Consider the following 72,089-nt stretch of genomic DNA (forward strand, 5'->3'; position numbering starts at 1 on the left):
AGATATATATATTGTAAGGGATCTTCCCGGGGTAGGGTGTGTTTGGACACAGTTCACAGCAGACTTGGAATTTATAAAGCAGATCTTGGCGTTTATTCGTGGTACAAACAGTCCAGCAAACAAAATATACAGCAACACCGTGCTTTCTAAGTACAACAAAAATAAAAGTCCTAGCCCGGCTGGGCGCTTACTAACAGGTTCTGCTCACCTATCTGACACTTACAAACACAGCGTCTTTCGCCTGGATATCGCAGGGTGAGTTTTAGCTCCAGCAGTGGCTGTGCTTGCAGCTTCCTTCAACACACAGATTGTTCATTCCCTGGCTGAGAGCAATCACCTGCAGACCCTGCAGAGCCTTTAGCTTCCCAGGCTAATTAGGATCAAAGCTCACCTGATCCCAAACCCAGAACTGGATCGGGGGATGTGGAATGACAGGTCCCTCTACCAAACCTACCTGCCATTCCATATAAACCCAGGCCCGGCAAAATTAAATAACAACTCAGCAGCATATCGCTGCTGAGAAACTGATCCATCCTGGATTTACCATCTCACACTGTGTAGCAACCTAGGTGAGATGTACACCCCCTCGATCACTTCTCCAGTGACATGTCTACATATCCCCCCCCTCTTTTTCAGACCGGAGGGCTGAGCCTTTTGTCCCCACAGACAACTTACCCTTGACAATGCGTCAGCATTTGCCTGTAATTTCCCTGGCCTGTGTTCCACAGTGAAATTAAAGTTTTGTAAGGACAGAAACCATCTAGTCACTCTTGCATTTCTCTCCTTGTTTAACTTCATCCATGTTAGGGGGGCATGGTCTGTCACCAACTTGAATTTCCTGCCTAGCAAGTAATACTTTAACGATTCTAGGGCCCACTTTACTGCCAAACATTCTCGCTCCACAATGGCATAATTTTTCTCGGCCGGGGTTAGTTTTCTACTCAAGTACGTCACCGGATGCTCCTCACCATTCACTACTTGTGAGAGTACTGCACCTAAGCCTGTGTTAGAGGCATCTGTCTGGACCAGAAATTCTCGCCTGAAATCGGGGGTAACTAAGACAGGTGGTTGGCACAAGGCAGACTTAAGGCTTTGGAAAGCCTTCTCGGCCTCTGGGGTCCACGTGACCATTGCTATCTTTCCGCCCTTTGTCAAGTCAGTTAGTGGAGCAGCAACTGAGGCAAAGTTCAGCACAAATCTACGGTAATACCCCGTAATACCCAGGAAAGCTCTAACCTGTTTCCTTGTCAGGGGTCTAGGCCAATTCTGTATTGCCTCAATTTTATTTAGCTGTGGCTTAATCAACCCTCTCCCAATAATGTAGCCTAGATGTTTGGCCTCTTCTAGGGCTAGAGCACACTTCTCGGCATTTATGGTCAACCCCGCATCACTTATGGCATCCAACACGGCCTGTACCTTACAGAGGTGACTTTCCCAATCAGGGCTAAAAATGACCACATCATCGAGGTAGGCAGCTGAGTAATCACGATGTGGTCGCAGAATCAAGTCCATCAACCTCTGGAAAGTCGCAGGTGCTCCATGTAACCCGAATGGCATCACTACATACTGGAATAGCCCATCAGGGGTGGAGAATGCAGTTTTCTCTTTAGCCTCACCAGAAAGTGGAATCTGCCAGTAGCCCTTTGTGAGATCGAGGGTGGTTATGTACCTGGCGTTACCCAACTTCTCAATCAACTCATCTACCCTGGGCATAGGATACGCATCGAACTTGGAGATCTCATTCAACTTTCTGAAATCGTTACAGAACCTCCAAGTTCCATTGGGCTTTGGGATTAGCACAATTGGGCTGGACCATTCACTCTGTGACACCTCAATTACCCCCAGAGCAAGCATACGTTTTACCTCGGCAGATACGGCTTCCCTACGTGCCTCGGGTATCCTATAGGGCTTAAGGTTTACTCTGCTTCTAGGCTCAGTTTCAATGTGATGATGGATGAGGTGTGTACGCCCTGGGAGGTCAGAGAACTTGTTTTTGTTTTTCTGTAAAATTTCCTGAGCCTCCTGTTTCTGTGACACTGATAGAGTATCACCTACCTTGACTGGAGGGATTGGTGGTGACAAATTATTAACAGTATTTGTCGCCACCAAGGATTCCCTGTCTTTCCAGGGCTTGATCAAGTTTATGTGATAAACTTGGAAAGGCTTCCTTCTACCTGGTTGGTGCACCTTGTAGTTCACCTCACTGACCTTTTCAACAATTTCATAGGGACCTTGCCACTTCGCCAAGAATTTACTCTCAACAGTGGGGACTAGTATAAGGACCCTATCGCCTGGGTTGAATGTCCTGATTCTTGCGGACCGGTTGTAAATTCTACTTTGGGCCTCTTGAGCCCTCTGGAGGTGTTCCCTTACCAGGGGCATTACAGTGGCTATACGGTCCTGCATTTGTGCTACATGCTCAATAACACTCTTGTATGGGGTGGACTCATTCTCCCATGTCTCTTTTGCAATGTCTAGTAGACCCCTAGGGTGATGACCATAGACCAACTCGAATGGTGAGAACCCTGTGGACGCTTGGGGCACCTCCCTAATAGCAAACATGAGGTAGGGTAATAAATTATCCCAGTCACGACCATCTTTTGCCACCACTTTCTTCAACATATGTTTCAAAGTTTTATTAAATCTCTCCACCAATCCGTCCGTCTGGGGGTGGTATACAGAGGTACGGATGTGTGAGATTTTAAATAGTCTGCATAATTCCTTCATTACTTTCGACATAAATGGCGTACCTTGGTCAGTTAGGATTTCTTTGGGGATCCCAGTCCTAGAGAACATATAAAACAACTCACGTGCAATTGTTTTAGATGCAGTGTTTCTTAAGGGTACAGCCTCAGGATAGCGGGTCGCATAATCCAGGACTACCAAAATATACTGGTGTCCTCTAGCTGACTTTACAATGGGACCCACTAAATCCATGGCAATACGCTCAAAAGGCACCTCTATAATAGGGAGCGAAACCAAAGGACTGCGAAAATGTGACACTGGGGCACTAACCTGACATGTGGGGCACGACTCACAGTATTTTTTAATGTCATCATATATGGCCGGCCAAAAAAACCTCTGGAGAACCCTCTCTCGCGTTTTGTCAGTCCCCAAGTGTCCCCCAAGAACATGGTTATGTGCCATGTCAAGCACCTGACGCCGGTACGGCTTAGGTACCAGAAGCTGTTCCACAATCTCATCCTTAACCTTATTAACTCTATAGAAAAGATCATTAGTCACCGAAAAATGTGGAAATCTTTTTTCAGCATCTGGTTCCTGAGGTACCCCGTTCATAACAGCAACCTGCTCTCTCGCATTTTTGAGAGTGGGGTCCTGTAATTGTGCAGCCCCAAAATTATCGCTAGACACCTCTAAGTCTAGTATATTTTGCTCAGTGGGAGGAGCCTCCTCCTCCCCAGCCAGGACCTGCAAAGGAAAACAATCATTTTCATCCTGTACACTTTTATCATTCACAGTGGACAAGGCAACCACCTTAGAGGTATCCTCACTCCTTTTGGTGATTTTTCTTTTTTCCCAGAGAGCCCAGAATAAAGGAAAATCGCGCCCCAATATTACATTATGCATGAGGTTTTTAACCACACCCACTTCATATTGTACTGTGCCTTGTTCAGTCCCGACTTTAGCCAGCACTATAGGGTACACTTTTGCATCACCATGTATACACACAACGCTCATATGCTTTTTAGACTCTAAGTCCCCAGTCACCAGGCTAGCATGCACCAAGGTTACAAGGCTTCCTGAGTCCATTAACGCTTTAACAGGAAAGTCATTGATTGTGATGTTGCAGATTTGCGGTTCAGTCTCTAGTCCAGGAACTGCAGCACAAGATGGTTCCGCAAATAGCGACTGACGCCGGCTAGCGTCACATTCCATGGGTTCAGAGGTAAGAGGGCAATGGGCCGACACGTGTCCCGCCTCATGGCATCTCCAACACTGGATAGGGCCTGGTCTCTTTGGCAAGGAGTCCTTTTCAGAGCCCCTTAGCCACCCGGGACCATCACCAGTCTTTTGTCCCTGAGACACCACTTGAGCCCTTTTCCCTCCATCAGCACCCCTCCACACTCCCCCAATAGATGGAAGTCTCTTACCAGCTGACGGCACAGATCTGGCGCTCCGGGGAGGTGAAGATGCTGCAGGAACATCACGGAGGTAGTCCTCAGTCGCCTGGAACCTCTCCACAAGGTTGACAAGTTCGTTTGCATTCTTAGGATCACCTTGTCCCACCCAGCGTTGCAGGTCAGTAGGAAGTGCTCGGAGGTAGCGATCCATCACGACCTTCTCTAGGATTTGTGCAGGAGTAGAAGTGTCTGGCTCCAACCACTTTCTTGCCAAATGGATTAGGTCATACATCTGGGACCTCGCTGATTTGTCCAGACTGTAGCTCCAGTTGCGTACCCTCCGGGCACGGACTGCAGTAGTAACTCCTAGTCGGGCAAGTATCTCCTCTTTTAGCCGAGTATAGTCCTTAACCTCTTGCTCACTGAGGTCATAGTAGGCCTTTTGGGGTTCACCTGTTAAATAGGGCGCAATTACCTCTGCCCACTCAGCGGCTGGTAACTTCTCTCGCTCAGCCACGCGCTCAAATACTGTTAGAAAGGCCTCAACATCGTCCTCAGCAGTCATCTTTTGCAGCGCTTTCTGCACAGTCCTTCTCCCAAAAAAAATCTCTGGAGCGGCTCCCATCACTGTGGGTGGATTAGCAACCACAGGCGCCTCTCGAATTGCTATCAGGTGCTCGATAAGTTGTTGTTGTGCAGCCATGGACTGTTCATGTCGTTGCTGTTGTTGCAAACTCACTTGCATAAACTGCTTCAGCATCTCCTCCATGTTGCTGGACTGTTCTTGGAGTGTAGTTGCAGCTTTCACCCAAGACATAAGCAGCTGTAGCCAAGTCTGTCCACACCGTTGCCCCTAGCAACCGTGTTGCCCGCTACCTCCACCAATTGTAAGGGATCTTCCCGGGGTAGGGTGTGTTTGGACACAGTTCACAGCAGACTTGGAATTTATAAAGCAGATCTTGGCGTTTATTCGTGGTACAAACAGTCCAGCAAACAAAATATACAGCAACACCGTGCTTTCTAAGTACAACAAAAATAAAAGTCCTAGCCCGGCTGGGCGCTTACTAACAGGTTCTGCTCACCTATCTGACACTTACAAACACAGCGTCTTTCGCCTGGATATCGCAGGGTGAGTTTTAGCTCCAGCAGTGGCTGTGCTTGCAGCTTCCTTCAACACACAGATTGTTCATTCCCTGGCTGAGAGCAATCACCTGCAGACCCTGCAGAGCCTTTAGCTTCCCAGGCTAATTAGGATCAAAGCTCACCTGATCCCAAACCCAGAACTGGATCGGGGGATGTGGAATGACAGGTCCCTCTACCAAACCTACCTGCCATTCCATATAAACCCAGGCCCGGCAAAATTAAATAACAACTCAGCAGCATATCGCTGCTGAGAAACTGATCCATCCTGGATTTACCATCTCACACTGTGTAGCAACCTAGGTGAGATGTACACCCCCTCGATCACTTCTCCAGTGACATGTCTACAATATATATGTATATATATATATATATATAGATATATAGATATATATATATATATGTATATATATATATATATATATATATATATATATATATATATATATATATATACCATATGGGTGATGTTTATGAATTCAATCTTATATCAAGCCCCCCCCCCCTTTTTTTTTTTTTGACTGACTCAGTTTTACATATTATACATATTCTACTTCTTTTACTTCATGTGATCTAATTAGTACCCCTTTTTGTCAAGATTTAATGGTATATTTTCTATATTAGCGTTATTATAAGATTTATAAGATTTTTATTCTAACATTAGAATTATCTAGAGTTTTTTTTTTTATCATTTTTAATAATCACTTCAATATAGTTTGAGCTTAACCTGAATTCTACTACCTTGCATTATAGTATGCATTATATTTACAGTTATGTTAAACTAAAGCCTCATACATGCGATCGGACTTCGTACAAACTTTCCCGTGGACTTTTGTTCAAAGGGAGTTGGCCGTAAGTTTGTATTGCATACACACGATCTGACTTTTTAGGCAACAAACACGAACTTAGCGATGTTTCAACGTACTGGCGACACTTCAAAAGACACTCCAGCGCCACCTTTGGTCAACTTCTGTATTGTTGTCTGATCTTATGCATTGGTTCTGAGCATGTGTGTTTGTACTTTGAACAAAAGTCCAATGGTTTTGTGTACACACGATTGGACTTTGCTCCATCGGACTTATGTTGTCAAAAAGTTTGTCCGTTCGCACAGCCAACAAAAGTCTGATGAAAACCGAAAAAGTTTGTCCGATGGAGCGTACACACAGTCGGATGTTGCTCCAAAACAGCTAATTTGCATGTTTGTTGTCAAAAAGTCTGATCGTGTGTACGGGCCTTAAAATTATAATTATGACTCATTTTGTTCAATAATTTTACAAAATAACACACAGGCTGTCATAGTCCCAGAGACAGCTCACTGCACCTCCACTCATTCCTCGAGTGCCCAACTTAGATATGGACACTCCTTGGACCATTTCATATCTACTGGTTGGTGTTTATTCACCACCCACTGGATATTTGCTCCAATAGGGAGCCCTTTCTTTTTTACAACTTATTTCCTTTTTTGAAGTTTCACTTGAATATACAATTTTTCCTCTTTGATAATATAAGGTATATAATCTACATTGATATGCTTCTACTGCTCCTACCTCGCTGAATTTCCCATTCCTCATTAGTATTCTTTTCTCCAGTGAAGTGACTATTGAAAAATATTAAGCAGCTCTTTATTGAGCCTTATCAATAATCTATAATGTCTTCCTTAAATGTATTAACATTAAATGTACAAGGTCTCAACTCTCCTTTGAAAATAACTAAAGCCTTTACCTTCTTTTCCAAACTATTAGCTCATGTAGTTTGTTTGCAAGAGACCCACTTTGTTCAGCAATCCACAACAAAATATTTTGGCAGCAGATATCCCCAAGTTTTTACTGCTTCTACCACAACTAAAAAAAGGGGAGAACTGATTGCTTTCCACCACACAACACCATTTACTATTAAAAAGGAACTTAAAGACCCGAATGTAGATACCTGATCTTATCAGGTACATTACTAGATAATGATGTTACTATAGTTTCTTACTATGCACCTAACAAGAACTCATTGGCATTTCTCTCTCACTTCACGGTGGTTGAAACACATAAACAAGGTACCCTTATTATTGGTGGTGATTCCAACCAAGTAATATATTCATTCCTTGACAAATCCCCAGTCCCAACCAATATCCCTAAACCTTCATATCAACGACTCCTGCATCAATATTCTCTTTTATACACTTGGCGAGAACATAGTCCTACTAAACAACAATACATTCACTATTCCCATCCCCACAAGCAATTCTCCCGTATTGACCACCTTTTTTGTTATGGTTTCAACTTCAGCACTAATTATAGATGTATTATACCATGTGCATGGTCGGATCATAATGCTTTCTCATCTCTAGTTCTCATCTCTAGTTCCACGATCCAATCATTGTACTTGGTATATTAATGATAGTTTACTTACAAATTCCTCATTCCAGCAGAGATTGGAAATGGCCATAAAAGATTATCTCATCACCAACAATTCCACTGACACAGATCCCCTGACACCTTGGGAAGCTCTCAAACCTTATATTAGAGGGGTTTGTATTAGCCACACCTCTTTCTACCTTAAAGAACAAAAACAACTTCATAAAAAAACTTGAAGACACATTTTCCAAAGCTTTGGATTGACTTTCAGACAAAAACCCACACAGCCGAATAAACTTATATATGACAAAGCATGCCTAGAATTGGACCTCTTTCTGATGGAATCAGCAGAAAAAACACTTTGTAAATCCAAACACACCTTTTATATGAAAGCTAATAAACCAAACACATTTCTAGCCCTGGCATTGCGGAAGAACAGCTATACCCCTAAACATATTTGTCTAAAAATTAAAAAAGATATGTACACCAGTAATCCACTACAAATTTAAAAAGAATTTCATAAAAAAACGAACTGATTTATACAAAGACCCTAACACCTTAGACCATTCTCAACTGACCTCACTCCTATCTTCAATTCATCTCCCCTCCCTTTCCTCATCTCATCAAGATACGCTTGATAAACCTATTAGGGAATTTGAAATACAACAAGCTATAAAATCACTCAAATCACATAAATGCCCAGGCATAGATGGCCTTTCAGCAACTTACTACAAAAGATTTGCATCTTTATTATCACCCCTTATGGTAGAAGCCTTTAACTCCCTTCTCAAAGAATGTAATTTTCGTACGGAATCACTTACAGCTTCTATATCCATGATCCCCAAACCCAATACAGATGACACACATTGGTCTAATTATAGACCAATATCTATCCTCAATATCGATATTAAAATATTGGCCAAAATATTATCTTCCAGACTTAATCCAATTATTGACAACCTTATTCATAGAGATCAAACAGGATTTATTCCCTCAAGACAAGCTGGCAATAATATTCATCGAGCTGCACTTCTGGCCCATGCAGCTCGTTCATGCCATATACCTTCCTGTTTCCTCCCAGATATAAGAAAGGCATTTGATTCATTATTATGGCCTTATCTATACTCAATTCTTTATCACTGGAGTTTCGGACCACATTTCTTGAAATGGATAGCTGCCTTATATCAACACCCGAAAGCATATATCTCCTATTCGGGTTTTAAATCTGATCCTATTAATGTTGAGAGAGGAACTAGGCAGGCATACCCCCTATCCCCTCTCCTCTTTGCATTGCATAATTGAACCCCAGGCCCAACTCATTCAATGCAACCCAAACATAAAAGGACTCGAACTTGGTGGTTATCAACATAAATTATGTCTGTTTGCAGCTGATGTCTTAATATTCCTTACTTCACCCATAACCTCAGCGCCAACTCTTCTGAATGTCCTTTCTAAATTTGAACAAGTCTCAGGCCTTTCTTTAAACCCCAAAAAATCTAAAGCTCTAACTATATTGTTGACACCTGTCATCCAAACCCAACTTCTTCACTCACTACCATTCACCTGGTCTACAACATTATTTCCTACTTGATTATTAAATTTACAGCCAACCCTCTGGAGCTCTATGCAACAAATTACCCACCTATGCTTTCACAACTTAATAAAATTCTCAATAATTGGTCAACCATACCATTGGCCTAGTTAGGAAGAATTACAGTGATAAAAATGTTCATCCTCCCAAAACTCTATCTTTTTCAAGTACTCCCTATATCTATACCATCACACTTTTAACGTATCATATAACGTAAAATCTTACATTTTATCTGGGGTAAGACAAAACCTCAAATTCCTAAACATACCCCATATGCTCCTAAAATGCAGGGTGGTCTGGGTGTGCCAGATTTTACAAAATATTATTTACAACTTTCCAAATACCATGCTAAGACGGAAATCCCACTTTGGGTAGCGGTAGAATCGGCCGATTGTAATCCTCTATCCATCGCAAATCTTCTTTGGCTAAAGCCAATACAACGCCGAACAGTAATGAATCCCAATACCAAACACAGCCTATCCATTTGGGATAGGTTAAAAACCAAATTTAACCTACAATCTAGACATAATCCTCTTCTCTCCTTCCTCCATGTTCCCTCATTCTACCTGGCTTGGTCCTTCCCAAACTCATTCTTGGCATGGTCAAGAGCTGGTTTGACCTGCTCTCATCATTTCTATAAATCTTTTCTAATCCCACCATTTCCTACTCTTCATGAAAACTATGATCTCCCACATACAGAAACTTTTAGATATCTTCAAATAAAAAAGTTTTTTTCACAACAATGCACCCTCTGATACAAAATCACCAAGCTTCACTATATTCAAGCAAGCCTGTAAATCACATGGTCTCATTTCCAACATATACACCCGTTTACTATCACGCATTACCTCTACGCCCCCAACGTATACTACCAAATGGGAAAAGGACCTCCAATTACAATCTGCAGACATAAATTGGTTTTTAAATCTGGCAAACACCAAAGTCTGCCTCTCAGAATGTAGAGGCTCTTGAAACCAATTATAAGGTACTCACAAGATGGTACTTAGTTCCAGCCAGAATTTCTAAATTCTCTCCACAATATCCCTGCCTTTGCTTTTGGGGCTGCTCTACTCCGGGTACTCAGGTACATATCTGATGGGAATGTAATATTGTCAGAGCCTTTTGGTCTTTCCACAATGTTCAAAGTTATATTACTGCCTGATACACCCATTGCACTCCTGAATAGTAGACCACATGCCTTGTCAAACCGTCAATTTAAACTCATGCTCTTTGTAGCAACAGCAGCAAAACAGGTCCTAGCCAAAGCTTGAAAAACAGATTCACTTGCTATATCATTAGTCAAACAAGGAGTTACCCAATCCTTAATCCATGCCAAAGCAGAAGCTATCTATCTTGATAATATATCTAAATTTGAAGCCCTGTGGACACCATGGATTTAACATTTCCTACCACCGGGCTTTGACACCTCTTTACTACTCCCTTAACAGCTAAAGATCTATAATTTGTCATGTGATTTATTTCAGTCATTCATTTTTTACCTCCTGAGTCTACTGACCCCCTCTGGTGACATATTCCATTTCACATCCCAATGTCTCTTCATCATAACCTTATCTAAGCTTCCCCTACTCTTTACACTAATTACTTTTGGGATAATCGGAAATATTACTCATATTTCCGGATAATGCCAAGCCAATTAGCAGGAACTTGGCCCTGGAACTGACCTATTTCTCTTGATTGTCCTGTAACACTCCTAATGTACCATCTCATACATATTTTCACTACATGGCTCTTCACTTAAAACCATGGGTACAATATTCTATTGAATTATTTCTGAAATAAGAAGTATCCATTGTTTCAGTCATATATATTACAAGTAGCTTTGTATTATCTACTAATTTTTACCTTGTAGCTTATTTTAATGTTTATTACTAATGAAACGTCTTTTCTATTTTCTATTCTGTCAAATATTGTATTTCCACATATGATATTACATCTGTTTAAACTTATGAAAACATAATAAAAATGTTTAAAACGAAAAGCTACAGCTTGTTTTAAAAAAAAAAAATTGATATGTAGTTATTGAAAGGTCCACTTTAAACCAAAGAATTAGCATGATAACCAGCAACTAGCATTTTAAAATAAAATGTCAAGCTACATTTTTCATTGAGTACAGGTGTCCTACAAAATTGCCACTCACAATAGAGGGTAATAGGACAGGTCTTTGGAGTCCTTATTCTAAGAGCATTAGAATTGATTTAAATACTGCATTGTGTAAGAAAATCATTAAAATTTAACAAACTCCACTAGAACTGAAAACACAAAAATATTATTTAATCAATGAATTAATATTCGCTGCTACATTTTGTCTCTAAAATGCTAAGTAATTGAGTGTACTATACCATCCACTTTTCATAGCACTTCAGTAATCAATTACTTGGAACATTTTTTTCAGTCTGGCTCCTACCGTTTAAGATATAACTAGCGCTGACACTGAAAGTATAATGTGTCATAGCCATCTTCTCACTTCTAAAGAATGTCCCACAGAAATCAGTACTGAAAATCAGCATCTGTCATTATTTGTCTAACTAGCTGTTGAACATAATGGAACATCTTTGTGTAATTGGCAGAGCAAATTAACATACTTTCTTAGTCATCTGTATATACATACTGTTATAACATAATTTACTAATAAGAATAACTCTGTAATTCCCTATAGTATTATGGTTAGGATATTTTATATCAGTGTTAGCTGTGACTTGGTGTTAAAGCCATATTCCAACTCAAAATGGAAAGAGGAAATGCCTTATTCAGTAACTATGATTTAAATGCATATGCAAATAGTATAGTAAAATGATTTGAATGATTTTATTTGAATATACAAATGCATTTCCCCAACAAATCTAATACCAGCATAATTAATGTAGCACTTACCCTTGACGGAGCAGCTGTTTCTTCAGGTCCTCTGTTCCCAGAGCCCACCACTGTACAAGCAGCACTGTTCCTTGACACACCAAGGCTGAAGAGGGGATGTTTATTGTAACAATATACATACAGTATATACTGTATGTGGCAACTTGAGAAATGGAAATAGCAACACCCCCCCCCCCCCCCCAAACACATATATACAATAGTAACAAACAGGATATACAGTTGGAAAACAAATGTAGCACCCTCCTAGGTTGGTTGTTGGATAGGCTAAGTAAATGTAGTTCTTTTTTGGCCGGGGGGGGGGGGGGGCGGCTTCCCTTTGAATTAATCAGCAGAGCAGTTTGTGATTGTTTTGGGCTGTTCTTGGTTTCATAGGCTGCAAAATTCATTGCTTTTCCTTGTATTCTGGAGGATTTCAGAAAATAATGGGTTGGGAGGAGGCAAATCAGCATTAGGTATGGGCCAAACAACCCCCTTTTCGGCTCACACCAGAACTTTTCAAACATTGCGTAAGTTCGGAACCAAATAACAAACCTCATTGAAGTCTATGGGACCCGAATGTGAAAAATCAAAAGTGCAGATTTTGAAGGCTTATATGCAAGTAATTGGGAATACAATGGTTATGGGTATCCAGGTACTGCCCTGGGGGACATATATCAATTAAAAAAAGTTTGTATAAACGTCATTTTTAAATGAGAAGTGGTTTATTGATGCTTAAAGTGAAAGTATAAAAATGAAATGTTCCTTTTAATATAGTGCCTGGGGAGGTCCCCTTAGTCCACCTGTAAAGTGGCACATCTGTATAATGTATAGAAGCTGCTGCAGCAATAATTGCATTTGTAAAGCCCAAAAATTACATTTTCCCTGCAAGCTTTCTTTATTTTGTAAGCAACGGCTTTGGGAGCCAGTCTGTATGACGAGGTCAGAATGTAATGCACTGGAAACAAGATTAAAGATTTTTTTGGATAAATACTGGTGTGGGGCCGACATCATCGCCTGCAATTAGGCATCACCTGAGTAATTTCAGGAGGTGTGTATAAGTACCCGGCAGACACACTGATGCCTTGCCTTGGTATCTTCCTTGTGCCCTGACCTTGAGCCTGTGAAGCTCTACATCTGCACCTGATCCTGTCTGTTACCTGAACCCTGGACCCTGAGCCTTGTACCTGACCTGTCCCTCCTGTGATCCATCCATCCTCTCCTTGTCCTGTTTGTCTTCTTTCCCCAGCTGCTGATCCCCTATTGTCGACACTGGCCCGGCCCTGTTTATTGTTCTGATATTCCCCTTTACTTGCATATATTTGTCTGTTATTATTTGTGGGTTTCTATTGGTAGCTGTTTGGTTGCACATTGTAGTATATTGGAGGTGGTTGTATTTATTCACTTATCTTAATAAATTATATATTTTCACCTTACCTGCGTTTGTTCCTCTGTTGCTGTCCACACAGCTCTGGTCACACCTGATACGTGACAGTATACCAAGGCCATTCCTGACCAGAAGTGGCTGCACAGAGGAGCCATCTTGGTTCTGTTTACTTAAGGTGAAATTAATTTGGATGTTATTAGTTACTATGCTCTGCTGGTGTCTGAGAGTGGTGAATACCTCCGCCAGACACTTAAGGAGTGGACGAGTGACCAGTTGTTTGAAATCATGCATTTAGCTCACTCTCTGGTGGATCAGGGTTGTTTGCTGTTTGGGGATGTGGAGCCATATGTACAGAGCTGGCCCTGCCCAGTATTCCCAAAGGCCATGATGACTATTCTCCACCTTTTTTTTTTTTAAATAAAATTTTATTGAAAAGAGGGTACATAACAAAGAATACAAAATCACAAGGACCAAGAATTTTCTCATGTTAGAATACAAATTGGGTGAGAGCAGTTATATAACATAAAATGTAGTAGGAACATAGTACTCTTTACGGTGGTTGAGAGAGACCTACCATTCCCCCTCGGAGGAAGGAGAAGGGGAGGCCTCAACTGGATGGATCTGGTATTAGTAAGGCACCATGACGTTTCTTTTAAAAGGAGCTCTATGATAACATATAACATAGAAAGAAAAAATAAAATGACCGGGGGGAGGGGGGAAAGGGGGAAAGAGGGGGGAGGGGGGATAATCAGAAGCAGGTATGACTGCTCGTGCATCAGGGGGGGGATCCTACATAGATCCGAACTGTCGGTAGAAGATGGTATGTCCCCATGTGAGGGGAAGAGGGTTTGGAATCCGCTGTCCTGTATGTTAAGGCTTTAGGTTGTAACAACGATCGCCATTGGCGAGTGTCCCTTATGGATGAAGGAATGATCCTCAAGGTGGGCTCGTTCCTGTGGGGTGAGCTTAGAGGCTATAAACATATCCCATCTGTTGTGGAAGCATTGTCTGGGCTTTCGCGTGAAACAGATTTGTATTCAGTTTGTCCCAAAAAAAAAAGATGCATGAGGTCCCTGCTGACTTGAGAGACAGAGGGTTTGGCGGTGGTTGTCCAGTTGGCTAGGATGGCTCTCCTAGCAAGTAATAGGCAAAGCAGGGCCCATTCCTTGCCCAGAGGTGCGGGGGTAGTCAACCATGGGAGTAGTTTGGGGTCCCAGTACCCAAAGATGAGGAGTAGCGGGTCTTTAGGGAGCTTTAGGAGCGTGATCCCGAAGAATATTTGTTCCCAGAACGTGGAAATGGCAATGCAAGACCAATAGCGGTGAGTGAGGGAAGGTTTAGGTTGTTGGCAAAGAGGGCATAATGAAGCAGTAGATTGAAGTGATGGTGATGAGGGAATGAAAGGTATGTGTGCTCGGTGAGCGATTTTCAATTGGGTTTCTCTCCAGGATTCATTTGGAACCAAATTATAAACTGAGTTGAGGCCGTGCAAGATCTTTTCCACAATGTCATCGTTTGAAAAAACTTTTGCCCAGTTGGAAACCGAGGATGATTCCAGAGGAGGCGTTGTTTTCAGAAGTAAGGGTTTGTAGATATCAGAGATACCATAGGAGTCTTTGTGAAGGAGTACTTCAATGAAAAAGGATTGGAATCTTGTGCGTTCCTCCCTATAGGTTTTCTGCAAAAAGCTGAGACATTGGCCATGATGAAAGGCAGATGAATCTGGCAAAGAGAACTTGTCGGCCAACAGGCAGAAGGAGAGCGCACGTCCAGAGTCCGGGTCACATAGGGAGTAGAAGGTGTTGAGGCCTTTTTGTCGCCATGCTTCATAAGGTTGATGGTCCAGTCCCGGGTAAAGTTCGGGTTGCCCTGTATCGGGAGATGTCTTGAGATGAAGGGGGACAGTTTGAGATTTTTCCTTGCCTCCCTCCAGGCAATAGCTGTATCTCTCAGTAAAAGGTTATATTGTAATGACGGCTCAAGTTGTTTCCATTTACAGTGGAGAAGGGCTGCTAGGGAATAGGGGTGAGTCATTGCAGCTTCCAGTTGATAGTTTGAGCAGCGAGATTTTTGGGTTATCCAGTCCAGGCCTACCCTCAATAGACAGGCTAAGTTATACGTTCTTAGGTTGGGAAGGCTAATACCCCCTTCGGTTCTGGGAAGGTGGAGTTTGGGGAAGGCTATGCGTGGTCTCTTGTTTCGCCATATAAATTTGGAAATTGCAGAATTTAGGAGTTTGGTGTCCTTATGTCTAAGGAGTAAGGGTATTGTCTGGAGGGGATACAAGAGGCGTGCGAAACTAACTATTTTTACCAGATGACACCTTCCCAGAAGCGAAAGAGGCAGATCCATCCAGTTATTCAATTCCTGAATAATTTTGGCAAAGAGGGGGGGGGGGTAGTTCAGGTGATAAAGAGAGGAGGGGAGTTCCCCTATTTTAATACCTAGGTATGTAATATGGGTTTTTGCTATCATGAAAATGGAGCGTTGTGCCCATGCTGGAGGTGGAAGGGATCCTAAAGGAAGTATTTCGCTTTTGGAATAATTTATACACAATCCCGAGCATTGTCTGAAGCGGTCAAAAACAGATTTAATCATGGGCATGTCTGCGGATGGATTGGCGGAGAAGATCAGAACATCATCCGCAAAGAGGGAAGTTCTTAGTTCGTACGACCCTATTTTGATACCATGTAACAGAGCCACGTTTGTCAAGTGTCTGGAGAGAGGCTCTAGGGCCATATTAAAAAGGAGTGGGGACAGGGGGCAGCCCTGTCTGGTTCCCTTGTGCAAGCGCAACTCGTCTGAGAGGAGGCTGGCGGCCACCAGCCTAGCTGCTGGGGAGGTGTACATGGAACTGATCAGGTGGAGAAAGGGGCCGGAGAAGCCCATCTCGCCCAACACCGTGGACAGCCACTCAAAATTAATATTGTCAAAAGACTTTTCGGCATCAGGGGTGATAATAGCCAGGTCACTGGTAGGGTTACATCTAGCGTGTTCTAGGGCTATCATCACCTTCCTGATAATAATGGTTGCTGTTCTGCCCTTGATAAAACCTGATTGGGCGGGATGAATCAGGGAGGGGATGATGTTGGCCAGTCTATTAACTATTATTTTGGAAAGGATCTTGACATCAAGATTCAAAAGCGAGATGGGTCTATATGACCCAGGCTCTTGTGGGTCTTTCCCTTTTTTTTCCAGCAGTTTTATAATTGCTTGGTTACCTGATGGTAGATAGGGGCCGCCAGACCATATGTGTTGGTAGACATCAGTGAGGGTCGGGGTTAGTAGTGTGTTTAAAGATTTGTAGAATTCGCCTGTTAGGCCATCCGGGCCCAGGGCTTTGGAGGAGGCTAGTTTATGAATTGTGTCGGATATTTCCGAAGAGGAGGTGGGGGCGTTTAGCGAATCGAGTTGAGAGGGAGATATTTGTGTCAATTTTACTTTGTCGCGTGCCGTAAGCCGGTCAATAGGGTCCGCCGCATAGAGGGCAGAATAGTAGCGTAACATAGCTGCATTGATGCCTTTCTGCGTGGACGTAACTGTACCGTCGGAGTCGCGTAGTGATGAGATAACCGTCGGGCGGTGAGGTTCCTTGCACAATCTGGCAAGAAGCTTGCTGGCTTTATTGCCAAATTTGTGTAAAGTAGCATCAAGGTAGGCCCTTTTAGTGGTTTCCAAGGTTTCGGTCCAGGTGTCAAAAGACTGCTTGGCTATGTGCCAGGCTGTCCGGTTTGCGGGGGAATCTATGGTATAGAGTGCTCGCTGTGCTTGGTGTAGTCTGGAACTGGAGGCTTTGTAGTTAAGAAGGGCATGTCTCTTGAACGAAGATGCATAGGAGATAATGTGTCCCCTGAGGAACGCCTTATCTGCATCCCAAAATAGGTTTGGATTCTCAATATGCATTGTGTTCGTCTGTGTGTAGAGTGTCCACTCTTTTGTCATGTAAGATTGAAAGTCTGTGTTGTGTTGCAGGTAGGACGGGAAGCGCCATATTTTGGGGTTCGGGTGAATGTCGGGGGTCTCCAGGGTCACCGAGACGGGTGCGTGATCCGATATAGCTATGTCATGAATTTCCGCTCCCGGGAGCATAGAGATTAGGTCGTTAGAGCAGAATATTTAGTCGATCCTAGTGAATACATTATGTGGGTGAGAGTAGAAGGAAAATTTGCGGTCGGTTGGGTGATGTAGTCGCCAGATGTCATGAAGGTGGAGGGATTCCATCGTCGACGCAAGGCTCGTGGGGTTGGTAGCGGCTGTGGATGAGACTGGCTGCGGAAACGAGGATTTATCATCCAGCGGATGAAATGTGGAATTAAAATCGCCCCCTACAATTTGTGGAAGATGAGGGAAATGCAGGAGCCAGCTAGTTAACGTGCTAAAGAAATGTTTTGTGGGGCTATTGGGGGCATAGATGTTTGAGATCACAAGTTCTTTGTTCCCTATAAGGGTCCGAATAGTAAGGAGTCTGCCCTGTTGATCTGCGTCTGTAAATAAGATCTTGCAGGGAAGATTCTTGTTGACGAGAATAAGAACTCCCACCTTTCGGCCTACGGCCTCAGAGCCTACCACAGGACCCACCCATAGCTTCTTCATCCGATCAAAGTCAGGTGAAGAAAGATGGGTTTCCTGCAACAACGCTATGTCCGTTTTAAGCCTCTTAAGGTGCCGTAATACCTTCATTCGTTTGTTGGGGGAACGAAGCCCTTTAACATTCCACGAGACTATTTGTAGCATGGTGAAGCGTTAAAGGAGCCATAATTGGAGCGTATTACTACCATGTGATTGTGAGGACCTGATAATATCTGAGAAGCGTGAATGGCCCAGGAGGGGGAGAGTTCACAAGCGGGTCGCTTCATCCAGGAGAGAAAGGGTATCAAGCAGGGCATTGTACCTGGGAGAAAGAGAAAATGAGAGAGGCAGCATGACACTGGAGCTCATCAACGTGAGGTCAGGGTGTGTTGAGCCGGACCTGAGGCCCTGAAGCGCTTGGGAGAGTCTTTCCGCAGGCTCCTCTGGTCCAGGGCACGATTAACTGGAGTGTGGGACTGAGTTGAGGGCCCGATCGTAGCGATTTCAGGAAGTGAGTCGCATCATCAGGATCTTGAAAAGAGAGCTGTTGGCCGTTGGGTGCTTTGATCCGCAGAACCGCCGGTGAATTTCATTTGCCGTTGATATAGCTCCGTGCAAATGTGTTGAAAGGCCTTTCTTTTCTTGGAGACATCAACTGAATAGTCAGCAAAGATTAAGATTTTGGCCCCATCAATCTGGAGGGATCTGGTTTGTCGGTATTGCTGTAAAATGGAGGCTTTGTCCGAGTAGTTCAGATATTTGGCAATTATTGGGCGCGGGGATTTACGGTCTGAATTGAACGCCCCCACACGGTGTGCACGTTCCACAGTAAAGGGTCCCCCAAGACCCAGTGCCTCCGGGATGCGGCGTGCGCAAAGTTCTGTCAGAGCGGATTGGTGAAGCGATTCAGGGATTCCTACAAATCGCAGGTTGCTCCTCCTGGACCTATTTTCGAGGTCATCGAGCTTTTCCAGTACATATTTGTTGGTTCTGTCTTGGGCTTGTTCCAGGGACTGTGTTTGATAGAGTTCTGCCTCTAAATTAGAGATGCGGTTTTCAGCTTCATTTAATCTAGAGGCATGTTCCCCTAGTTGGGCTTTATATTTTTTGCATGCCTGTGCTGACAGCTTTTTCTACAGAGGCAGCAATCATAGGGGAGAGGAGAGCAGCCACAGCCTGTGCCAAAAGTTCTGTATCATGGTCCTGCAGAGGTGAGGGTGACAGGGGTTGCAGCATGGAGAATGGTGACGCAGGCCCAGGCGGGTGTGGAGGGGCCGGAGATTGCTGGGATGAGGTGGCTTTAGAGGCTGTCTGGCCTGGTGTGTGATCTCCTACCTCCATTTCAGGCGCTGTCTCCTCCGGATGGGCCGCGCAGGCCGGAGCTGTATAGGCCGAAGCCGGGGCCTCGATTTGTAGTGAGGCCTGCCGCGCGGTGGCTGCCGCGTACGAGCGCGGCCCGTTTTTTTCCACAAACCGGTCCATCGTGGAGCCAGTGGTGTGGGGAAGGCTGCCGGTTGGTGGTGCGGGCGAAAACGCAGTTTTTAATGCCGATTTAGAGGCCGGTTTGCGGGAGCTGTGGGAGAGGACAGCTACTCCATGCGGCGCCGGAACCGGAAGTCTTTCTCCACCTTTTAATATTAATCAAGTTGTATCCCTGGTATGGTTTTTGGAGGATGATCCCACATACTTTTGTGAACACTATTCAGCCTTCTCACAACAAATGATAACAGAGTGCATTGAGTCTGTTCAGTCCCTGGTCAGACAGGCAGAATGTAAATTACAGTTTTTGCAACCACTACTCTTAGCATGGTCTGATATGCTACAATCAGCCCCAGCCAAGCCATAACTAACAACTTGCCATCAGACACCTGCCAGCCCAAATCTCTTTTTCCCCTTCACCCATGGCAACTTCAGTCGCAGCTCAGTACACCCTGCTTCCCACCAAATATCAATACCCAGTTTCTACTCCCTGCATCTACCCTGCCTTTAACCCACCTGCCTCTTCTCACCTACCTGCAATCCCTCAAGAACTTCCCCCAGCTACTGTTACCTCTTCCCTGCCTTAGTCCAACCCTCCTCTCCAGTCTGCTTCATTTCCTACCTACAGTACTGCAGTTACCTATAGGACTCCAGTAGCTAAACCTAAAAAGAGATGGAAGTTCTTTCCTACCCATTTTATCCTGCCAGTAACCCAACCTGCCTCTGCACCAGCTAATCCACTACAGCTTAACGTCCCAGTGCCTGCTACCCAGCCTGATGTCTCAGTGCCTGCTACCCAGCCTGATGTCTCGATGCCTGCTACCCAGCCTGGCATCCCGATGCCTGCTACCCAGCCTGGTGTCCGGGTGCCTGTTATCCAGCCTGGCATCCTGGTGCCTGCTACCCAGCCTGAGGTCCCGGTGCCTGCTACCCAGCCTGACGTCCCGGTGCCTGCTACCCAGCCTGACGTCCTGGTGCCTGCTACCCAGTCTGATGTTTCAGTACCTACCGGTCTGATGACCCTGTGTCCATGTTCCAGCCTGAAGTTGTACTGCCAGTGTTCCAGTCTGATGTGCCTGCTTTCCAGTCTGATGTCCTGGTACCTGCCTTCTAGCCTGATGTGTTCCTGTCTGCTGCCCAGCCTGATGTGTTCCTGTCTGCTGCCCAGCCTGATGAGCCTCTGTCTGCTGCCAAGACTTATGAGCCTCTGTCTACTTCCCAGCCTGATGAGCCTCTGTCTGCTGCCCAGCCTGTTGAGCCTGTGTCTGTTGCCCAGCCTGATGAGCCTTTGTCTGCTGCCCAGCCTGATGTGTGCCTATCTGCTGCCCAGCCTGATGAGCCTCTGTCTGCTGCCCAGCCTGATGAGCTCTTGTCTGCTGCCCAGCCTAATGAGCTCCTGTCTGCTGCCCAGCCTGATGAGCTCCTGTTTGCTGCCCAGCCTGATGAGCTCCTGTCTGCTGCCCAGCCTGATGTGTTCCTGTCTGCTGCCCAGCCTGATGAGCCTCTGTCTGCTGCCCAGTCTGATGTGTCCCTATCTGCTGCCCAGCCTGATGTGTCCCTATCTGCTGCCCAGCCTGATGAGCCTCTGTCTGCTGCCCAGGGTGACGAGCCTCCGGCTCATCAGGCTGGGCAGGTGGGTTAAAGGCAGGGTAGGTGCAGGGAGTAGAAACTGGGTATTGATATTTGGTGGGAAGCAGGGTGTACTGAGCTGCAACTGAAGTTGCCATGGGTGAAGGGGAAAAAGAGATTTGGGCTGACAAGTATCTGATGGCAGAAGTGGTTAGTTGTGGGTTGGCTGGGGCTGATTGTAGCATATCAGACCATGCTAAGAGTAGTGCTTGCAAAAACTGTCATTTACATTCTGCTATCATTTGTTGTGAGCAGGCTGAATAGTGTTCACAAAAGTATGTGGGATCTTCCTCCAAAAACCATACCAGAGATACAACTTGATTAATATTAAAAGGTGGAGAAAAGTCATCACGGCCTTTGGGAATACTGGGCAGGGCCAGCTCTGTACATATGTGAATTGAAGGCTCCACATCCCCAATCAGCAAACAACCCTGATCCACCAGAGAGTGAGCTAAACGCATGCTTTCAAACAACTGGTCACTTGTCCACTCCTTAAGTGTCTGGCGGAGATATTCACCACTCTCAGAAGCCAGCAGAGCATAGTAACTACCGTATTTATCGGCGTATAACACGCACCTTTCCCCCCTTAAAATTATGGGTGCATGCTATACGCCGATTTCCCACCGTTTTGAGCCTCTGGACGGCTTTCAGCCACCTTCGGCACTTCTCGGCGGCTTTCAGACACCTTCGGCCCTTCTCGGCGGCCGAAAACTGCCGAGAAGGCCCGAAAGTGGCCGAAAGCGGATGAAAGCTAACAAGAAGGGCCGAAGGCGGTTGAAAGCCGAAATGTTTGAGAGCAGGTTCTCAAATTTTATGACAACAAGATTTGTTGTCGGAAATTCCGAGTGTGTGTACACAATTCCGACGCACAAAAGTACACTAATGGTCTAATAGCACTGAACAAAGCCCTGTTCTATTTCTCTCCATTCCTCTATCACACTAGAAATGGCTGCTATGTAAAGAATACTTTTATAGTGTGCTGTGGGATTAAGAGCAATGAGCCATGATTGGATACAGTCATCATGACAGCGTCCAATCATGGTTCAGACAGTGCTCTGTGCCCTGATTCGGCAAAGCTTTAATTTCCTTCAGCCAATCAGGGCTTTCAATACACTGTGCGGCGGCGCAGTACATTGTGGTCGTTCAGCGGGCCGAACAAACAGTCGAAAAACTATAATTTTGTTGTTGGAGAATATCTGAACAGCCAAATTTCAGCCTGAACTCTTGCTTGGGCTGAACCATTTGCCCATCTCTAATCAGCAGCCTAAATATTTGTTGCCCTGGGGGAGGATGTCCAGTAAAGGGCTCTGGGGTGCATAAATAGGCTGGCATCTAGGACAGCCCAGTTCTTGGACAGGAGGAGAAGTTCCCAGCCAGAAGGGCTGCTTCCCATCTAGGCAGCCCAGCTGAAATTCTACCTGTACTCATCAAGGTCCCAGCTATGCTAATGCATGGGTGCCTGTTTGCTGCAAATCCCTGAAATTAATTGTAGCGCACCGTCCGTGACTTTTTTTGGTTTTATTGAGGGATATAACATTTATAGGGATGGGATGTTATGGGATGCCCATTTGACTTCAAACAAGCTTCACCTCTGTGGTCACTGATCCCAGTACAACCCCTTCAGTCACTGCCAACCTGCCACAGTCCTCTAGACCAGTGGTCATCAATCCTGTCCTCAGGGCCCACTAACAGGCCAGGTTTTATGTATTACCTTAGACTAGAATACCTTAGACTAGAATACTGCAATCACTGAGCAGCAAATTATATCACCTGGGATGTATTTCAGTTATCTTGCAAACCTGGCCTGTTGGTGGGCCCTAAGGACAAGGTTGATGACCACTGCTCTAGACTGACACTCTCTCCACAGTCCCCCAGACTGACACTTAAAAGCCCACTCGGCTGACTCTCAGGAGATCTCCCAGACATGCTGACCTGCTCCTGCTGGCCTCTCACTTGCCTTCAGAAAGGGTTTCCTCCATGTGTTGTAGAGGGAATCTTCCAGCACCTGAGTTCCAGCCCTGAGGTCACCACCCCATAGAATAGGGGGTGCCTGCAAGGGCTTCTGACAGCCTTCTCAGCACTCCCTCCTCCACCCAACTGCTCCTGCTGGCATGACTCATGTTTATTTATGAGGTGGCCTGCCCCTTTTGCTGGGGATTGGTCGAGGGCCTCATAAATATGCCAAAAAGCCCCTTCTAGCTTCCACCCACTACATCTAGAATCTACCCAAGGTTCCAGAAAACATGAGCACAGGGATGGTGGGAGCCCCTCATAATAAGCAGCCCCAGGAGGAAGTCAGCACAGCACAGGGATGGTGGGAGCCCCTCATAATGAGCATAGCACAGGGATGGTGGGAGCACCTCAAAATATGCACAGCAGAGGTACAGCCCCAGGAGGAAGTCAGCACAGCACAGGGATGGTGGGAGCCCCTCATAATATGCACAGCAGAGGTACAGCCCCAGGAGGATGTATGCACAGCACAGGGATGGTGGGAGCCCCTCATAATAAGCAGCCCCAGTAGAAATATGACACCGCTCAACCTCTTCAAAGAGGAGGGTACGGGCATATAGTACGGTGTGCTTTTTTTGGACAAGGAAGTGAGCCAAATGAAGAAAGAAGGTCTCTGTGCTCGATTAAAAAAATTGTTTATAGACATATACATGGTCTACTGGTCACATGTGTTGAATTCCTCCGAGATCCATGCCTCATTCATTTTTAGAAATGTGAGGTCGTTAACACTGTCATGAGCTAGGCGAGTACGCTTATCGGTCACGATCCCCCCTGCTGCGCTGAACGTCCTTTCAGACAGGACACTGGATGAGGGGCAAGCCAACAGTTCGATTGCAAATTGGGCAAGCTCTGGCCAGAGGTCAAGCCTGCCCACCCAGTAGTCCAGGGGTTCATCACTCCTCAGAGCATCCACATCGGTCGTTAACCCGATGTAGTCGGACACCTGACGGTCTAGGCGTTCCCTGATGCTGGATCCGGATGACACCTGTCGATGGGTCGGCTGAAAGAATGACCTCATATCCGAAGTCACCATCACATCTTCAAACCAGCCTCTTCTTGCAGGCGCTGTTGGATTGGTACCCGCAACTCCTTCTCTGGGAGTGGGAATTGCTCCTCTGCCAGCGCACGCAAAGGCAGAATGCAGCATTTCTCGAAGCAAGGCCTTTAAGTGCTCCATTCTGCCAGCCCTCTGTGACGGCGGTAACATTTCTGCCATTTTGTGTTTGTACCGGGGGTCTAAGTACGTTGCCACCCAGTACTGGTCCTTGACCCTTATGCTTTTTATACGGGGGTCCCTATTAAAACACTGGAGCATGAAGGCCTCCGTTTGCACTAAAGTGGAAGCGGTGTGGTGGCCTGGCTCGTGCTCATCATCCAGGATAATGTCATCCTCTTCATTCTCCTCTCCCCATCCACGCACAACAGGGATCCCAGAAAGGTTTAAAGCATGCTCTTCTTGCTCCTGCTCATCCGCCCCGGCACCATCCTCCTCTGACTCCTCTTCAGACTCCTGTTGTTGACTTGTCTCAGATAGAGTAGCCCCCCCTGGGAATTCATCCAGCATTGCGACTTCCTCATCTTCCCGCTCCTGCTCCTCCAAAGCTTGATCAATGACACGACGCAATGCACGCTCCATAAAGAAGGCATAAGGTACCATGTCACTGATGGCGCCATGGCTGCGACTGACCAGTTTGGTGATCTCCTCAAATGGGCGCAGAAGTCTGCATGCATCGCGCATGAGCAGCCACTGGCGTGGTGAAAAAAACCCCAGCTCCCCAGAACCTGTTCTGCTGCAGAGTTCATACAGGTAGACGTTAACTGCACGTTTCTGCTGGAGCAGCCTATCAAGCATATAGAAGGTTGAGTTCCATCGCGTCGGGCAATCGCAAACAAGACGTCTGACCGGCAGATTGTGTCTCCGCTGAATGTCAGCAAGGCGAGCCATGGCCGTGTAAGATCTTCTGAAATGGGCCGAGATTTTCCTTGCCTGCCGCAAGATGTCCTGGACCCCAGGGTATTTGACAAGGAATCGCTGCACGACCAAGTTTAAGACGTGTGCCATGCATGGCACGTGCGTGATTTTGCCCTGTTTCAATGCGCTAAGCAGATTGGCACCGTTGTCACACACCACTTTACCAACTGTCAAATTGAGCGGTGTTAGCCACTGATCTGCCTGTGAACGCAAAGCTGAAAGGAGTGCCGGGCCAGTGTGGCTCTTGGCTTCCAGGCACAACAGACGCAGCACGGCATGGCAACGTCTCACCTGGCATGTCGAATAGGTTCTGGGGAGCTTGGGCGGCGCAGCGGAAGAGACGCTAGCAGCGGAAAAGGAGGAGTCAGCCGAGGAGGAGAGGGAGGAGGATGGAGTAGGAGGAGGAGGAGAAGAAGAGTCAGGCCTGCATGCAATCTGTGGTGGTAAAACCAAATCTACACGGGTGCCACGGGTTACATGCTTGATGGCCGTCAGAAGGTTCACCCAGTGGGCAGTAAAAGTGATATACCTTCCCTGCCCGTGTTTGCTAGACCACGTGTCTGTGGTCAGATGTATCTTGGCACCGACACTGTGTGCCAGAGATACATTCACTTGCCGCTGAACATGGCCATATAGCTCTGGGATGCCCTTCTCTGAGAAATACTTCCTTCCTGGGACCTTCCATTGTGGTGTTCCAATGGCCACAAATTTGCGAAAAGGCCTCCGAGTCCACCAGTTTATATGGCAGTAGTTGGCGGGCTATGAGTTCTGACAAGCCAGCCGTCAACCTATGGGCAAGAGGGTTATCCGGCGTCATCATTTTTTTAAGCTCGAACATTAGGCCCACGGAAGCCTGCCTTTTTGCAGAAAAACGTGAGCTTGGTGTGATGGAAGGTGGAGTGGAGGACAATTGTGAGGAGAGAGGAGAAGGAGAAGTAGAAGACGAGGCTGGATGGTGAGAGCCTGGAGTGTGGCTTTGTGTGTTCCGTTGCTCCCACTGGGCTCGGTGATGGCTGCTCATGTGCCTTCTTAAGGCGGTCGTCCCTAGGTGAGTGTTGGGCTTACCGCGACTAATGCGCTGACTGCAAAGATTGCAGATGGCAACGCTATTGTCAGCAGCGGACACATTAAAAAAAGCCCACACTGCGGAGCCATGTGCTGGTGTCCTGGGAGCGCCAGATGTGACCGTACATGGTCGATGACTCGCTCCTGATACATTTGCAGTCTGCTTTGTATCTCCTGTGCAATGTAAGTTATTCCTGCTTCTCCTCCCTATCTGCTGGTCCATATCTCCCTCTGAACTCCCCTCCTCTTCCTCTCTTGTGGGCACCCACGTGACATCACTAGACACGTCATCATCGACATCACCTTCCCCACCGCTATAAGTAGAGATCTCGGAGTAGACAGCAACACCGGGGACCAACCTCCTCCTTGGGCTGATCTGGGTACTGTCATCAGACTGCTGAGTAGCGGTTGTTGCTACCTCCTCTTCCTGATCCAATACCAAGAGTGGCTGCACATCAGAAATGTCTTGATATAGATCGGAAAATAATTCCTGTGACTCAAGCGGAAGGTATGTGGTGGTGGTGGTGTTGTTGGTGGTAGTGTCTTTGGGGGTGCACATAGCAGAGAGTGAAGAAGAGGGTGCAGATCGAGAGGATGAGGAGGGTGCAGAAGAGTAAGGCTGAGTGAGCCACTCAACCAAGTCTGGTGCGTCCTTTAAAGTAGTTGAACGCACCTTCTGCAACTTCCCACTTTGGCTCCAGCCTGTTGCTCCTGCCCTACCCCTACCACCCCTGCGGAAGGGCCTGCCTCTTCCTCTGCCTGTCATTTTTTAAATGACCCTGTGACAAAACTCTCAGTCCCTATACCGATGAAGGACTGCTGCAGTATAGGGCAGCGGTCAGCAGTAGTGCACCTCAACCCTATGTATTGTGGACCTATACCAGTCCTTATAGAATAGCAGACTGTACCTCATTCAACCCTATGTACTGTAGCACCCTAGACAGACCAAGTTACTAGTCCTTATAAGGACCTTTGTGGAACAAGTAGGTTGTGTGTGACTGATTAGCAGACTGTACGTCAGTCCCTATACCGATGAAGGACTGCTGCAGTATAGGGCAGCGGTCAGCAGTAGTGCACCTCAACCCTATGTATTGTGGACCTATAGCAGTCCTTATAGAATAGCAGACTGTACCTCACTCAACCCTATGTACTGTAGTACCCTATACCTTACCAGTCCTTATAAGGACCTTTGTGGAACATGTAGGTTGTGTGTGACTGATTAGCAGACTATGTCAGTCCCTATACCGATGAAGGACTGCTGCAATATAGGGCAGCGGTCAGCAGTAGTGCACCTCAACCCTATGTATTGTGGACCTATACCAGTCCTTAAGGAATAGCAGACTGTACCTCACTCAACCCTATGTACTGTAGTACCCTATACCTTACCAGTCCTTATAAGGACCTTTGTGGAACAACTAGGTTGTGTGTGACTGATTAGCAGATTGTACGTCAGTCCCTATACCGATGAAGGACTGCTGCAGTATAGGGGAGCGGTCAGCAGTACTGCACCTCAACCCTATGTATTGTGGACCTATACCAGTCCTTATAGAATAGCAGACTGTACCTCACTCAACCCTATGTACTGTAGTGCCCTATACCTTACCAGTCCTTATAAGGACCTTTGTGGAACAAGTAGGTTGTGTGTGACTGATTAGCAGACAGTACGTCAGTCCCTATACCGATGAAGGACTGCTGCAGTATAGGGCAGCGGTCAGCAGTAGTGCACCTCAACCCTATGTATTGTGGACCTATACCAGTCCTTATAGAATGGCAGACTGTACCTCACTCAACCCTATGTACTGTAGCAACCTAGACAGACCAAGTTACCAGTCCTTATAAGGACCTTTGTGGAACAAGTAGGTTGTGTGTGACTGATTAGCAGACTGTTCGTCAGTCCCTATACCGATGAAGGACTGCTGCAGTATAGGGCAGCGGTCAGCAGTAGTGCACCTCAACCCTATGTATTGTGGACCTATACCAGTCCTTATAGAATAGCAGACTGTACCTCACTCAACCCTATGTACTATAGCACCCTACACAAGGTTATTACCAGTCCTTATAAGGACCTTTGTGGAACAAGTAGGTTGTGAATGATTAGCAGACTGCAGCAGAAGGGCAGCAGTCAAGTATAATATTCTTTCTATATTTGGAAGAAAGAATATTATATGTGTACAAGCCTATTACCATACCACTGATACCAGTCCTTAAAAGAACCTTTGTGGACCTAATATAGTAACAGCTACTGATTAAACTGACCCTCACTGCCTCACACACTGCTTCCTGCCTGTCCCTATATAAACTGACAAAACAGAGGCTACTGGAACAATAACTGGAATAGCACTTTTGTGGACCTGATAGTAACAGCTAATGACTAAACTGACTGTCCCTACAGCGGACACACCATCCTGTCCCTTTCTCTAAACTGACAAAAGACACTCAGGCTGCTGCAACAATCAGTAGCACAGCAAACCTATATCCTGAACTACACCTAACCTATACCAGTCCTGAAAAGAACTTTTGTGTACCAAATAGCTAGCGATTTGGGTCACTGCAATCTCTCCCTGCTCCACACAGCAACCTCTCCCTATAGTGACAGAAGAAAGAATGTAAAATGGCCGCCGGATCGGGTCTATTTATAAGTTAGGGGGAATGTCCAAGTGTCCATGTGCTGTAATGTCTCAATTGGCTGTCCTGTACCCCATGATGGATGTGTCATCATAGGTCAAAGTTCTTTTATACAGTAAACACGGAAGTCCGCCGGGCGAACGGCGCCAATAGTCCGCCAAACAGGCGGACCGCGAACAGCCGAAATTCGCCGTGAAACGACCACCGGGCGAACCGTTCGGCCATCACTACATATAAACATTACAGGTCCCAGTAGCTAACATAACAGTATAAGATATATACTTCAACTGAAGCACCTCCCCCTAGAGGGAAGCATTCCCAGCAAACTGGAGAAAATTATGCAGAGACCATAACAAGCAGGGGGGACAGCCGTCATTAACAATACCTGCAGAACAGAACAAACACATTCCTAAAGCCGCGTACACACGGGCGGACTGTCTGGCCAACTAAGTCCGTCAGACAATCCGACGGACAGTCCGTCCTACTTTCGAATGAACGGACTTGACCACACACGATGAACAAACAGTCCGTTGAAAGCTTGCGCGATGACGTGTACAGCACGTACGACGGGACTAGAAATAGGACGTCCAATACACAGCAATGCAACCTTCCTCCGTGTAAATCCTTTCTGAGCATGCGCCATACTTAGTCCGTCCAACTAGCCTACTCACGAGTGGACTGTCCGCTGAAACCAAAGTTGGACGGACAATATTACTGAGATTCCGAAATACTTAGTCCACCAGACTGCACGCTGAAAAAGTCAGCTGAAGCCCACACACGAGCGGACTGTCCGCTGAAATGTGTTTCGGCGGACTAAGTTGGACAGACAGTCCGCCTGTGTGTACGCGGCTTAACACTAACTCACTGTACATTCTGTGAGCAGGGGTTTATGAGACTGCTAGCAGAAACAAACAATAGCAACAGTATTTTTCAAGCAGAATCTCTATAGTAGGAGGAGCCCTCCAAGTTAGTAGAGTAGTAGCAGGATACTAGGCCTCACCCAAAGTTCTTCATCAGGAACAAAAGTTCTATCTGGAACAGGCCAGGGTGTTGGGCTGGCCAAGTCAATAAACAGAGAACAACAAAGGTAGCAATCTTCTCCTTGCTGTCCATATAAACTGCCTGTGAACTGAACCACTCACATCATTGCCTTTACAGGTAGTACTGAGGGTTAGGTAATCTCCTCAGGTTGGCTTCAATTCCTTTACCAGCGACAGAGTGGCTCTTGGTGGGCCGTCCAGCTTTAACAACCACCACCCTGTCTTAGTAATTAGCTCTTCCCAGTTGCCATTCCTGCCGAATGTCCTGAAACCGGGCCCAAGCTTAGTCACTATGCGGTCCCCGCAAGGGTCTAGGGACATGCATGTACTCCCACACCAGGTCATCCTCCCTCTCTCCCTGGGAGTCCTCAATGATGTCCATGATATCAACGGGGGCATAGGGGTAGTCCAGACCCCGCTCTAAAACTGTTCCCCTCTGCACCTCCCGCAGGAACCTTGAAAACCTTGGCAGTTTCTATGGCTTTCCTTTTCCAGGGAAAATGCAGGCTTTGGGTGACCTCACTACCCACTATCTGTTTTCAGCTGTTCTGGTCTGGGTGGTAAAGGGCTTGTTAAATAAATTCCACCTTACACAAACTGGGACCTGCACAGAACCTTCAGTCCTTTCAGATGAGTCTTGTGCATCCATCACCTCGGGCAATACTTACATCTTCTCCTGAGAGTGCCCTCAACCCCACTCCTCTTCCAAGCTACTGTGTGATGACCACTCTTCAAATTCCTCATCCAAGAGTCAAAATTGTGCCTGCAGTCTGTGAATCTGGGCACCCCCCAGTTTATGACACTAACACTGCTACATTCCCTCTGGCTCACCTGAGGACCCATTGCCCTCCTGCAGTGGCTCCATCCAGGTGAGATGGCAGAGTGCAGGGCACAGCCGGAATTACAGGGATAGTGTCTGGCACTTGCTGGGCAGTACAGGTACCAGCTCCCTGACTTGGCTGCAGGCCGAAGCAGACTTATAATTCTCTTCCCTGATGTCACTTGTCTTCGCAGGGAAGTCACCAGCCTCAGACTCAACCCTACCTTTAGCAGATTCTCCTTCTCTCCCTCTCACCCTCTCAGAAGCAAAGGACAGATCCCCGCCCCGATGAATGTGTGGTTGCTGGAGCAATAGTGGTGCAGGTTGCTGTAGGCCATATCCCAGACAAAGACCACAAATGTAGCACACTCCGTAAGTAGCCGCAAGTAGATTGACATCCCCACTCTGCACAGCCAGGCACACCCCGTGCATGTGACCCTGCCCCCTTTAATGTAATGGAAACCTGCGTTACATCAGAGGGTGCGGGGCCACCCTTATATCACTGTGGAAGCCCGGGTTTCCCCTTGCGTCAGTGGGGGGCGGGGTCAGGTGATGGGTGGACCCGTCCTCCTCAGCTAAGACCTGTCAGGCTGCCGGGATTCCCGCGGTGTCTCCAGTGGAGACAGGATGCACTGCGCTGGATGTCATCGGAAGAGATCACCCATCGCTGGACCCCGGAGAAGAGATCACCCGTCGCTGGACCCCGTAGAGATGATCAGCCATTGTAGGATACCAAGAGTGGATTACCACTGCTGGAATCTTTTTAAAAAAATGTTTTTTATTTTTAATAAAGGACTTATCTCAACGTTGTCTGTGTCTTTTTTAACAATTTTTTACACTTTCTTTGTGAAATGGTAGGGGTACAATGTACCCATTACCATTTCAAACACGGGGGCGGGATCTGTGGGTCCCCTTGTTAAAGGGGGCTTCCAGATTCTGATAAGCCCCCCGCCCGCAGACACCCACAACCACCGGCCAGGGTTGTGGGGATGAGGCCCTTTTTCCCATCAACATGGGGACATGGTGCTTTGAGGGGTCACAGACCCCCAAAGCATCCTCCCAATGTTGAGGGCATGTGGCCCGGTACAGTTCAGGAGGGGGGGCTCTCTCTCTTCCCCCCCTCTTTTCCTGCGGCCTGCCCGGTTGTGTGCTCGGATAAAGGGTCTGGTATGGATTTTGGGGGGAACACCACCTCCTTTTTTTTTTGACACGGGGTTCCCCTTAATATCCATACCAGAACTGAAGGTCCTGGTAAATGAATTTGGGAGGAACCCCACACATTTTTTTTTTTTTTTTTTTATCAATGACTTTCAATGACTGTTCTCTGTATTACGGGAGCCGACAATTCATTATAGCCGCGAGTGCTTTTAAATGATTTTTTTTCCTGCAGAAATTACACTTTGCGTAGGGACAGTTCTAAGCACAGGAAACATGCGTCCCTTTACAGGCATACTATACACACCCCTAGGTACGAAATTTAAAGGAATATTACACTTTTATTGTTTCACTTAAAGCATTATTAAAATCACTGCTCCCGAAAATACGGCTATTTTTAAAACTTTCTTTTGCATTGATACATGTCCCCTGGGGCAGGACCCAGGTCCCCAAACACTTTTTATGACAATAACTTGCATATAAGCCTTTAAAATTAGCACTTTAGATTTCTCCCATAGACTTTTACAGGGTGTTCCGTGGCTTTTCATATTTGCCGCGAACACCCCAAATTGTTCGCTGCTCAGTGAACGGGCGAACAGGCAATATTCGAGTCGAACGTGAGTTTGGCTCGAACTCGAAGCTTATCCCTATTTCTGATGATGTCTCAGTGTTGTCCATTTTCTGGACCATTAAACCAGAACAACTGCTTTAGATAACCTCTTTAAGCGATGTCTCTGCTTACCCAGTGTCTAATTAATGTTGAGTCTGTATATTGTTTTATGTCTTAGTTTGAATAATGTGTTTTTGTCTCATTACTTAAATAACAAATAGAATGTCATTGTTTTATAACATTGCCAGTAAATGATTTCATTGTCATTCTATCATTACAGGTCTCATGTATTACAACATGTACTTGAATTTAATTAACCTGATGATGCCTTGTCATGCGTTTATAGAAGCAAATGAGTTGAAACTCAGAAACCAGTCATTTTAATTGAACAAAGCTTTTACTTGTTGTCCAACATTTAGGTCTAAAGGGGATGGCACAAACTAATTCAATGCTGAAATAAATATATATATATATATATATATATATATATATATATATGTGTGTGTGTGTGTGTTTATTTATTTATACAGGGCTTTTTTTCTCATAAAAAAGGTGCAGGAACTGAACCGTGACCCCCCAAAAAAAAACTTCCCCCACCTACGGATACACCCTCCAAGCCACATCAAATATTGGGTGTGGTCAAATTTAATTGACAGTGGGAGGGTCTTAAAGGGGCATCAAATACTAGGAGTGCATAGTACAGTATATCTTAAGTACAGAGTTCGGGGGGTGCAACGTTCATAGTGCAGAGTTCAGGGGGCCAATGCATACAGAATGCAAAATTCAGGTGTGTGCTACACACAGAGTACAGAGTTTAGCCTTCTTTCACAGCTGACTACCTCTGCATCCCCCATCCACATCTCACTTTGGTTTCTATGCAGAAGTGAGCCTGATTTTGCACTTTTCAGCTTAAGTAAATAAACCTAATTGTGTACCTAAAAGTGGGGTATGCCTGTATAAGTCTGGGCCTCGTTGATCCCAGGGGCATAAATCACATTTAAACCCTCTATCCAAATAGTCTCCTTGTGGAGAATTTGTCCCAATCACCGCTTCGTGGGTCTTTAGGGACTACAGCTAGAGCGATGAATGAGACCAAAGACACATCAAATTTGTGGTACAGGTCAAGATGTCTGCTGACTGCAGTGACCATTTTGCCATTTTTGGAGTAATAAATATGGTCTTTAATCCTAGAACAGAATTGACGGGCAGCTTTTCCAATATAAAAGGTGCTATACATTTGCAAGACATCAAATAAATGCTTTGTGTTTCATAGTTTCATAGTTTCATAGTTTGCATGGAAAGCTGGAATAAATATCTCGCCATTGCGGAGCATGAATCTAGTGCCTGTGGTAATCCAGGGGCAAAAAGCACATTTTCCACATCTAATAAAGTATTCCCTGTTGTTTCTTTCCTAAAAAGTGTGGAAGCAAGACAATTGTCATGATCTTTAAAAAATGTAATTTTTTATTTTTTTTCACTAACAACTGTGAATTTGAGATTAAATTGATTCTGATTAAAATTAGTAACAAATGTATTGAAAAGAGTAGCAGTACCCGTCTATAGGATGAAAATGTCGTCAATATAGCGGATTCACCGGAAAAGACGGTACGCTCCCACCCCTCAGATACAGGTTGACGTAGGGTGGTGCACAACACGTGCCCATGGCCACACCCTGTACCTGGAGGTAGTGGGACTCCTTAAATCTAAAACAATTACGAGTCAATATGAATCGCAATAATTCCAAAATGAACTCACAGTAGTCCCACCGATGATGATCCTGTTCATGTAAGAAGGTACAGACCATCCCGATGCCCTACTCATGGGGGATGCTAGAGTACAATGCCTCAACATCCAATGTCACGAGCAGGGCATTGGGAGGGACAGCCATACCTTTGATGGTCTTAAGAAGGTCAAATATATCTCTGGTTTAAGACAGAATCTACTAGACGGCTAGCATTTTCGGTAAGAGAGCCAATGCCCGAGACTATGGGTCTGCCTGAGGTAAAAGCCGATGTTTGTGTACTTTGGGTAAAGCGTACATTATAGCTTCCCTAGGATTCCGTATATTAACATAGTTATAAAGATCTTGGTCAATAAGGCCTCTCTGATGGGCAAAGCCAATGATGGTTAAGAATTCAATTTTAAATTGGGCAATATGGGTAACATTGATACATTCATACATTCATACATCAATTGTTACATAGAATATTTAGAACCATTTGTTCATACATTTTTTTGGTCATTAGGACAATATTACCTCCCTTATCTGTCACCTTGATTTCAAAGTCGGGATGGTTCTGTAATCCCAAAATAGCTTGTAATTGTGGAGGAGTAAGATTATTCGGTTTAGAAGTAACATCCATACGTTTGATGTCATTAACTGTGCCCTCAGAAAGGCCCAAATATTGGGATTGGTCATGAGGTCATGGAACCACTGAGATTTGGATTTAAATTTAACTGAAGGTATAGGAGCAGATACATGGCAATCTAAGGTGGTCTGACTCATATTGTCCTCAATGGGGTAATTTTCATCCAGTAGTATCATAAGGTCACGGAGGGCTCAAAAGTTCCCCATAGTATAGTGCTTGACATGTTTTGATATATGTTTCTCCTGATGGGCGATCCCCATCAAATAGAAATTGACACATTAAATTACCTGAAAAAAAGATAAATGTCTTTAATAGCTTTATATCTATCAATCATAGTTGATGGACAGAAGCTTAAACCAAGTTTTAGGACCTCCAGTTCCTCATTACTAAAGGAATAAGGGGCCAAGTTTATGACATCAAGGCCTGGCTTTATGCCGGCAGGGGAGTAGTCGGAGGAATCTGAAAATTTGATTGTGAGGAAGTAGTTTGGGACACAGGTGAATCCAAAGTACTTTGTCTAGTGAACATTTGCAATTGTGTCACTGGTGGTAATTGCAACAGTGAAGTGAGAGAATGTTGCTGTGAATTGTCTGGGATAGTCACACAGGACGGAGCAAGGGTGTTAGCTGACGGTATTGCCGTACCAGCTGTAATAGATCTAGATGAAGTTTGAAACTGGGTCTGGAGTTGTGATTAATAATTAAGCATATGTATAGCTTGTTGAGCAATAGCCCCCATGTATTTAGTCTGTGAGTATCCACCAGCACCATTAGTTTGAGAATCCCCCTGTAAGGAATTGTGATAATTTAAAGAAGTAGGGGGACGTTTTTTGAAAGAAGGTGTAGAAGACCTACCACCATAATCCCACTTATGTGCTCATTGGTGAATGTGAGGGAACGTGGGGTTTCCTTTCCTCTGTACTGACTGTGATGGAAAAAGATAAGAATCAGATTCTGTGTCATCGTCAGTTGTAAATTGTTATTCATTTTGTTTTTAGATGTATGATAATTAGGTCTAGGACTTCTATTTTGGGTGGGAAGTTGCCAACGATAGGCAAAGCCCTCCGAGAAGGCTAGCCTGTCTTTGGAAAGCTTGTTCTGTTTTTTGTAAATAACGTCCTTAGTAATTCTTGTAACATAGTCTTTGATTTCCTGCCAGCACTTGGAATATTAAGTATGATTCTTTACATTTTCATTTTTATATTGTAGCATAAGAATATCTTGATCTAAAGTATTTAATTAAGATTGATACTGAATAATTAACACTTTCAATAGATCTATGCTACAATTTGTAAGTATATTTTCCCCTATGCTCAGTATTTAAGGATACAATGAAATTGTACACACCTTGAGGAATTCAAAAGACAAGCAAATTTATTACGTGATTGTTTAAAAGCAAGGGGCTACAGTAAATCGTTATTGTTCAGTGCTTGCAATAAAGCACTATGTCAATCACGTAATTCACTACTATTTAAAACAAAAATGGTTAACAATAGACAAACAGTTAAATATATCACTAGATATTCTTCCCATCATCAAGAACTACGCAATATTCTGGCACATCATTGGCCACTTTTGCATGCCGATCCTGTTCTCACTAAATATATTAGTCCCCAACATGAAATCACCTTCAGAAGGTCAAGATCTCTGAGAGACAAGCTCACATCCAGTCATTATTTGGGTGATTCACAATCCAGATGTTCGCAGAATGGCATTACCAGATGTGGCAAATGTGCTTTTTGCCCCTAGATTACCACAGGCACTAGATTCATGCTCCCCAATGGCGAGATATTTATTCCTGCTTTCCATGCAAACTGTGAAACAAAAGGCATTGTTTATTTGATGTCTTTCAAATGTAACACCTTTTATATTGGAAAAACTGCCTGACAATTCTGATCTAGGATTAAAGACCATATGTATTACTCCAAGAATGGCAAAATGGCAAAATCTTGACCTGTACCATAAATTTGATGTGTCTTTGGTCTCATTCATCACCCTAGCTGTAGTCCATAAAGACCCACGAGGTGGCGATTGGGACAAACAAATTCTCCACAAGGAGACTATTTGGATAGAGTGTTTAAATGTGATTTATGCTTCTGGAATCAACGAGGCCCAGACTTATAAACCCTTTCTATGATCTAGGGTACTGAAATATATGGGATGTGTTAATATAATTCATCTACCTTGCTTGAATGTTATGTTTTCTATGTTCGGTTATGTCTATCTACCCATTCTTTTAGCCCTCTTTTTGATTAAACATCTGCCAATTATGCTTATCTAATAGAGTCTTGTTATTTGGTATATTAATACCTTATGCTTATTAGTCTGACTGCATCCAGGGGATTTATCTCATTATCTTCTACCTAGCCATTTGTGTGCTCTTTATTATGTTACCAAATATAATATAATACCAAAAACATTATAGTTATACTTCTCATACATATGTATTTCTTTATTATTGCTGGCTATTTATTCTGATTATTGTGAGCTGTGTATCTGCTTCCTGGTTTGGCCTCTGTCCTTGCATCTCATTGGCAGATTGGTGACTTCTCCAGTGCTATGTGGCCGCCTGGCATCACGTCTTTGCACGCTGTGCGTGGCGTGACGCATCAAGGATCAGCTGGAGGTGTCTCCTCCTCTTGGCCTTTGTAGTCTAGTGTCGGCATTCCTCCCCTCCTTGCCGAGTGCCACTATTTCATTCTATTGCGCAGGCACTGCTCTGGTGGGGCTATGAGCGGGACGTGCATATATAAGCACTACATCTTAGTGCTTCCTCCAGCCATTTGTTATCCCGGTCACTAGCTCCACAGAGGATGTATGCAGTATGGGGTCCTGTCCATGGTAGGTAGACATTACAGATCATTTTGGGATATGCAACTGCTATATTTGTTGCATATATTTGTTGCATTGTCTTTTTTTCCTTGCCTTAACTACATGAGTCCTTAAACTAACCCTGTATACATTTTGTTATGGATCCCACTTTTTAATGACATCACTATTGATTGGCATAGATTTTTTGGCAGTTGAATAGCACTTGGGACCAAACTTATATGGTTGTGCATACTATTCCACCTGGTATTCCTTGTATTATTCAGCAATACTTGCCATTACTACAATTTCCTTTGGCTGCCTCTATGCCCTTAGCATCTATATTCGCCATCTTGGATTAACCTGGTGAGAATTACCATCACCAGTGTTATCTATTCAGTGTAGTTAATTTGTTAAGCTAATAGGATCCTTTCTTTTCTTTTTTATATTAATGTCTGTCATGTATGACATTCCATTTTAGGTTTTTATAGACCCTTGTTATCCTTTACCTGCCGTCAGGATCCGTTAGCTTTGCCAATTTTCCACCATATGGCTAGCTGCATCCCCTTTGCTGCTATACCATGCTGTTTTTGAAAATTTCATGGGTTTAATCACTCCACATTACCAAGTAAGTTTGTGTCTGTTATTATATATTTTTTTGCAATGATTTGAAAATATTTGTGAGGTTAGTTCCTTTTAAGGGCCGTACAAAATAAGTTCTGCATCACACTTATTTGGTCTAAGAGAGCCTATTCTGATTTAATATATATACAGTTTTTTTGTCATACTTTCTGCTGTATTATGCACGCCCCCATAGCAAGTTGGTTTGTTGCTTTTAGGCCCACTTTAGAGGTGATTGGATAGTGGCTGCCTTTGATGTAGATATTACAGCTCATGTTTATGTTATATATACCGTATGTGATTGATATTTTAATGCAGTTGTAATGTTATACTTATACATATTCTTTTTCTTCCATCTATTTGATAGCTAATGTATATGCTCCTGAAGAAGCACTACACAGCGTGCAACATGTAGAGCAGAGAAAACTACCTTTTACATCATCACACCACTTATCTGCCTTTGAACCATACTCGTGGATATATATATATATATATATATATATATATATATATATATATATATATATACATATACATATATATATATATATATATATATATATATATATCATATGGAATGATTTCTATTTCATCCTTTTGTCTTCTTGTAGATCTATCTGGTTCTATGCAGTAGCGGTATTGTATATATCTTGTATGATATTGCTAATGTGAATTTTTTAGAATATGTATTTTTATGTGATTTATTAAAATAAAATGTATTTTTCGTATTAAATATTTGTCGACTGTTCCTATAAAGTCCAAGCCCCATTTCTCTTTTAATAAGACTTGAAAACTGCTGTTCACAAATGCTCTCCATCCAATCTGACAAAACTTGAGATATTTTGCAAAGATGAATGGGCAAAACATTCACTCTCTAGATGTGCAAAGCTGGTAGAGTCACGCCTAAAAAGACTTGCATTGTATTTGCAGCGAAAGGTGGTTCTACAAAGTATTGACTCAGGGGGGCTGAAAACAAATGCATGCCACACTTTTCAGATAATTGCTTTTCAATTTTTTTTACAAATAAATATCATTCGCTTCACAATTATGTGCCACTTTGTGTTGGTCTATCACATAAAATCCCAATAAAATACATTTACGTTTTTGGTTGTAACATGACAAAATGAGTAAAATGTCAAGGGGTATTAATAATTTTTCAAAGCACTGTACATAGTTACAATGGTCCAAGCTGGACTAATGCAACTATGTAAAAATATACCATACCTGGAATTCTTCTTTAAATATTTTAAACGTATAAGAAATAAAAAGCTATGCTAAAGTGAGCCTATTTTATGTATTTTTATGTTCTAACATATTATTCTTCCGTTAAACACATCATAAAATAGGTTTTATAAAAGTTCCTTCATTGATGTATTTATTTATTTAGCTTAGGAGTACTTTAAAAGTATCACTACGAGGAAATTGGCTGTGCAGGTTGCTAGGCTGGTTTGAAATTATGATCAGCTAACCACAGTATGACGTTTGACAGACAAGAATAATTACAACACTTCACATCTTATCTCTTCCTACAGGAACCTATGAGTAATACGAGCATGCAGCACCACTCACATCCAAGCTTTGATGAGTCTCTAAATGGTTAGTCACGGTGACCTGTGATTTTTCTTCACTCCGCAAAGCCTGGTCTTTTGTGAGCCTGTATCACAAGCGTCATTTGCACAAATGGTTTTAAATGGCTTATGACTATGTCAAACCCCAGGCTATTTTGTATTCTACCCACACATATATTACCTGGAGCATACAATTATACAAATAAACCAAATCTAGTTTACCTTGGTATTAAAATTCTGTTGCCATGTGAGTCATTTTTTAATTTAGTTGTCCCAGTGGGCTATTATTAATCTTTCCTATTATATTTGTATTATTTTTGAGTATTTTACTAAACAATCTGGGATGTGATTATCAATGTGATGAATATGTCAAGCTAATTAAAGATCACTTTTATAGTCTCTAAATATAGATTTTGTGCATCTGTTCAGAGGTAAAATGGCAGTTTATTACTGAATGAGAAACAGCACTGTATCCTAAAAGGATTAGGCAAAATTAAACGTGACAGTCCCTGAATAACATTATTTTAATTAACCAATGGAACTATTATCAGCTATTATGTTAAAATGCTTTAGTGTGTACTAAGAGGACAGTTATATGAAAATAAAAAAATGTGGCTGTTCCCTACAATCTGTCTGTTTACTTTGTAAATATTCTAACATTCCTTTCTTGTTCCTTAACAAAATCCTCTCTTAGGGTAATAAATAGAGGATTTTTGATCAGAGGAGCAACTTTTTTATCCTACACTGACTTCTCTGGAATCTGCACAAAGTTATCATTAGCGAGAGGCAGTGTCACGGTCAGGATCAGGATCAGAGACCAGTAGTTATAGCAGTAGAGGGAGAGAGAGAGAGAGACGGCGCCCTCTAAGTGCAGCAGTTAGGCTAAAATGATTTATTATGTGGATTAAAAACACTCACATGAAAAGAGTGGTGTACAGACACATCAATATTGTTACAAGGTTCATCCGTATATCCCTAGGAAGAACAGACTGTGGGAGCTGATATACAAAGGTGTCGGCATCCATTCTCTAGCCAATGGCCGGCGGTGTGGTGTATTCCATGGCACTTCCAGATGGTTGGAACACAGCCGATTGATGTATTCGTCCTGCTCCGCTGTGTGTTGATAGCGTGACTTCCGGGAACGGGCTTGAATGAACGGCGCTTAGGAGCATGCGTGCTCCTTCCTCAGGCTCTATGGGTGGCCATATTGCTTGTGGTACAGAATAAATAGAGGAGGAAGTGGAGTGGAGGGGGTGGGCCATGTAAGGAAGCTGGGCTAGATGTGTGACAGTAGCCATGGAGACTGGGCGTGCGTAATTGTGTAGTGTAGGACATCGTAGGGGGAGTGAAAGGGTTGGCACGTACCTGTGTGTGTGGATACAAGCTTCATACACACAGGGAGGAAGGTTATGCTAATATATATAGGTGTGTGTGCGAGAGAGGGGATATGTTGAACACTCGGGAAGGTAACTAATATTCACAGGGGACGGTGACTAATACTCTGATTAGTAGAAGGAACAGGAATGGGGGAATAAATTTACAAAGGAGAGGGGTAAATAAGGACCAGAACAAGAAGCATATGAGTGGCAAGATATATATGTTTGGAGAGAAGCCGAATCAGTAAGTTCTATTGGTCTGGAAGAAAGGACTGATGGGAAAAATGCAAAAAATAATAAAAATAATGCAAAAAATAAATACGGAAAAAAAATATAATGCAAAAAAAATAATAAAAATAATAAATAAAAATAAAGAACAAAATAAAAATAAAAATGTAAATGAAAAATATATAAATATGTTGGTAAATATGATGACGTATAGGCACAACGAGGTAATGCGTTGGTAGATAGTAATATAAGGTTTGTAATATGCTAAGGACGGGAGGGGGAAAGAGAAAATGGGCTAGGGAGAAGGATGGGGAGGGAAATAAGATGGGGGGGGAGAAAAGGGGGAGGGAGGGGGAAAGGTAAAGATGGAAAAAAGTGTGGGATAGGGAAAAAAATAGAAGGATAGGGAACAGGCTAAAAAGGCAAGCCAATATGAACTCATGGGGAGAGGAAATAGAATATGTAAAACAAATGAAAGTCTATGGGAGACAGAGGACACATACATGCATATAAGTGCATATATATATCGATATGTATCATCTCTCCGTGCAAGGAGTTGTAGTAAAGCACACTTCTATACGAGAGGTGTGGGTAAAAAATTACAAAAATAAGACTTAAGGTTAGAACAAGTTGGAAACCACATACTATATATATATATATATATATTATATATATATATATATATATATATATATATATATATATATATATATATATATATATATATGATGGTATATACATCTACACACATGAGGCAAGGGCCACGGGGGTAGGTAAGCAGTGTATAGTATAATCAAAGGATATTAATTTCAATTCCCTCATTTAGGCCCCCTGTTGATAAAGTGTCTAATTTGTATATCCAAAAATTCTCTCTTTCGCATAGGCGTTTATATCGTTCAGCGGTAGGGAGAGTCGGTGGGATTGATTCAATCACCCAGATGCGTAAACCTATAGATGACTGTTCATGACATTCTTTTAAGTGGTATATAGTATATTATAGCAGTAGAGGGACTACCACCAACCAGCAGGATTGGTATACAAGCAGATCACCCTAGCAATAAACGTAGGCTCAGCTGAAGTGCAGAGTCAAAGTACTAACTGGTGTTCACCAGAGCCTGTGATGGTGGAGATAAGTTTAGCTGGTTGATCAATGATCAAACAAAAACGTAGTCAGTAAGCAAGCCAAAAGTCAGTAACGAGTAGTTGCAGGTTGGGATGAAGCTGAAGCATAGTCAAGGAACAAGCCAAGGGTCAGTAATGAGTGGTAGTAAAGATACAGAGGGTAGCAGGAAAGACAAAAAAGTGAGATACTGGCTGGAGAGAGCACAATAATTTGGCAAACAGGAATTGCAGAGACATGGCCTAAATTGGGAAGTTCATGGAAGGAGCAAAAAGTTCAAGGTTCAAGACAAACAAGGTTCAAGGCAGGATCATTCAAATAATTGTCCAGGGAGTTGTCTAGCATTCAGGTGTCCCAGCAAGAAGCAACATTGCCTGATAAAGCAGAGTTTCTGGGTTCAAGTCCTGACAGGCAGTCTGAAAGCAAGCAGCTACTGCTGTGCTCTTTCTTTGTAAACTCCATAAAGCTTTGTGACACTAGAGTCCTGGGTGTACCCTATACAAATATTAATACAATTTATTATTTGTAAAATAAAGATTTGATATAATTATTAACAAAAAAAATAGTATTTAAATAGTTTAAAACAAGGCAGATGTGCTGCATGGAGCTCCTGCTGATGATCCTCACAACGATCCTCTCCTCACACACATCCTCACCCAGAACCTGCCTGTACTCAGCTTGAGCTGCCTGGACCCACTGCATCCCAGAACCGAGCCAATGATGGCCCGGGGGGAGGACGAGGAGAAGCCTGGCAGCAGTGCCCCAAGGTGGCCAAGATGGCGCCTGGCAGTTCCAGCCTCCTAAGGCACAACGAGACCCAGAGAAGAAATTATAGCAGGGAGGAAAGTGCAACAAGCCCCTGAAGCACAAAGAGCAGCCAAGAGACATACTTTATTATGCACAGAAAATCTAGGTAATGCCGACCTAACCTTGAGTGCCTTAAAACAGCAGACACAGTCCCCTAAACAGAAAGCAGGCATGCTAGATGACACAGCGCCATTAGAATCCCAGGCAGAGCACATGCATGATCTATTTGCTCCCCCTTTAGAGGACAGTGCCCAGCCCACGCTTAGTGAAATTCTGCATGCAGTTCATAAATGCACTGCCTCTGTGGATGACTTGAAAGAAAAGTTTGGGAGAAACAGAGACCCTCCTGCAGCAGAACCTCCAGAAGATGAAGGAGAGAACCACAGCAATGGAAGGCAGGGTGAGTGATAAATAAAAAGCAGTGCAGCGCAAAAAGACATAATGTATAATAATTGCAAGAAAAGAAAGTCCATAGAAACACCAACAAGTGTCCGTGATCCTATTGATGAACAAGGACATTCTCTTCAACCAAGTGATCTCCTCCACCAATCGAGAGTGCTAGCAGCTCACCTCATCTGATGGACCCCTCAGCATGAATAGGGTCAAACAAGCAGTCCCTTAATACAGGGCAAATATGATATTCCACTTTCACCTCTATAGCGCTAGGGATATAATTCTGGGCAGTGTAGATCACATATATCCAGAAGTAGGCTCCACCAGTTTCCAAACGAATGGACATGAAATGGCAATAAGGGTACACAATAGTGCTCGCCGTATAGTAAAATACATACGAATTTATTAAACAACTATAGCACTTACATGTTATTATTACATTTATAAAAAAGGCAACAAGCCTAATTACTACATAATCGTACAATATAAGAAGGATCACAAGAAAAATATTATATGTCACCAACCACGTCTCCATTCATCCTCAAGTACATATTAATTTAATACATACAGAAAGAATTACTGTGCCTTGCAAAAGTATTCGGCCCCCTTGAACTTTTCAACCTTTTGCCACATTTCAGGCTTCAAACATAAAGATATACATTTTTTATTATTTTTGAAGAATCACCAACAAGTGGGGCACAATTGTGAAGTGGAACGAAATCTATTGGATTTTTGAAACTCTTTTAACTAATAAAAAAATGAAAAGTGGGGCGTGCAAAATTATTCGGCCCCCTTGCGTTAATACTTTGTAGAGCCACCTTTTGCTGCGATTACAGCTGCAAGTCGCTTGGGGTATGTCTCTATCAGTTTTGCACATCGAGAGACTGAAATTCTTGCCCATTCTTCCTTGCAAAACAGCTGGAGCTCAGTGAGGTTGGATGGAGAGCGTTTGTGAACAGCAGTTTTCAGCTCTTTCCACAGATTCTCGATTGGATTCAGGTCTGGACTTTGACTTGGCCATTCTAACACCTGGATACGTTTATTTGTGAACCATTCCTTTGTAGATTTTGCTGTATGTTTGGGATCATTGTCTTGTTGGAAGATAAATCTCCGTCCCAGTTTCAGGTCTTTTGCAGACTCCAACAGGTTTTCATCCAGAATGGTCCTGTATTCGGCTGCATCCATCTTCCCCTCAATTTTAACCATCTTCCCTGTCCCTGCTAAAGAAAAGCAGGCCCAAACCATGATGCTGCCACCACCATGTTTGACAGTGGGGATGGTGTGTTGAGGGTGATGAGCTGTGTTGCTTTTACACCAAACATATCGTTTTGCATTGTGGGCAAAAAGTTCGATTTTGGTTTCATCTGACCAGAGCACCTTCTTCCGCATGTTTGGTGTGTCTCCCAGGTGGCTTGTGGCAAACTTTAGACGAGACTTTTTATGGATATCTTTGAGAAATGGCTTTCTTCTTGCCACTCTTCCATAAAGGCCAGATTTGTGCAGTGTACAACTGATTGTTGTCCTATGGACAGACTCTCCCACCTCAGCTGTAGTTCTCTGCAGTTCATCCAGAGTGATCATGGGCCTCTTGGCTGCATCTCTGATCAGTCTTCTCCTTGTCTGAGCTGAAAGTTTAGAAGGACGGCCAGGTCTTGCTAGATTTGCAGTGGTCTGATACTCCTTCCATTTCAAAATGATCGCTTGCACAGTGCTCCTTGGGATGTTTAAAGCTTGGGAAATCTTTTTGTATGCAAATCCGGCTTTAAACTTCTTCACAACAGTATTACGGACCTGCCTGGTGTGTTCCTTGGTCTTCATGATGCTCTCTGAGCTTTCAACAGAACCCTGAGACTATCACAGAGCAGGTGTATTTATACAGAGACTTGATTACACACAGGTGGATTCTATTAATTACCATCAGTCATTTAGGACAACATTGGATCATTCAGAGATCCTCGCTGAACTTCTGGAGTGAGTTTGCTGCACTGAAAGTAAAGGGGCCGAATAATATTGCACGCACCACTTTTCAGTTTTTTATTTGCTAAAAAAGTTTAAAATATCCAATAGATTTCGTTCCACTTCACAATTGTGTCCCACTTGTTGGTGATTCTTCACAAAAAATTAAAATTTTATATCTTTATGTTTGAAGCCTGAAATGTGGCAAAAGGTTGAAAAGTTCAAGGGGGCCGAATACTTTCGCAAGGCACTGTATATATCAAAAAATATATATGAATAAATAAAAATACAAAGCAATATAATCAAAAACAATTTTAACGATCTGAAATAAAACAATTAACATCAAACTCAACATTCAAGCCTGTTGGTACAAGAACTTTTGTTTCATGTATCCAATGAGACTCTCCGACTAAGCTGGCATATGAAATTGCCGCCTCTCCAATGTTTCACAACTTTTTTAATTCCCCAGACCTTCAAACCCCTAAGGTTTTGGTTATGGACAAGTTTGAAATGTCTGGAGACATTGTGAGTTTTAAGTCCCTTCTTGATGTTGTTTACATGCTCGCCTAATCTCACGTGGAGGGACCTAGATGTCCTACCAATATATTGTAGGCCACACTCGCATTCGAGCATGTAAACAACACCATTCGTAGCACATGTGATCAATTGCTCAATCTTTTATTCTTTATTTGTTGCTAAGGATACAAAGTGTTTATGTTTTTTAATGTTGCACTTTGAATGCTTACATGCGGTACATTTACAGCAGGCATAGAACCCAGAGAAGAAGGAAAACAGACGACTATCTGATTGTGTAGGGAGATCAACAACACAAGGGGCCAGCCGATCCCATAGGGACAGTGCCTTTTTATATATAAATGATGGCCATTGTGGTAAATGGGGACCAAGTACCTTATCTTGTTTCAAGATGGACCAGTTTTTACGAACAATATTTTCAAATTTTTTGTGTTGGACATTATAGTTCAATATCATTTTAAAATTTGCAACATTGGTGTTATCCTCCTTGATCTTATCTGCAACAAGAACCTTTCTCTGTATGTCTCTCACCCGCTCCACTTCACCATCAAGGGTAGATTTCTCATACCCCTTTTGTTGAAACCTGGTCACCAGAACCTGGGATTGGGACATAAAGTCTTCATCTTTGGAGCAATTCTGCCTAAGCCTGATAAACTGACATCTGGGGATATTGCATAACCATGACCGATGGTGGCAACTCCCCAGAATGATATAAGAGTTTCGGTCTGTTGGCTTAAAATGGTTACAAAGGCGGAAATTATCACCTTCCCTCGATATCTCGAAATCAAGGAAGACAATTCCAGGTGAGTTGTATATTTTTAGAATTATTATTCATGGTACATATGAATTGTTCCAGAGCGTCCAGAGGGTGAGTGATGTGGAAGACCAGCTGCCCCCCCTTAACAGGGATGTTAGAATGACTACTCAGCAAGCATACCAAGCTCTTAACAAAATGTACATAATTGAGGACTGCCTGAGACGCAATAACATTTGCATAGTGGGGCTCCCAGAAAAGACACTCCATGATCGATCCTAGCCAGACTGGTGAATTACATAGATAGGGAGGTAGTGCTGTGTCTGGCCAGGGAGAAGGGCACTGTACAATATAATGGCACCAAAATTTCATTATACCCGGATTTTCCTGTGGAAGTACAACGTAGACTATCAAATTTGCAGATGTCAAGAAAAGGCTACAAAGACTGCAATTATCCAATGCTATGCTATTCCCAGCCAAGTTGAGGGTGACAGCAGTGGGCCAGAACCAGTTTTTTGAAAATGCACAAGATGCGGCTGCCTGGCTGGATCAAAAAGACCTTAGTTGGCGAGGGCGTGATGACTCATGCTCATGCTCTGACACTAGAGAAATAGGAGAAAATTGGACGAGAAGTTCCCTATACAGTTTGCTTCTTTATAGAGGAACTAACTCTATGGTTTCTACACAGCGAGTGACTACCCGCCTTTCCATTTTTTGCTAGTTTTACTACTGACAGCGGCCCACAGGGGTGATGTTGCCACATTAGCAGCATGTGAGCCACCAGAAGTCATGGGATACATGGCAGTTGTGTCGGCTCCCTGTTGGTGCGAATAGAAAAACTGGAACTTTCACTCTACAGCCCCATGGAAGTTTTATCTGTATACGGTTAAACACGGCCATAACCCAGGGTATCCTTTATTTCACCATATGTGGATGTTTTTTCCTCTACCCTTATGCCACCGAATTGCGCGAGATTGACTGCCTCTTGCACAAAATGTTCTTCCAATGTACAACCCCCTGTGGGGAATGTTATGCCTAGTGCATTTTCTCTTGTTGACCAATCCAGGTTATCGATTTGCCTGGATTAGTTGGGTAACAAAAGTATCAGTGACCTCCCCTGGGCCTCCTGATCAGTATGTAACTATGTGTCTGCAATGGTATCCACACCTATAGTAACGTGGAATGTCCAAGGAGTGAATGACCCCCTGAAAAGTATCATGATCTCCTCCTGTTTGTGCAAATTCCATTCAGCCATTATTGGCCTACAGGAGACCCATCTCCTGGGGGAGATGCAGGGTTTCTACAGTATGCCTGGTTGGGTAAAGCATATCACTCCACTCACTTGGCCTATTCACGGGGGGTGAGTGTATTGATACACAAAGCACTGGTTTATCAGGAGCTGGTGGACTCCTCTGGTAGATATGTATTTTATATTTCAAACTGTACACATAACCATGCTTTTAACTTTTGTGTACGTCCCTCCTCTGTTTTCGAGGGATGTGCTGCAGTTGTTGTTGTCATACCTGGCGAGCAAACCAGAGGCTCTGGTACTAATTATTGGGGATTTTAATTGTTATCTAGATCCCAGGATGGATAGGCACCCTCCGATATCCCCCCCAAGGGCAGCAGAGGTACGGCTCTTAGTCTCCTCCTATCTGAGGTGGGATGGACGGATATATGGCGCATACGCAACCCTGACACAAAACAATTTTCATGCTTCTCCAAAACCCACGATTCCCTTTCACATATAGATCTCTGTGTGGGCACACCTAACATAATGGATCGCACCTTCAAGGTGCAATATTTCCCACGTTGAGTGTCCGATCGCTCTCCCCTGGCCGCGTGACTGCTTACCCAGTCCCCTACCTCGCTACTTATGGCCCCCTGGAAACTCAACACCTTCTGGCTAAAATTATTCACCTCCCCAGACAGAATAGCAACACAAATCAATGGTTTTTTCCAATCCCATAGTCAGTATCCTGATAAGATTCAAAAATGAGAGGCCTTTAAAGCATACCTTAGAGGGGTGTTTATTACTGAAATTAAAAACATTAAACTGAACTCCTTGGCTCTACTGGAGCAGGAGGGAGACCGATTGGAACTTGCATGTATTACAGATCCTAAGGACTCTGTAAGGGAGGCATGGATTCCCTGGATCGTCTGAGATCCCCCGCTGAAGAAGGTAAGAGATTCTTTATCAAACGTACTTTTTACAAAGAAGGGGATAACACTGGATGCCTATTGGCGAGGATAGCTAGATCTCAGCAACAGTCCCCGGTTATCAGGGCAATCTAATCTAATGGCAGGGTGGTTAGGGATCCAGAGATGGTCATCTCGGAGTTGGCATCCTTCTATACAGATCTCTATAGGGCTAGGGATGACTACTCAGATGCTGATCTGGAGAATTATATGTCCAGCATTGACTTACCCTCCTTGTCAGAGGGAGCCAAACAATTGTTGGAGGCGCCACTGACTTTGGAGGAGCTACAGAAGGCAGAGTGCTCCTTCCCCACATGTAAGGCCCCAGGGGAGGATGGTCTTCCCATGGAGGTCCTCACCCAAAATGGGGTACGGCCACAATTGCTGAAAGTGTTCAACGCCTCCATTGAGGGGGGCTTCTCCCGCCATCAATGGCCAGAGCGAATGTGATATTACTGCTTAAACCTGGGAAGGATCCAGTTGACCCGGCTCCTATAGGCCCATATCCCTTCTCCAAAGCGATGTTAAGATCCTGGCTAAGGTTCTGGCAATCCGGGTCAATGGGATCATAGCTTCCATCATACACCATGACCAGGCAGGTTTTATGCCGCAAAAATCCACGCCCACCAATCTCAGACACCTTTTTCTCAACATGCAACTACAGGCAGACCACGGGGAAGTAGTAGGGCCCTATTATCCCTTGATGCCAATAAGGCATTCAATAGTGTAGGCTGACGATATCTGTGGGCGGTGCTAACCAAATTTGGTTTCGAAGATCGATCTATAGCTTGGGTTAAACTTCTATATGTATCCCCACAAGCAACCTTTAGCATGTCGGATCAAAACCTGGAATAACCTTAAACTATCATTGGTGGATAGAGCCAACTTAATAAAAATTATACTGGTGCTGCAGTTATTATACTTTCTCCATAACTCCCCGGTGGTGATTCATTTGAAAATATTTAGGGTGGATAAAACCCTCTTTAGATGCCTACTGTGGAATACGAGTCCCCCTAGAGTCAAATTAGAACAACTACAGCACCCACAGGATGACGGAGGATTGACAGTGCCCAACCCTTGGCTATACTACATTGCAGCCCAGATGCAGCATCTGACTGGGTCCATGGCCCTTGGTTCGGAGGCTTCATCAGCGTGATTGATGCTGATCGGATTTGGTGCAGAAACTGTTCTGCCTGGAGGCACAGATGTTTCATAAATCCAATAAGCAGACACTCACCTTCACTTTAATTCAGAAAATCTGGAACAAGGGTAGACAGATGCAGGAGGTGCTAGGATTTATTGAATATAGCCCGATATGGGGAAACCTTTCTTATGGTAAACTAGCAAAGTTGTAGCAGGGACCTAAGTGGAGATCCTTTTGTATAACTTTGTTGTCACAAATAATTCAAGACGGTAAGCTGTTTTCCTTTTCAGAACTGCAAAATAGATTTAAGTTGCCCTCTAACATGTACTACTCCTATCTCCAGCTTAGACACACTGTAGGCGTGTATGGAAATACTATCCATTGGACTATGTCCAATACCCCCATCTTTCACCTCCTACAAACAAGCACTGAAACCAAAGGGATCATTTCCAACTGATACCAAATGTTATTGACACACCATTTACAGGACCACCCCACTAAGGCACCGTCCCTATGGGAAAATGACGTAGGCTCACTTACTGGAGACCAATGGGAGGAAGCCCTGCAATCAATTAATACATGCTCTCTGAATGTAGGCCAAAAAGTTTCCCAACTATACATAGTGCTTCGGGCGCATTATACTCTGCTTAAAGTACTTAGGATGGGTAGGAGGCCAGACTCCCTGTGTGACAGGTGTAGGCAACACCAGGGAGACTTAATTTATCTACTGTGGGGATGCCCAAACCTCCACAGGTACTGGAGGGCAGTGCTTGGGACGCCCAATCAGGTGTTCTGGACAATAGTCCCCATGGACCCAATTCACTGTATTTTAGGAATTTTGGAAGCGGTAATTCCAGAGGAAATGGTGAGAACAGCATTTTCTAGAGCATTATTCCAAGGCCGTAAACTCATCCTGATGGGATGGAAATCCATCTCACTGCCTACAGTAGCCTCATGGATAACACACATGGGGAACACCTTGACCATGGAAAAATACATTTACCAACACAGGGGAAGCCCGGGTAGATTTGAAAGAATATAGGCGCCATGGTTAGACACCCCCAGACTGAGCCCCAAGGAATTGGTGATGTCTAGAATTTTATAAGGCCCTGCGGGAGGAGCCCAGTAAGTTTGCAGTGCACGGCACCAGTTAAAATGTATGGCTGAATGTACTTTAATATGTGGTTAAAATGAAGACAGTGATGATAGGAGAAATGTAAAAGAACGTTGAGATGCATAAGAAAAGAGATTGTAATCTTATGTGATGGCATTGTTTGTACATTGGAAATTGTCTAAACTTGTTTAACCACATAAGCCCGGACCATTTTTCTGGCCAGAGCACGTTTTGCGATTCGGCACTGCGTCGCTTTGACTGACAATTGCGCAGTCGTGCCACATGGCTCCCAAACAAACTTGATGTCCTTTTTTTACCACAAATAGAGCTTTCTTTTGGTGGTATTTGATCACCTCTATGGTTTTACATTTTGTACTATAAACAAAAATAGAGCGACAATTTTGAAAAGAACGTATTATTTTTTACCTTTTGCTATAATAAATATCCCCAAAAAATAAATAAAAAATTTTTTTTCCTCAGTTTAGGCCGATACGTATTCTTTTACATATTTTTGGTAAAAAAAAAATCACAATAAGCGTTTATTGATTGGTTTGTGCAAAAGTTATAGCGTCTACGAAATAGGGGTTAGTTTTATGGCATTTTTATTAATAATTTTTTTTTATAGTAATGGCGGTGATCTGCCATTTTTATGGAGACTGTGATATTATGGCAGACACTTTGGATAATTTTGACACATTTTTGGGACCATTGTCATTTTTACGGCTATAAAATTGCATTGCTTACTGTAAAGATTACACTGGCAGTGAAGGAGTTAACCACTAGGGGACTAGGAAAGGGTTAATTGTGTCCTGGGGAGAGTTTATAACTGTTAGGGGGATGGGCTACAAAAGACACTTCACTGATCATAGCTCCCGATCACAAGGAGCTATGATCAGTAACAGCGTCACTAGGCAGAACGTGTGGATGCTTGTTTACATAAGCATCTCCCCGTTCTTCAGCTCCGTGAGACGATCGCGTTCTGACTCACGGAGCTCCCAGCAGGGTCACACGCGCACCGCCGGCAGCGCCCATGTGACCACACGCGGCAAATTCAAAGGGACATACCTGTACGCCCATTTGCCCAGCTGTGTCATTCTGCCGATGTAAATGTACATGTGGCGTTCGGCAAGTGGTTAATAAACACCTTTTTGATTTAAAAAAAAAAAGAAGTTAAAATGAGATTTACCTAAGGCCCCAATAGTTTTCTGCTTGTAAAAATTGAGACTGAAGAGACTCAAACTAAACAGCTGATAAACGAAATATATAACACCGTAAGGTACACTAAGGGGCTGTGTAGGATGGAAGAAATCCTTTAAAATAAAAAATTAAGCTGAATGAGGCAAGATGTAGGAGCTACGGTGCAAGGTCATCCAGGTATGCATATACAGTAGGTAGGCATCTGCACCTAAAGTAATTCAGGTAAGAAAACTTCTATTTAAGGAATCTGTAGGCTGCAACTGATGCCCTCTACATTTGGAAATGCCATTTGCCTGACTGTTCTTCTGTTTCAATAACTTCAATATTCCAATGACCTGGAACAAGTTTGAATTCTAATTACACTCCGATTTACTTACTGAATGTTTGTTCTGATTAAGTCTCTCAGGAAGTTCTTATGTCAGTGGGAGGCAGATAACTAGCATTTTTTTAAATGTGGTTAGCAATGGCAGCTTCCACATTTTTCCATGCCTAGCCGGTCAGTGCTAAATTAGGGACTGTTAACTCTTACACATATAAAATAAATGTATCTAAATAATTTTTCCCAAACACATTTGTTAATACTGACATTATTTACGTACTTCTGCTTCTTTCTATTGTTGCTAATCCTAGTTTCACATTGTCCCCAACAGAACTAAATGTTTCCTCCTGATTCCTACATAACACTATTGATTAAAACACCATGATATTTTATTATCAGTCATCAGGATGATCAGATGATTAAGCATAACAGTGTAATGCTATTTAAACTGCAGCATAACCTTTGTAAAATATTAATCCTGTGATGAAGCAATTAGCAAGAAATCACTCTTATGTAATGACATGACATTTTAAAATTAGTTTAGATAATATAACAAAATTGTTCCTAGACAGGATTTAGTTTAAACCTGCTTATTTGCAGCAGATAGAACAACACTACAAAGAGGAATCAATAATTGTCTATTTCCCCCAGAAGGATTTAGCAAAGACTGAGTTGAGTGTTATTTAGAAGAACACACAAACTTAAAATAGTACTTTGGCAAACTTTACAGGAATATGATTGCCCAATTTGACCAGTTTTGAATTCTTGTCTGTGTAATCACTAGGTCTGGCAGGGGCTCAAAGGCATGCCTGCACTGCAGCACCATATAATTTACTTGGAACTATTCACATAAAGCACATCAAACATGTGATAAGATTGCATTTGGCGTTTGGATGCAATGAGCAGAACTTAAAGGCTGAGTTCACCTTTTCCAGAAAATAGCTTATGCAGTCAAGGGGCCTGAGTTGATATTAACTACTTGCTGACCACCCTGTAGCAGTTTTCCTTCTACAGGGTGGCAGCTGTGCACCAAATCACGTATATATACACGATTCCGCACTTCTGCCTGCAGGGGGTGCACGTTGCTACTGCTGTGATTATTCAAAGCAGAAGCTGATCTGCGGGTGCTGGACATTTGATGTCTGTTTGCACCCACCGATTGTCGGGCAAAGACTCCTAACAGAGCTGTCTATGTAAACAAGGTAGAGTTCCATTCGGACAAGGGGGGAAGACATGGATTCTGTGCTGCTGCAAGTAAAAGCAGCACACATAGTAAACACAAACACTGGCTAGGCACACAGTTAACGTTTTGATTGGCCTAAATGTTAATCTCTTTCCAGTCAGTGTTAATAGTGCAGTGACAATACATATTTTTAGCCTAAATTTATGAAGAAATTCAATTTTTTTTCTTTTTATTTTTTTATTGGATATATTTTATAGCAGAAAGTTAAAAAAAATTATTCTTTTTTATTTTTTTTTCAAAATTGTAGTCCTTTTTTGTTTATAGAGCAAAAAATATAAAATACACTGTGGTAATCAAATACCACCAAAGGAAATCTCTATTTGTGGGAAAAAAAGTGACATAAATTTTACCCTTTGGGCTCTTTCTGCTGATCTCGTGTCTATCGCGTGTTAGTAGAAGTTTGGTGAGAGACCATTTGCGCTTTTCAGATTTGTGCTTCAGTTCGGTACTACTCTTCAGTTTCTGCTTGTCTTTGCGTATCTGATTATTAGTGCGTGTAGTCAGTAAGCATTTGTTTCTCATTGTGGACTATATCTTGGTATAGTACACTTTGATTTGCATTGCTTATTGTCTGCTTGCTTCTGCTTTTCAGGTCGTTCTTTCAGGCATTGCTGTTTATCGGTGCTTTCTGTTGTCCGTTCTGACCAGCCGACCGTTTTCAAACCATGTTTCGTGTACGTGCTCGTCGTAGAATTTGTGATGTGCAGGGGCTTGGTGTTGGGCTTTTAGCTTTCACACAAGCCCAGTCCATGAACAGGGCGAGGAGGCGTTTGTGGACCAAGAATTGGTTGCACCAGTGTGACCAGTTCTCGCACATGCCTTTGCTCCGTGAGATCCGGGAGAATAATCCTGATGATTTCAGGAATTATCTCCGGATGATGGACCCCTTTTTCACCATCTGCTGGCTTTGCTGTCCCCTTATATCACCAGGCAGGATACCTGCATGCGACAAGCCATCACTCTGGAGCAGAGGCTCATCGCCACGTTGCGCTACTTGGCGACAGGGAGAAGCCTTCAGGACCTCCAGTTCTCCACAGGCATCTCCCCCCAAGCTCTGGGGATCATTATTCCAGAGACCTGTTCTGCCATCATTCAGGTCCTGCAGAAGGACTATATGAAGGTAAGTTTTCTCCTTTAACATCACATTCTATGTATTTAATGATTGCTAATGTATTGGATTTCTTTCCTCATTCCCTAATTACCATGATTGCAATATGCTCTAATTGATATGATCTGCCCCTTTGTCCTCATGCATGCTGGAAGATTTTCAAGTTCCTCGTTTGTCCTTCATGCATATTTGCCTTCACTAACTTCCACACCATGCTCTTCTGGGCCCATAAAACTATAGTCTAGTCACTTAGCAATGTCTTTTGTCAGCTCCATAGTATGGCTTTCCCCTAAACACCCCCTAAAATGTCTACAAATGTTATGTGTGTGCTTCAATTCATTTTTTTTTTTTGGTTGGGCCAAACTCCTTAGGAACCCCCCTCCTCCCAACTGCTAGCTCAGCTGATAGCAATCCTCTATCTGCTGACTTTACTTAACCCAATACACACTCTACTTACCTTTTTTATGGTCACATTTATGGACGAATTCACCAAAGCATGTAGTGCAAGGGCCTGCCTCAATACTTTCAAATGCTATATTTTTTATTTTTTTTACCCTATTATTATCTTGATAGGTAATAGCAGAATGTCAAAATGTGCTTCCATTTTGTTTTAGTTTTGGTATTATGACACTTCTTACCTGTCTGGTGGGCTGCCAATAGTGTAAGTAAGGAGGGGCTTCCCAAAGTATCACACATTATTTAGGCATTCAGCTCTCAATCAAGTGGAGAGGGTTACCTGTCCAAAACACCCCCCCCCCCTCATTTTTTGCAAGAGCCCATCAGATGGGGGGGGGATGGGGGGGGGTGATGACTCTGATAAGGGGACCTTATACTTTAGGCTTTAAATACTCTTTTTCCAAAATGTTATACGGATCTTGGCCAAAAATGTTGGTGTCTAATCTGCTTGCAATGTTGATTAGCAAAATTACTAATTTTTTGTCTTGTTTCACTCCACAGTTTCCTTCAACACCACAGGAATGGCAGACTATGGCCTCCCACTTTGCCAGTCGTTGGGACTTTCCCAATTGTGGAGGTGCAATTCATGGGAAACACGTCCGCATCGTCCCACCCCCCAACTCGGGGTCGTACTATTATAATTACAAGGGGTTTAATAGTATTGTGATGTTGGCGGTGGTGTCAGCGACCTATGACTTCCTGTATGTGGGGCAAAATGGCTGGATGTCAGATGATGGAGTGTTCTCACGGACGGAATTCTACTGGCGTCTCCAGAGTGGCAGTCTGGGCTTGCCACTCCCAGAGGAGAATCAGGAAGGACTCCCGTTCGTCTTCGTCGCGGATGACGCGTTTGCCCTGGCAAACCATCTGATGCGACTTTTCCCGATGAGGACCCTCACCCCGGATCAGAGTATCTTTGATTTCCAGCTGGCCAGAGCCAGAAGAGTGGTGGAGAACACTTTTGGAATACTGGCCAGCTGGTTCTGCCTTTTTTAACGCCTATCCACATGGCGGAATATAAAATCAATCACATAGTGCTTGCCTGCTGTGTTCTGCACAATTTCTTAAAAAGAAATTCAGCTAACTATGTGGTCTCAGTTGGCCAAGATGCAGACTCGCCCGTGAGGTCCGAACCCAATACATGGAGTACTTTGTGGGTAGGGGGGCCATTGATATGCCAGACAATGTCTGAGAGGCATTTTTTAATACATTTTTCTTTGAAACAATCATCTTTGTTTTCATTTACTGCTTGGCTTGGTTTTAGGTGTCTCCTAGGTAAATTTTAGATTTTTGTTGTTGTGCCTTTTTCTACAATAGTGCAAACCCAAGTTCTGAGCGAGATGAGGTGCCAGTCTCTTCTTCAGATAATCTTATTATGTTGTGGGTCTGCTACACACACACCTTGTTTTTGTTAACTAATATATGTAGTGCATTACTGACAAAAATCTTGCTAATTTTCAGCATCATGGCAGAAATATGTGGGGTCAGGAAAATGGCTCACAAATGATTGTGAAAATGAACACATCACTATGGGTGTTATTTACTAAAGGCACATCCACTATGCACTACAAGTGCACTGCAAAAGGACACCTGAAACTGCACTTGGAGTGCAAAGTGGAGTTGCCTATAGTAAATAACACCCATTGTCACCGAAAACAACAATTTTATTCCAAATACTGCTTTTGCGCATTGAAAAAGGAAGCCACACATTTGTGATAATTTAACTTTTTAATCAAAGCACATTCACATGTGCGTTTAGAAAAGGGTTTTACAACAAACCAACATATTGGGTGTATCAAAAACATTATTTAAGGTAATTTTTTTGTAACTTGGTGTTTTTGTGTAAACAAGCATGTATCAAAGCATAACATAAAGAACACAGGAACTTACAAAGTGCAACTTTGAAAAGTGAAGACAATATCAGACATGAGTATGTGCAAACTGGGCTGATATTGCCTTCATTACATGGGGTGTCACCCCTGGAAAAGCCAAATTTGGAAGATGCACACAGTGTGTCAACATGTGCTATCTCCCATCATGGGGGATCAATGTACATGTTTTGGGGCTGCAACCCCTTCATCTCAGCCACTTTCCACAAAACACGTACATTGATCCCCCATGATGGGAGATAGGGCATGTTGACACACTGTGTGCATCTTCCAAATTTGGCTTTTTGTAAAATACAAAAGTTGTTTAGTAAAAGCACAAAACTTAAACCCTAGCTAGTTTGGGGTGTTTCAGACTCTCCCCAAAACATCAATGATGTTCTTCATTTTATTTTGAACATTGATGTTTTGCTGTATATTTTCTAAATCCCGATTGCACCCCATTATTTCCCCAATCAGGATCTGGGCACTTTCACTGGTAAAATGTGATTCTTCTTCCACATCACCTACAAAAAAAGCAAAAAAACACACCATGTATTATAAATATGCCAACATACATTGATTAGCTTACCGGAAGCTGTGGTCTCCGACACTCACCTGTTGTGGTGACAATTTGTCCAACTTCAACAATCTCTCCTTCCTCCTCCTCCTGCTCCTCTGCTTCTGGTGTTGGAATTTCGCCTTCTTTGGGGGGGGGGTCCCTGGTGTCCTCAGACTTCCTGAGTCTTCTCTCCCCTAGGAGAATGTAAAAAAGTAATACTTAGCACACAGAGGGCAGAAATAGGAATATGAAACATTTTTTTGAAGTGTGGTACAATTGTGTTTTTTGGCCAAGTTCAAAGGTGAGAACATTATTGTGGACACTTTGTTAAGCTGGAATACTTACCTGCAGAACGATGTTTCTTACGAATGACTGAACCCATGAACTTGAAAGTGGCCATTTTAAACTGTACAACATGAAATCAAAGCACATGGAGCAGTATGCAAGAAAGAATAATCATATGAACACACGACAACTACTTACTTTTTTGAAGAACACACTTGATCCTTCTGTACTGATCGTGCTCCCTCAGGTCTGACCAGCGTTTTTTCAGTTGATCCTTGGATCGTCGTACCTCAAAATTCTTCTGAAGACTCTTCATAACTTTAGTCATGATCTTGACCTTTCTGATATTTGGGTTTGGGTGAGGTCCATACTTCATACTCGGTCCTGTTCAATATGTCCACCATCTCCAACATCTCTCCAAAAGACATATTTGAGGCCTTAATCTTCTCTTCCTGGATCGGGACGTTTCAGGTTCTGGGCTTTCCTCACCCTCCTCCTCGTTAGTGGAACTCTGATTGCGCACCTGCATTCTCTCCGCCATGTGCTCTCCCCACTGCGCCGAAAGAGAAGGGGCGGGGAATAGTCTAGAAAGAACGTCAGGGGCGGGCGGAGTTTCACTGTATATAAAACGCAACACACGTGTGTTGTACGTACGATCTGTGAACAGAGGGAGAAGCTGACACGACGATCGTGCAAACGAAAGTAACATTTTGAACTTGATACATCACTAGCCTATAGTGCTTCTAGATTGAGGCCTAAATTAGTGGAGTTTAACGCAATCAACGCACCCTCAATACAAAAACAAACTAAAGAGGCAGGCAGCGCTGGAGAAACTGTTTGAGTTTGTGAAGCCGGTGGTCCCCAGGGCAGACGTCAACTATTTAAAAGTGAAAATTGGTGGCCTCAGGAGTACATATCTGAAGGAGAGGAAGAAGGTGCTGCAGTCCATGCAATCTGGAGCTGCAGCAGATGATGTTTATGTCCCCAGGCTGTGTTATTATGACAGGATGCATTTTCTGTCAGACCAGGCTGATGTGAGGGAATCACTCTATACCCTTCCTTCCACGCGTTCTTCTATGCTACATTCCACACCCGCTGAGTCTTCCGACCCCCAACCTGGGCCTTCTACTGAGGAAGAACTGGAGGAGCCCAGCTTGAGCCAGGTATAGTATTGTTGTACATATTTTGGGAGTAAAAATGAATGATGTTAACTTGATTTTTGCTCACTAATTGCTGATTTTAGAAAGTGTTTCACATATCAATACACAGTAGTGGCCAAAACCTTTGGGCCAAGAATGAAAAATGCTGGGCTCAGAATGATAGTCTTTTCTATTGGTTAACAATTTGCAACAGTCTTGATGTGAAAATTGTGTGTGTTTAATGAACCAAAAGCTAAAACTATGTCCCTTTTTCATACACAGGACACAGGAAGACATCAGCCAGGAGGAGGGTGTGGAATGCAGCAGCCAGGAGGTGGCTGTGGAAAGTGACAGCCAGAAGGAGGCAGGGGTAAGCGGCAGCCAGGCGGTGGGCAGGCGGAGGAGCCTGACAGAATCCCAGGTCCCTCCCTTCCATCTTCCACACAAAAGGGCGAGAAAGGGGGGGAATGTGGAGGAGTCGGCTCTGAGGCTCATCAGGGAGGCATCAGCGGCCCTCAAAGCCACCCCCACCTATCAAGAGGCCTTTGCCGCCTTGGCTGCATGTAAACTCAAGCAAATGGAGGAGGGGCAAAAGATCTTGTGCGAGGAGCTAATTCTCCACACCCTCAACAAGGATCTGTTGGGCCAAATCACACAAGCAACACACTTGTGGGATTTGGCCCATGCCCCTCCTCCTCCTCCTCCTTCTGCCACACCTCCAGCACCACAGCCACAGCCTGGAAGGAAGCGTGGATGGAAAACCAGAGTGTGAGAACCTGGGTTCAGTCTGGTCTGACAGAAGATGCAGCCTCTTGTAGGTCCACAGCCTGGGAACATAGATGTCATCTGCTGCTGTTCCGGGTTTCTTGGCCTTCAGGACCAGACTTCTCTCCCTCAGATATGTTCTCGTCAGGCCACCAATTTTTGCATTTAAATAGTTGATGTGTGCCCTGGGGGCCAAAGGCTCCGCTAATCTCCCTTCTACAGTGCTGCCTACCTCTTTATTTGTTAATGACACCTAAATAAATGTTTTTTTTGTTTGAAGAAATACTTGCGTATGTGTTTGACTTCAAAAAGGACAGTTTATTTGTGAGCAGGCAGGTACATTTCAAAAATACAAAGGGAAATGAATAACAAGGGTCACCAACACTAAACAACCTCCTGTAGATTAAAAAAGAAAAAGAAAATACAAAAAAGATAATAATGGTGTTGTGGTAAGTTGACACACAAAACACACCCTAAAAAATGCAAAGATGAGCAAAATGACAAAAAAGGAGATGTTGATGAAAAAACCAACCACAAAATTCCCCCAAAAAAAATTTTTTTGTAGATGTGACGATTTAAAATATTGTATTGCTGAAATGAGTAAAAAGACTCAAGAAATACGTTCGGGAGAAGTGTGTGTGACTATGAGCATCAAAAGAAGTTCATTCTTGCAGCATTGTAAAGAACAAGAGAATGCGCTTCATGAAAGAATTTTTAACATTGCAGCGTGACAAATGTGCTATATCGATTACGAGCAGTAGTTTTACCTGAGCGAGCGCTTCCGTGTCCAAATTTAATTGTGAGCATGCATGGCACCTTGTCCGTCGGAGTAGGCTACACATGATCGGACTATGTCCGATTGGAGCATTTTGTTGGAAAATTTTACCGGCAAGTTGGAAAAGTTTGTCCGTCAGATATGCCGACAGAAACAGTCTGATGGAGACCACACACAGTCGGAATATCCGACAAAGCGGTCAGATAGGATACATTCTGTAGGAATCTCCGACCGTGTGTACAAGGGCTAAGTCCTCAGTTGGAATCTCAGCCAGGACACTACCTGAATAGAATTTAGCATTTAAGTGGAAGCACACTCGTCTCCACCTTTCCTGTCCTGCCAAGCAGCATTCTCAGGTAAGAGTCTGGTGAGGATTATTTTATTCTGGATTTTTTGAGATGTTTTCTGATGTTCCCCTCAATAAATTTTATATTTGAACACGGAGAATGGGGAGATGCTTATTTACATTAGCATCTCCCCGTTCTTCCTCACCGTGAGACGATCGCGGGTATGCCCGTAGACATCAAGTCCGCGGGACCCACGATCACGGTCACGGAGCTCCTGGTGGGCATGCGTGGGCCTGCAAGCTGCCTTTTGAAAGGCAACATACAGGTACGTTAATCTGCCTGTACGTGCCCTTCTGCCGCCGCTAAGAGACTGCTGATAAGAAGAGAAAGCAGAGTGTTCAAGAGATTATCTCATCAGTCTGCTGGTTCCCAGTCACAGAGTTCAGGTAGGAAGAAACCTGTAAATCCTCAGTTGGAATCTCAGCCAGGACACTACCGGAAAAGAATTTAGCATTTAAGTACCAACGCACAGTGTATTCAACTCCTCTATGAACAGGCTTCAGCTGACTCATTGGTCATGCCCCTCTGACATGTTTCACCCACATTGAGCTTAATCGGGGTGGGGGGGGGGGGCGCACACTTGTTTACCCCTTTCCTGGCCTGCCAAGCAGCATTTTCAGGTAAGAGTCTGGTGAGGATTATTTTATTCTGGATTTTTTTAGATGTTTTCTGATGTTCCCCTAAATAAATTTTATATTTGAACATGGAGTTCCTTTTAAAATCTCAGTAAACAAATTAATTTTGTGGAGAACCAATGCCGTTTTTTTTTTTGAATGGGTCCCCCTTGACATCCATACCACATCCTCATCAAGAATAAGGGTCTAGTAGAAATTTTTAGATGGAACCCCATTACTTTTTATTTTTTTTTTCATATAGGCTAGGGGTCTGCTATAGATGAGGAGAATCCATGGACAATTTTTTGCAAACAGAGGTAATGTGGCCATTTATCAGCAATTTAAGAATTTTCTTTTCTTTCTTTGTGAATCTCAGTTTTGTGTCAGACTGTATACTGTCTTGGTCCAGGTATCCACCAGGTATGTTAATTTAATGAATTTTGCATTTTAATGTTTGTCAGGGCTGGGCTCAGCCCTTCCATCTCAAAGTTGGCTGCTTAGCTGTTGGCTAATTGCCAGCTCCTTTCTCTCCATAGTGACTCACCTGCTGGTGATATCCTGCTCATCAGTCCTGCCTACTTAAGCCATCCAGCCCTTCGCCTTGGTCACATCCCTAGAGACGCTCTCCTGTGTTCCTGTTAAAGGCTTGCTTGACTGACATTCCCTCTGGCTCCAGATCCTGCTTGCTGTTCTACTACGCTCATCTCTGGCTCCCTGACATTTTGGCTTATCTGACTATCCGTTTTAGTTCCTGAACTCTGGCTATGTTTTGATTACGTTTACTCTGATTACCTTTTTATTATTATTATTATTATTATTAAACAAGTGTGATTTACCTGTACTTCTGTCTCAGTTTGTTTCATAATTTCTTACAATGTTGCTATTTAAGCATTATTAAAATTACTGCTCCCCAACAAAAGGAATTTAAAAAAATGTTTTTACTTTGGTACATGTCGCCAAAGACAGTGCCTAGCCCCTCACCCCACCCCATTTTATTTTTTGACAACTCCTTGCTGTCTAGCCAAGAAAATGGACATTGTTGGTCTTAACATTCAGGTCTTATCTGTAATGTTTGCAGAACCTGCCTCAAACTGAACCCAGGTATGATTGATTATTACCTGTTAGAATGCATGCCATGGCCTGGGGTAAGGCTCGGAGACCAGTAGCTATAGCTGACATTCCCTCTGGCTCCAGATCCTGCTTGCTGTTCTACTACGCTCATCTCTGGCTCCCTGACATTTTGGCTTATCTGACTATCCGTTTTAGTTCCTGAACTCTGGCTATGTTTTGATTACGTTTACTCTGATTACCTTTTTATTATTATTATTATTATTATTATTATTATTATTATTATTAAACAAGTGTGATTTACCTGTACTTCTGTCTCAGTTTGTTTCATAATTTCTTACAATGTTGCTATTTAAGCATTATTAAATTTACTGCTCCCCAACAAAAGTAATTAGAAAAAATGTTTTTACTTTGGTACATGTCACCAAAGACAGTGCCTAGCCCCTCACCCCACCCCCATTTTATTTTTTGACAACTCCTTGCTGTCTAGCCAAGAAAATGGACATTATTGGTCTTAACATTCAGGTCTTATCTGTAATGTTTGCAGAACCTGCCTCAAACTGAACCCAGGTATGATTGATTCTTACCTGTTAGAATGCATGCCATGGCCTGGGGTAAGGCTCGGAGACCAGTAGCTATAGTAGTGGGGGGACTCCTATCGATCAGCAGGATTTGTATACAAGCATGTCACCCTGGCAAATAACACAGGCTCACTTGAGGTGTGGAGTCTAAGTACTGACCGCTGTTCACCAGAGCACCTGATGATGGGAATGAGTTTAGTTCTGTGTTAGTACCAGGTCTAGGTCTCTAACTCTGCAGTTTGTTTAGCAGAAGGTACCCCCTTAAAGTGATTGTTATTTTTAACTAAAAAAACAACTTTACAAACATGTTATACTTACCTGCTTTGAGCAGGGGGTTTGCGCAGAGCAGCACTGATCCTTCTCTTCTTAGGTCCCTCTTCGGTGCTCCTGGCCCCTCCCTCCTGTTGAGTGCCCCCACAGCAAGCAGCTTGCTATGGAGACACCCAAGCCATGCCACAGCTCCCTGTGTCCATTCAGACATGGAGCTGTGGCCTGGCTTTCCCCCTTTCTCTCCTCATTGGCTGACTGACTTTGAGAGCAGCGGGAGCCAATAGCGCAGCACTGCTGTCTTAGCCAATGAGGACAGGAGTCTTGGGCAGCTAAGACAATACTACAACATCGCTGGCTCTAGATGGAGTTCAGGTAAGTATTAGGGGGGCTGAAGGGGGCTGCTGAATAAAGAAGGTTTTTTTTTATACTTTTTATAACAATATATTTTTATTGAAAAATTTCCACAAGAATAGCAGCAAAGGATATTCAACAGCATACACATGCTCAAACTGTAATACAGAGTATAGTCATAAGCAATATAAAGTCAGCACATGAAACAATAAGTACGTAAAGTTCAACATTACTCTAATGGAGACCAGAGACCTGCCAAAGCAAATGTAACTCTAAAGGAGACCCGGGACCTGCCAAAGCAAAAATATGTGGTACATACTGGATGATATAAAATAGTAGATCAAGATGGGAGCAACACCGATCTAGATATGTGTGTGTAGAATAACTACTGGGTAGTCCTCAAAGAGTAGAGGAGAAGCAGTTAGATAGGGAGTTTGCGACTCTCCGACCCGGGCGTCCCTTCTGGGATCTAACTGCACCCGAGCCAGTGGGCCGCACCTCCCCATGTTACGGGCCATGGATTTCTCCACTCTCGGGTAACTAGCGGTACCTAAGGACTATTAAGCTACATAATAGGGATATGCAGTTATACTTTATGTCCCTTATACCAGTTCAGCCACAGTTCCCATTCTGTGCAAGCCTGCCCATATTTGCCTAAGGAAGAGGCAAACATCAGTTCATAAGAAATGTGTAAGTGCGTTGTCTGGAGAATTACCGAGTGTAAAGGTGCTACCATCGACCTCCACCCCCTGGCCAACTCCAGGCGTACACTCAGGAGAATATGGGTTACAATTTTTATTAAACGAGGAGGTAATATTTCTATGCCTAGAGATAGTATAGCTAGACCTGGGCATGGGTGCACAAGGATGCTTGAAAGTATGGATATTGTGTTAAATACGGCAGTCCATAGATGTTGAATCACTGGGCATTCCCAAAAGATATGAATGAGAGTGCCTCTATAGCCGCAGTTCCTCCAGCACAATGGCGAGGCTTGTGGGGTATAGCAAGCTATCCTCGAGGGTGTAAGGTACCACCGCAACAACAACTTCTGGTAAAGTTCCCACAAGTTGGCGCTTCTGGTGGTCTTGTAGGTAGAAGATATGGCAATACGCCATTGATCGTCGGTGTAAGACTTGGACAGGTCCAATTCCCGCGACCGCATGGAAGGGGTTTTAATAAATGTTGTTTTCTGCTGTAGAGGGCTATACATTAACGAGATTCCCTTGATAGATGTGGTAGGGTTGTTGAAGTAAAGTTAGACCCTCCACGGTAAAACGGTGGATGGGTCGGGAAGTGTCGAAAGTAAGTGGGAGATTTGATTATAAGTAAAAATGTTGTCCGGTTGCAATCCGAATTCCAATTGTAATGTTCTAAAGGTTTTCGTGGCTGGTCCTATTTGCAATGCAGTAACTGCAGTGACACCTTTGGCCAACCAGTGTTTGCTTTTTAAGTTTGGGATCAGGAGTTGAAGACTAGATAGGGTTAGTGGAATGGATTTTGAAGGATCATCGTCCGATGGAGTGTGAAGTAGGACTCTCCAAGCCTCTATGGCTGCCACCATAGGCGGAGAAATGTTAGGGGGTAGTGTTGACATAAATCTAGCTGCTAAGAGTAGATCCAGTGGATTCCTGTAAGGACATTGGTGGACTTCCAATTCAATCCATCTAGCCTTCGCCCCGCTCAGAAACCACTGTCTGAGCTGGGCCAAACACGCTGCCAGATAGTAGTCTTTTAGAGCGATATGTCCTATACCTCCTACTAATATGGACTTGATGAGTTTGTGAAATGCGCACCTAGCTTTTTTCCCCTGCCATAGAAAATTATTCAGCATGGATTGAGCTTTAGTAAAGTAAATGTTTGGGGTTGGAATAGGGAGAGTGCGAAACAGATATATAAATTGGGGGAGTATTGTCATTTTAAGGGCTGCCAGTCGACCGGACCACGTTAGTTCTACTTTAGATAAAGAGTGTAGTTTGGGTTCTAAATGTTGAAGAAATGCTGTGTAATTTGCCTCAGCTAGTTGTGCAGTCGTAGCCGTTAGTGTAATGCCTAGATACTGTATCCCATTGGCGTTCCAAAAGCAGTTGTAGGTTTCCTCTAGGCGAGCTTGGACGGCAGGGTTGATGCCCAGGCCAAGAATGTGGGATTTGTTTTCATTAACCTTATAGTAAGATATTCGGTTGAACATAGTCAAAGTATCAGAAATCGCAGCCAGGGAAGATTCCACCTCTGTCACAAACAAGATTATGTCGTCAGCAAATAAACTGATAGTATGACTGTCTGCGCCAACTGGGAAGCCTCTAATTGCAGGATGGCTTCTGATATATATAGCCAGGGGTTCCATTAACAGGTTAAATATTAACAGGGATAACGGACACCCCTTCCTTGTGCCATTAGAAATTGCAAAAGGGGTGGACAGAACCCCGGATGCATTCACTCTAGCCGAGGGGTTAGAATATAGAGCTAAAATAGCCGTGAGTATATTGCCAGTGTATGCGATCAAAGGCCTTCTCTGCGTCCAAAGTCAGAAGCAGAGAAGGCCTTTTCTGCCTTTCGGCCATGTGAATGATATTAATCATTCTGCGAGTGGCATCCGACGTCTGTCTGCCCAAGGTAAACCCCGTTTGATCCGGATGGACAATTGTAGGGATTATTTCGACTAGGCGCTGAGCAATCAGCTTAGTATATAGTTTCACGTCCGTATTGAGGAGCGATATTGGCCTAAAATTAGAGGGGGAGTCGGGAGTCTTCCCTGGCTTGGGTATAGTAACAATTATTGCTTCTAACATTTCAGGAGGGAAAGAGGCAGAGGCGGCCGCATCTTTAAAAACTTTCACTAAATAAGGGGTCAGTATTGGAGCAAATTCTTTGTTATATTCCCCCCCAAATCCGTCCGGTCCCGGAGATTTATTTAGTGGTAAAGTGGCAATAACTTTGTGGATGTCAGTATCAGTAAATGGTTTGTTAAGTGATTGTAGTTGGTCGGCCGTCAGGCGGGGAATGGAGATGGAGGACAGGAAGTCGTTAATCGTACCCAATTGTGGTTGGTGCGTCGAAGGGTCCTTTTTAAGGTTGTATAAGGATGTTGTATAAGGATTCGTAATATGAGCTAAATGCATCAGCTATTTGTTGGGGGTGATACACTTTTTGCTTAGTCACAGGGTGAATTATGTAAGGAATTTTAGATTTGTGTCTGTCGCCCCTCAAGTTGTGCGCTAGGAGTTTGCCTGCTCTGTTGCCGTGTACATAGTAGTTCATTTTCACTCGTTTGGATGTTTTTTCAAATTCTTCTAGGAGCAGGAGCCTAAGATCGTGTCTGAGTTGGGTCAGTCTTACGGATAAGGACGGTGTGGTGTGGAGTTTGTTTTGTGCCTCTGTGTCAGCAATTGCTGTAGTTAGCTCGTTTAATCGCTGCAGCCTCTGCCTCTTTGCCCTCGCTCCCAGCTGTACCAGAATTCCCTGTATAAATGCCTTATGGGCATTCCATAATACACAGTTATCTCCAACTGAACCATCATTATGAAAAATTCCCGAAGGCGGGTATGTACAGTGTCTCTAGAGTCCTTCTGTTGAAGAAGATAAGAGTTAAGTTTCCATAATGGACTCCTCTGCACCGCCGTTGGATTGGCAATGGACAACACCACCGGGGGCATGGTACGCCCAAGATATTGTGCCAATGGAGACAGATTTCAACAATAATAATACTCTTTGATCAACTAAAAACAGGTCTATTCGTGTGTAGACCCGGTGGGGTGAAGAGAAAAAAGTGAAATCCCGTTCAGTCGCATGGAAGCAGCGCCAAGCATCATACAAATTGTTGTTGTGAATGGAGGGTAGTAGTTTAGCCGCCTTCTGGTAGGAAGTCGAGGTGGAATCGCACGTCGGATCTGGAGTAGCGTTAAAGTCTCTGCATATCACTAATAAACCTTTTTGGATCTTCCGGATTTTTCTAATAAGCTTGTTGAAAAAATGCACTTGGTGCACATTAGGGGAGTATACGGTGGCGATCGTGTAGGTGGAAGAATTCACTTCACAGACCAGGATCAAGAATCTGCCTTTTGGATCTTTAACCTCTAGGTGTAGCTTAAACGCCACTGTATCTCTAATAGCCATGAGAACACCTCTAGACTTGGAGTCCGCGTTGGCTGTAAAGACATAGAGATAGTTGCTATGTGAGCATTTGGGGGGAGCCGAGGATTTAAAGTGTGTCTCCTGAGCGCAGACAATATCACTGTTATGGAGTAAAGCTTCCCGCCAAAAGGATTTCCGCTTTGCGGGATGGTTGAGACCCCTAGCGTTGATAGTGAGGATCCTTAAAGCCATGTGTTCTGGGGTCTACGTGCTAAGATGTAGCGTTGGTAAGGATCTGAGGTGGCGGTGCAAACGTCAGGGGGGATTGGGGGTGCACCAATGAAGAAAGTTCCATAGCCAGTAACAAAAAAGGTGTACTCACATTGCCGATCATAGAGACATAGGGTCCGCCTGAAGGACTCAGAGAAGTGAGATGCCAGTGGTCTGGGTTTTCTGTCATCCTGGTCTCCTGAAGGTTTGCAAAGAGACCTGCTTCTGTTGCAGGTAGACATCTCGTGGAAAAGAAACGGAACATATTAGGAAAAAAGAAAGGAAGTAAACATGTAAAAACGTAAAAAAGAAACATAGTCCAGTGCAGCTGAGCACCAAACAGAGTGCTCCTCTAAGTGAATAACAAGTCACCCACAGTCAGCGGGCAACTGCTGCTATTTGTGGGGGTTTAGTCTGACTGTACAAGTCACGGCCCTACACTCCAGGGATACAGAGTTTCTTATGACCATCCGATAGGCTCATGTATGAGAATGCGCATTTTTGCCAGTGACCTCTTTCCAGTCCCTGTCAACTTGTCTGGGTGTGCTGGTGGATGAGGAGGTAATCACATCCTCAGGAAGAATATCCCATTCTCGCAGGAGAGCAATGCCCTCCTCTAAAGAAGAGATCGCATATGTGCGATTATCACGTGTCACTACAAGCTTCGTGGGATGGCCCCATTTGTATGTAACTTTGTGGTTTCGGAGAACTTTTGTAACAGTGTTCAGGTTCCTCCTTTTCTGTAGGGTGTATTGGGACAGATCCGCAAAAAAACTGCAAGTTTTGATACTGTGGGGGAATGACCTCCTGCTTTCTCATGTACAACATGAGGCTTTCTTTAACGTGAAAGAAGTGTAGGCGTAGGAGAACATCCCGTGGTATTTGCTCAGACAAATGGGAAGGCTTAGGTAGCCGGTGTATTCTATCAATGATAACATCAAGATCCGTAAGCTCAGGAATGAGGGTTTTAAAGAGCGTTGTAGCATAGGAGTTCAGGTCAGATTGTTGCACTGATTCGGGGATACCCCTTATTTTCAGGTTGTTTCTCCTAGACCTGTCTTCCAAATCGGCCAATTTCGCCTTAACCCATGCAGTGTCACTTTCTTTTTCCTCATACACATCGACCAGATCGTTAATCGTATCGGCGTATTCGCCCATTTTCACCTCAATGTGATCTACCCTGTCACCCAGTTCTTGAATATCCCGATTAAACGTGTGCATGCAGGACGCCATATCTGATTGTATGGTACTTCTAAGGGACAGCAGCATGTCTTTTAACACAGTGTCCATCACAGGCTGATTCTGTGTAGGGAAAGATTCGATCGATTCCGGCATGTCTCTCGTGTCATCTCCGGACTCGGGGGCCTGGGCTATCCAATGTGTGCAATCCGTTGCCATCCAGCCTGGGTCTGGACTTAACTGGGCTCCGGGTTGCTGGGGAAGGCGGGGAGGAGGGCCGGGAATTGGGTGAAAGTGTCATTTTAGCAGGATTCCCTGTTTTAGTGTGATGTCTTGCTGCTGGGGCTGCAGGGACGGAGTAGGCCTCAGCGCCATCTTGCTTACCCTCCATAGCTTTCATGTGGAAGAAGTCCGTTAAGCGGTGCGGGCGCCTCGGGTTCCGCCGTTTGCTAGGCATGATCACGACTGTTGCCCAAGCTAAATTGCCGGTTTTTGGAGTGAAATCGGTGGTCGGATGGTTTGCTAATAGCCGCTTAATCCCTGAAGCGCCAGAGCTCTGGATCTATGCGACCATCCGACTCCGCTGCAGGCCACGCCCCCCCCCGTTTTTTTTTAAATCTTAATGAACAGAATGCATTAAGGTAAATAAAAAATCTGACTTTACAATCACTTTAACAGGTATAAAATGAGCCATCTTAGTGAGAAGGTCAACGACTACCAAGATAGTGGTCATTTCTTTTGAGGGAGGTAAATCGACCACAAAGTCCATAGCAACTGACCCTCATGGTCTTGATGGAACAGGGAGTGGCTGGAGCAGTTCAAAAGGAATAGCTCAGTGTATTTTATTGCATGCACAAATCAGGCACGAGGCTATATAGCTTTTGACATCTTTCTTATAAAAAGGCCACTAAAAAGTTTTTCTGTCTTAGAAACCCCAAAAGGCCCTGCCTGATGAACTAACCTAAGGGCTTCAACTTGAGCAGATTCAAGTACATAGAGATGATGTGCTTGAGTCCAAAAACCATTCTTATATTCAAGATTAATGTCCTTAGAAGAATGATTAAAGAGTGGGTCATTCTCATATCCCTCTTTGAGGAGACTCAAGAATGTTTGGGAACTTGTGGCCCCTAGGAGATCCTTTTGGAGGTAGGAGTGTACAATTTGGAATCGCCAACCTGGAGAGGCTCAGGAAACATCCTTGACAGGGCATCGGCCTTACCATTGTTCGATCTAGGTCAATACCAGGCAAAAAAATAGAACCTGGAGTAGAATAGAGACCAATGTGCTTGTCATATGCCCCCCGTACGTCTAGTTTTGTAAAGATTTTGGCAGAACTGAGTCTTTCCAACATTTCAATAAATACTAGTAGAGTACTAATGTGCAAACCAAAATGTTTAGGTCACTGAGTGGCTGCTGACATGAAATAGTGTTCCCACGCAATGCAAATAAATCATAAAATATATAAATGTGGCGCTTACTCAATATAAATAATATAGAGTGCAACAGCTTCGAAAGTGACAATGCAATAATAATGAAAAAAATGTGCAACAATGCTAATAGATAAAAAAAATTATGATCAATCCCAAATAAAGTACTAATATAAAAAACGTGAACAGTCTAAAAATAGCAAAGATGAATATTAAAGTGCATGTGCAAAATATATATTCAAATATGACTTCAGTGCAAAATTTCAGTTCATATAGTGATCAGCGTCCACTATCCGTTCACCGATGATGAGCCCCAGCCTCTCATCTCAAATAAAGTCCCCTACAGGTCTAGTAGTGTTTCTGTTGTTGAATATCTCAAGTATCCAGGCTCTTTTCCTTGAAGCATCGGGTATATCTTGGAAAGGAATTTTCACTGAATTTTCACTTCACTTAATATCCACAACTCTTAAAAGCTCACATGGAATATAAAGAGATCTCCATAGTGAAGTAATCCAATAAAATAGTTTATTAAAACAGCAGCAAACTTACATCTAGGTCCTGGGTTCAAATTCAGGCCCCGACAATGTAACAACAATTTTTACCTCTATTTAGGGATTCTCACTCAATGTCTGTAGAGGAGACTGCAACAACAATTTCAACCTCTATTTAGGAATCACATTCAATGTTTGCTGGTGGTGAGGGTGACAGTAAGATTGTAGGGAACCCACATCAAGTGGATGAGAAGGATAATTAAAAAACGAAAAGATGTGTGATGGAGGCTCCAAAAATCAGAGTAACTTATGTTATTAGTATTAACAAA

This window comes from Lithobates pipiens, unplaced genomic scaffold, assembly GCF_037356315.1.
Source record: "Lithobates pipiens isolate NorthernLeopardFrog02 unplaced genomic scaffold, aLitPip1_a1.2 Scaffold_16, whole genome shotgun sequence".
In the NCBI taxonomy this organism is placed as follows: Eukaryota; Metazoa; Chordata; class Amphibia; order Anura; family Ranidae; genus Lithobates; species Lithobates pipiens.